The 57,803-nt window shown below is 43.7% G+C and overlaps 1 long non-coding RNA gene and 5 pseudogenes across 15 annotated transcripts; all 6 read left to right on the forward strand.

Annotated features, from left to right (window-relative positions):
• The first annotated feature begins 1,023 nt into the window (after window positions 1–1,023).
• On the forward strand, window positions 1,024–29,942 carry LOC130317789 (uncharacterized). Of its 15 annotated transcripts, none has more exons than XR_008864821.1 (10): window positions 15,608–15,786; window positions 18,740–20,510; window positions 21,151–21,993; window positions 22,873–23,002; window positions 23,130–23,183; window positions 23,723–23,859; window positions 24,012–24,078; window positions 25,374–25,506; window positions 25,794–25,920; window positions 29,799–29,942. It is a non-coding gene; the product is annotated as an uncharacterized LOC130317789 (long non-coding RNA). The 15 variants fall into 15 exon arrangements; XR_008864824.1 differs by having other exon boundaries at window positions 23,144–23,183; XR_008864812.1 differs by adding an exon at window positions 1,024–1,204 and having other exon boundaries at window positions 15,663–15,786; window positions 22,873–23,859.
• A 15,669-nt stretch (window positions 29,943–45,611) lies between these two features.
• LOC130317792 (5S ribosomal RNA) lies at window positions 45,612–45,731 on the forward strand (annotated as a pseudogene).
• An 881-nt stretch (window positions 45,732–46,612) lies between these two features.
• Window positions 46,613–46,732, forward strand: LOC130317790 (5S ribosomal RNA; annotated as a pseudogene).
• Window positions 46,733–50,675: 3,943 nt separating this feature from the next.
• Window positions 50,676–50,795, forward strand: LOC130317795 (5S ribosomal RNA; annotated as a pseudogene).
• A 3,249-nt stretch (window positions 50,796–54,044) lies between these two features.
• On the forward strand, window positions 54,045–54,164 carry LOC130317793 (5S ribosomal RNA; annotated as a pseudogene).
• A 2,091-nt stretch (window positions 54,165–56,255) lies between these two features.
• LOC130317794 (5S ribosomal RNA) lies at window positions 56,256–56,375 on the forward strand (annotated as a pseudogene).
• Window positions 56,376–57,803: the final 1,428 nt, after the last annotated feature.

A 57,803-nucleotide genomic window follows, 5' to 3' on the forward strand; every position in this document is an offset into this window, starting at 1 on the left:
AAAACAAACCAAAAAATGTCCCTGAGGGTCTCAGGGTAATTGTATATTGAACAACCTTTAAGGGGTTGCCCCCTCTCGGGGATAAGCCCTTACTAGATACCCTCCCCTAAAAAACAACTTTTATTGAATTTATATAAAATCTTATAACCCCTTCACACGTTTTAAAATTATCAGCGATGCAGTACTGTGCTTCAGTGGGGGTATTCTATTGACCCCCTACTGTGTACGGTATCACTGGAGCTATGGTACCTAAATAGTGTATATGATTGGTGTGCTACAGTATCTGCATCACCTAACCATAGACTACCAGTCCTGTTATAATTCAAAACTGCCGCTGGTTAAAACTCAATCAGAACCTCCCCGACGTTTCGCGGATGACTCCGCTTTGTCAAGGGTTGCGAGGCTACTGAGCTCCGGACGCCCATCACTAGTTTATATAACCTCGGATCCTCCTCACTTCCGTCCCCCTCCAATAGAGTAGCGCCACATCATAATCTCCCTTATCGCGTGATTTATGGTCCAATCCGGTTCTCCTTTTACTCTTTGTTGTTATCATGTGACCAGGTGACGTATCTGATCGCATGTCTCGCGTGATCTCATTCGCTGGTGATCTCGCGCGTGTCATAGGACTTAGATTTCTTCAGCTTCTCCGACTTGCGCATAACCAGGGTCCGATCCGGGTATGTTTATTTGGCGCATGTCACTGCACTTAGAAATAATTCCGGTCTTGCACCAGCACATATGTGCATATCGTGCATATCCTTGCGCTTAGGGAATTAATTCCCTTTGCAGCCTATATTGATGTATGGGTATATTTAGACACTTAGTCCTGTTTGCATTCTTATTTAGCAGTGCAGCACAATACAGTTATAGGGTCTGTATCACTAAACTTGGGGGGGGGGGGGGGCTATTCGATCATATGCTAGTATGGTTGGTTACCATATACCTATCTATATATTCAATATGTCCCTGTAGATGTTCACTGGGATAATTGTGCAGTAAATGTTTTAGTAAAATTAGTCTCTTTCATGCTAGCTGTTCTCGCATTTATCTTTAGGTTACTAAAATATACTATAGATTTTTTGGGTTCTTCTGTTAATATGTTACCAACAGTACGTTATTGCTTATTCTCATTGTAATTTTTATTTATGTTTTTGTTTTTTAGGACATCTTATGGACCGTTATTTTACCGATAGAACCTGAGGTAAGTTGTTGTTCTCTAATGTCTATATTAGGTATAGTTGAGTATATGGGTGTCCGAAGTAGTCTGTACAGGGGTTTTTGGGGGCTTTTTTTTCCTAATACCACTTTTAAAAAGGAAAAAAAATGAGGTTACCAGGACATGTTAGTGTAAAAAAATGCAGATTTTGATTTTTCTCCTCCACTTTGCTACTATTCTTGTGAAACACCTAAAGGGTTAACAAACTTTTTAAAAGTCCTTTTGAATACTTTGAGGGGTGTAGTTTTTATAATGGGGCCATTTATGGGGTATTTCTCACAGAAACACCTCTCAAATCCACTTCAAACTTAACTGGTCCCTGAAAAATTCAGATTTTGAAATTTTCGTGAAAATTTTGAAAATTGCTGCTATACTTTTGAAGCCCTCTAATGTCTTCAAAAACATGCCAACTTTATGATGTCAACATAAAGTAGACCTATTGTATTTGTGAATCAATATATAATTTATTTGGAAAATCCAAGCAGAGAGTTTCAAAGTTAGAAAAATGCTAAATTTTCAAAAATTTCATGACCTTTTGGGATTTTTCACCAAGAAAGAATGCAAGTAACAACGAAAATTTATCACTTTGTTAAAGTAGAATATGTCACGAAAAAACAGTCTCAGAATCAGAATAATCCGTAAAAGCATCTCAGAGTTATTAATGCATAAAGTGACAGTGGTCAGAATTGCAAAAAAGGGCTGAGTCCTTAAGGTGAAAATAGGCTGAGTCCCTAAGGGGTTAAATCAGTGTTTAGCAACCAGTGTGCCTCCAGCTGTAGCAAAACTAGAACTCCCAGCATGTACAGTCTCTCAGTGCATGCTGGGAGTTGTATTTTTGCAACAGCTGGAGGCACACTGGTTGCAAAACACTGAATTTGGTTGTGAAACCAAGTTTGTCACCTATGTGTCTCCAGCTTTTGCAAAACTGCAACACTCAGCATGCATTGACAGTCGAAGGGCATGCTGAAAGTTGTAGTTTTGCAACAGCTTGAGGCACACTGCTACAACTCCCAGCATGCTCTTTGGTAGTCTGTGCATGTTGGGAGTTGTAGTTATGCAACAGCTGGATGCACACTTTTTCATAGAAAAAATGTGCCTCCAGCTGTTGCATAACTACAACCCCCAGCATGCACAGACTACTAAAGGTCATGCTGCAAGTTGTTGCTAAGCAACAGCAGAAGGTGAACAGGCCTCACCTGCTGCTGTATCCTGTCGCCGGGACCGCCACCGCTGCTGCCACCGATTCTGCTGCTCTTGTCGCTGCCACCGATCCTGAGGGGACCTCCGCCGGACCAGGGCAAGGTAGGAGACCCCCACTGGCCCCGATCGCCGCCATCGTCGGCGTCCCGATCGCCGCCCAGCAGGGTCGTGATTGGTCGGTTATTCTGACCGATCAATCACGTGATCGTGAGGCAGCACCTGTGCCACCTCACTCCTGCTGGGTAAGGGTGAATGGGGCTGTCTTGGACAGCCCCATTCACCCTTTTTCTCCTAGTCTCCTTGATCACTCGTGACTTGATTGACCCGGAATAGCCGCAAATCGCCGGTCTGAATTGACTCAGCAGTCACCCCGGTCCGGTCCCCGCCCGGCGAGCGGCGGGGACCGGATTTCCCATGGGAATACCCATACGCCCTTAGTCCTTAACCCCTTGGGGACGGAGCCCATTATGACCCAAAGGACGGGAGCATTTTTTGCAAATCTGACCACTGTCACTTTAAGCATTAATAACTCTGGGATGCTTTAACTTATAAATTTGATTCCGAGATTGTTTTTTCATGACATGTTCTACTTTATGGTATTGGTAAATTTTCGGTGACATTTGCATTATTTCTTGGTGAAAAATTCAAAAATTTTATGAAAAATTTAAAAATGTAGTATTTTTCTAACTTTGAAGTTCTCTGCTTGTAAGGAAAGTAGACATTCCAAATAAATTATATATTGATTTCCATATACAAAATGTCTACTTTATATTTGCATCATAAAGTTGACATGTTTTTACTTTTGGAAGACATCAGAAGGCTTCAAAGTTCAGCAGCAATTTTCCAATTTTTTTCAAAATCGGAATTTTTCAGGGACCAGTTCAGTTTTGAAGTGGATTTGAAGGGCCTTGATATTAGACATACCCCACAAATGACCATTATAAATAAAAAAAAAACTGCACCCCCTCAAAGTATCTAAAATGACATTTAGTAAGTGTGTTAACCCTTTAGGTGTTTCACAGGAATAGCAGCAAAGTGAAGGAGAAAATTCAAAATCTTCATTTTTTACACTCTCATGTTCTTGTAGACCCAGTTTTTGCATTTTTACAAGTGGTAATAGGGGAAAAATCCCCCAAAATTTGTAACCCAATTTCTCTCGAGTAAGGAAATACCTCATGTGTATGTCAAGTGTTCAGCGGGCTCAGTAGAGGGCTCAGAAGGAAAGGAGCAACAATGGGATTTTGGAGAGTGAATTTTGCTGAAATGGTTTTTGGGAGGCATGTCGCATTTAGGAAGCGCCTGTGGTGCCAGAACAGCAAAAAATACCCACATGGCATACTATTTTGGAAACTACACCCCTTAAGGAATGTAACAAGGGGTACAGTAAGCCTTATCACCCCACAGGTGTTTGACAACTTTTTGTTAAAGTTGGATGTGTAAATGAGAATTTTTTTTTTTTTACAAAAATGCAGATTTTGCCTAAACTTTACATTTTTACAAAGGGTAATAGGAGAAAATTACCCCCAAAACTTGTAACCCAATTTCTTCTGAGTATAGAAATACCCCATGTGTGGACGTCAAGTGCTCTGCTGCTGAACTACAATGCTCAGAAGAGGAGGAGCGCCATTGAGCTTTTGGAAAGAGAATCAGTTTGCAATGGTAGTCAGAGGCCATGTGCGTTTACAAAGCCCCCCGTGGTGCCAGAACAGTGGACCCTCCCACATGTGACCCCATTTTGGAAACTACACCCCTCACAGAATTTAATAAGGGGTGCAGTGAGTATTTACACCCCACTGGCGTTTGACAGATCTTTGGAACAGTGGGATGTGCAAATTAAAAATTTTATTTTTCATTTTCACGGATCACTGTTCAAAAAACCTGTCAGATACCTGTGTGGCATAAATGCTCACTGCATCCTTTATTACATTACGTGAGGGGTGCAGTTTCCAAAATGGGGCCACATGTAGGGGGGTCCATTGTTCTGGCACTATGGGGGCTTTGTAAATACACGTGGCCTTCAATTTCGGACAAATTTTCTCTTCAAAATCCCAATGGCGCTCCTTCTCTTCTGAGCATTGTAGTTCGCCTGCAGAGCACTTTACATCCACATATGGGGTATTTTCTTACTCAGAAGAAATGGGGTTACAAATTTTGGGGGGCTTTTTTCCTATTTTCCCTTGTGAAAATGAAAAATTTAGGGTAACACCAGCATTTAGTGAAATTTTTTTTTTTTCTCATTTTCCCATCCAAATTTAATGAAAATTCTTCAAACACCTGTGGGGTGTTAAGGCTCACTATACCCCTTGTCACGTTCCATGAGGGGTGTAGTTTCCAAAATGGGGTCACATGTTGGTATTTATGTTTTTGCGTTTATATCAGCACCGCTGTAAAATCAGCCACCCCTGTGCAAATCGCCAATTTAGGCCTCAAATGTGCATGGTGCGTTCTCACTCCTGAGCCTTGTTGTATGCCCGAAGAGCATTTTACGCCCACATATGTGGTATTTCCGTACTCGGGAGAAATTGCGTTACAAATTTTGGGGGTCTTTTTTTTTTTTTTTTTTTTTCCTTTTACTGCTTGTGAAAGTATGGGGCAACACCAGCATGTTAGTGTAAAAAGTTTTTTTTTTTACACTAACAGGCTGGTGAAGCCCCCAACTTTTCCTTTTCATAAGGGGTAAAAGGAGAAAAAGCCCCCCAAAATTTGTAGTGCAATTTCTCCCGAGAATGGAAATACCCCATATGTGGCCCTAAACTGTTTCCTTGAAATACAACAGGGCTCCGAAGTGAGAGAGCTCCATGCGCATTTGAGGACTAAATTAGGAATTGTATAGGGGTGGACACAGGGGTATTCTATGCCAGTGATTCCCAAACAGGGTGCCTCCAGCTGTTGCTAAACTCCCAGCATGCCTGGACAGTCAGTGGCTGTCCAGAAATTCTGGGAGTTGTTGTTTTGCAACAGCTGGAGGCTCCATTTTTGAAACACTGCCGTATAATATGTTTTTCATTTTTATTGGGGGGGGGGGGGGAGTATAAGGGGGGTGTATATGTAGTGTTTTACCCTTTATTACGTGTTAGTGCAGTGTAGTGTTTTTAGGGTACATGCGCACTGGCAGGTTACGGTGAGTTTCCCGCTAGGAGTTTGCGCTGCGGCGAAAAATCTGCCGCAGCCCAAACTTGAAGCAGGAAACTTACTGTAAACCTGCCCGTGTAAATGTACCCTGTACATTCACATGAGGGGGGGGGGGGGGGGCAAACCTCCAACTGTTTCAAAACTACAGCTCCCAGCATGTACTGACAGACCGTGCATGCTGGGAGTTGTACTTTTGCAACAGCTGGAGGCACACTGGTTGGAAAACCTTCAGTTAGGTTCTGTTACCTAACTCAGTATTTTCCAACCAGTGTGCCTCCAGCTGTTGCAAAACTCTAGGGAGATCTAGTTATGCAACAGCTGGAGGTACGCAACTACAACTCCCAGCATGCCGAGACAGCTGTTTGCTGTTTGGGCATGGTGGGATTTGCAGTTTGGCAACATCTGGAGGGCTACAGTTTATAGACCACTGCACAGCGATCTCCGATTGTGGCCCTCCAGATGTTGCAAAACTCCAAATCCCAGCATGCCAAGACAGCACACAGCTTGTTTGGGCATTCAAGGAGTTGTAGTTTTGCAAGATCTGGAGTGATACGGTTTAGAGACCACTGTATAGTGGTCTCAAACTGTAGCCCTCCAGTTGTTGCAAAACTACATATTGCAGCATGCCCAAACAGCTGTCTGGGCATGCTGGGATTGTAGTTTTGCAACATCTGGAGGGCTACTGGTTAGAGACCACTATAAAGTGGTCTTAGACTGTAGCCCTCCAGATGTTGCTAGGCAACTTATCGACTTCCGTAGGTTCCAGGGAGCTGTCCTCTTCTGCGGCACGACATCGCTGCCCGCCAATCACCGTCGCCCGCTGCCGTCGGATGGGTTAGTGGATCTTCGGCGCCCGGTTCCCCGTTCTGCCCCGCCTATTGTGGGGGGGCAGGACGCGGAAAACTAAAGTTAACCCCCCCGCCCCCGATCTGCTATTGGTTGTCGCTTCTGATGACCAATAGCAGGGATAGGAGGGGTTGCACCCCTGACACCTCACTCCTATCCTTCAGGGGGATTTTAGGTGTCTTAGACAACCGCGATCCCCCTTATACATCGGGTCACCATAGACCCGTATGTCCCAAATCAGCGCAAATCGCCAGTGTGAATTCACTTGCGATTTGTGCCGATCGCCGACATGGGGGGGGGGTGGTCTGATGAACCCCCCTGGGCATTTGCGCGCGGTGCCTGCTGATCGATATCAGCAGTCACTCCGGTCCGATCCCCGAAATTCCCACGGGCGTATGGCTACACCCTTCGTCCCCAACAGGCTAACCCCTTAAGGACCCAGCCAATTTTCACTGTAGGACCCGGCCATTTTTTGCACATCTGACCACTGTCACTTTAAGCATTAATAACTCTGGGATGCTTTTACCTTTCATTCTGATTCCGAGATTGTTTGTTTGTTTTTTCGTGACATATTCTACTTTATGTTAGTGGTAAAATTTTGTCGATACTTGCATCGTTTCCAAATTCCAAAATTTAATGAAAAAATTTAAAATTTAGCATTTTTTTAACTTTGAAGCTCTCTGCTTATAAGGAAAATGAATATTCCAAATAAATTATATATTGATTCACATATACAACATGTCTACTTTATGATTGCATCATAAAGTTGACATGTTTTTACTTTTGGAAGAGATCAGAGGGCTTCAAAGTTCAGCAGCAATTTTCCAATTTTTCACAACATTTTCAAAATCAAAATTTTTCAGGGACCAGTTCTGTTTTCAAGTGGATTTGAAGGACCTTCATATTAGAAATGCCCCACAAATGACCCCATTATAAAATCTGCACCCCTCAAAGTATTCAAAATGACATTCAAAAGGTTTGTTAACCCTTTAGGTGTTTCACAGGAATAGCAGCAAATTGAAGGAGAAAATTATAAATCTTTATTTTTTACACTGGCATGTTCATGTAGACCCAGTTTTTGAATTTTTACAAGGGGTAAAAGGAGAGAAATCTTCCTAAAATGTGTAACCCAATTTCTCTCGAGTAAGGAAATACCTCATATGTGTATGTCAAGTGTACGGCGGGCGCAGTAGAGGGCTCAGAAGGGAAGGAGCGACAATGGGATTTTGGAGAGTGAGTTTTTCTGAAATGGTTTTTGTGGGGCATGTCGCATTTAGGATGCCCCTATGGTGCCAGAACAGCAAAAAAAAAAAAACACATGGCATACTATTTTGGAAACGAGACCCCTCAAGGCACGTAAAAAGGGGTCCAGTGAGCCTTAACACCCCACAGGTGCTTCACGACTTTTTGTTAAAGTTGGATGTGTAAATGATTTTTTTTTTTCCACTAAGATGCTAGTTTTCCCTAAAATTTCAAATTTTTACAAGGGATAATAGGACAAAATGTCCCCCAAAATTTGTAACCCCATCTCTTCTGAGTATGGAAATACCCCAAGTGTGAACGTCAAGTGCTCTGCTGGCGCACTACAATGCTCAGAAGAGAAGGAGTCACATTTGGCTTTTGAAAAGCGAATTTTGCTGAAAAGGTTTTTTGGAGGGCATGTCGCATTTAGGAAGCCCCTATGGTGCCAGAACAGCAAAAAAAAAAAAAAAAAACACATGTCATACTATTTTAGAAACTGCACCCCTCAAGGAACACAACAAGGGGTACAGTGAGCCTTAAAACCTCACAAGTGTTTGACGACTTTTTGCTAAAGTCGGATGTGTAAATGGAAAAAAAAATGTTTCACTAAAATGCTGGTTTTCCCCCACATTGTATATTTTTACAAGGGGTAATAGGAGAAAATGACCCCCAAAATGTGTAACCCCATTTCTTGGAGTATGGAAATACCCAGTGTGTGGACATCAAGTGATCTGCTGGCGCACTACAATGCTCAGAAGAGAAGGAGCACCATTGAGCTTTTGAAGACAGAATTTGGTTGGAATAGAAGTCGGGGGCCATGTGTGTTTACAAAGCCCCCCGTGGTGCCAGAACAGTGGACCCCCCCATGTGACCCCATTTTGGAAACTAGACCCCTCACAGAATTTAATAAGGGGTGCAGTGAGTATTTACACCCCACTGGTGTTTGACAGATCTTTGGAACAGTGGGCTGTGCAAATGAAAAATTACATTTTTCATTTTCACGGACCACTGTTCCAAAAATCTGTCAGACACCTGTGGGGCGTAAATGCTCACTGTACCCCTTATTACATTACGTGAGGGGTGTAGTTTCCAAAATAGGGTCACATGTGGGTATTTCTTTTTTTGCGTTTATGGCAGAACTGCTGTAAAATCAGCCACCCCTGTGCAAATCTCCAATTTAGGCTTCAAATGTACATGGTGCGCTCTCACTCCTGAGCCTTGTTGTACGCCCGCAGAGCATTTTATGCCCACATATGGGGTATTTCCGTACTAAGGAGAAATTGTGTTATAAATTTTGGGGGTCTTTTTTTCCTTTTTAACACTTGTGAAAATAAAAAGTAAACGACAACACCAGCATGTTAGTGTAAAATTTTTTATTTTTTTACACTGACAGGCTGGTGTAGCCCCCAACTTTTCCTTTTCATAAGGGGTAAAAGGAGAAAAAGCCCCCCAAAATTTGTAACGCAATTTCTCCCGAGTACAGAGATACCCCATATGTGGCCCTAAACTGTTTCCTTGAAATATGACAGGGCTCTGAAGTGAGAGAGTGCCATGCGCATTTGAGGACTAAATTAGGGATTGCATAGGGGTGGACATAGGGGTATTCTACGCCAGTGATTCCCAAACAGGGTGTCTCCAGCTGTTGCTAAACTCCCAGCATGCCTGGACATTCAGTGGCTGTCCAGAAATGCTGGGAGTTGCTGTTTGCAACAGCTGGAGGCTCCGTTTTGGAAACACTGCTGTACAATACGTTTTTCATTTTTATTGGGGGGGGGGGCAGTGTAAGGGGGTGTTTATGTAGTGTTTTACCCTTTATTATGTGTTAGTGTAGTGCAGTGTTTTTAGGGTACATTCACACGGCGCAGGTTTACAGTGAGCTTCCCGCTAGAAATTTGCGCTGCGGTGAAAAATTTGCCGCAGCTCATACTTGAAGCAGGAAACTTACTGTAAACCCGCCCATGTCAATGTACCCTGTACGTTCACAGGGGGGGGGGGGGGGACAACCTCCAGCTGTTTCAAAACTACAACTCCCAGCATGTACTGACAGACCGTGCATGCTGGGAGTTGTACTTTTGCAACAGCTGGAGGCACACTGGTTGGAAAACCTTCAGTTAGGTTCTTTTACCTAACTCAGTATTTTCCATCCAGTGTGCCTCCAGCTGTTGCAAAACTACAACTCCCAGCATGTACTGATCGCCGAAGGGCATGCTGGGTGATCTAGTTATGCAACAGCTAGAGGTGCGCAACTACTTTTCCCAGCATGCCGAGACAGCTGTTTCGGCATGCTGGGATTTGTAGTTTTGCAACATCTGGAGGGCTACAGATAGAGACCACTGCACTGTGATCTCCAAACTGTGGACCTCCAGATGTTGCAAAACTAAAAATCCCAGCATGCGCAGACAGCAAACTGCTGTGTGGGCATGCTAGGAGTTGTAGTTTTGCAAGATCTAGAGTGCTACAGTATAGAGATCACTGTGCAGTGGTCTCTAAACTGTAGACCTCCAGCTGTTGCAAAACTGCAAATCCCAGCATGCCCAGCAGCTGTCTGGGCATGCTGGGAGTTGTAGTTTTGCATCATCTGGAGGGCTACAGTCTCAGACTGTAGCCCTCTAGATGTTGCTAGGCAACTTACCGGCTTCCGTCGGATCCAGGGAGCCGTCCTCTTCTGCAGCCCGCGCCGATCACCGCCGCCAATCCAGTCCTGCAGCTTCCACCGATGGGTAAGTGGATCTTCGGCGTTCGGTCCCCGTCGTTTCCCCGCCTATTGTGGGTGGGAAGAACGGGGAAAACGAAAGTAAACCCTCCGCCCCCGATCTCCTATTGGTGGTCGCGTCTAGACCACCAATAGCAGAGATAGGAGGGGTGGCACCTCTGCCACCTCACTCCTATCGCTACAGGGGGATCGTGGGTGTCTTAGACAACCGTGATACCCCTTATATTCCACGTCACTGGGTCACCATAGACCCGTATGACCCGGAATCGGCGCAAATCGCAAGTGTGAATTCACTTGGGATTTGCGCCGATCGCCGACATGGGGGGTCTGACCCCCCTGGGCACTTGCATGGGGTGCCTGCTGATCGACAGGTACGCCCTGGGTCCTTAAGACCCAGGTACAGAAGGCGTATCCATACGCCCTTGGTCCTGTACGGGTTAACCCCTTAAGGACCAAGGACGTACAGGTACGTCCTTGGTCCTGCTCTCGTGATATAACGCGGGGTTACACGGTAACCCCGCATCATATCACGGCGGGCCCGGCATCATAGTGAAGCCGGGACCCGCCGCTAATAGCGCGCAGCACCGATCGCGGCGCTCAGAGCTGAGCCGCGCGGCTAAAAGTGAAAGTAAAAGCTGCCGGTTAACTCAGTGGGCTGTTCGGGATAGCCGCGGCGAAATCGCGGCATCCCGAACAGCTTACAGGACAGCGGGTTGGCCGCTACCTGCCTCCTCCTGGTGTCCGATCGCCGAATGACTGCTCAGTGCCTGAGATCCAGGCATGAGCAGTCAAGCGGCAGAAACCTCGATCACTGGTTTCCTATGAGAAACCAGTGATCAATGTGAAAGATCAGTGTGTGCAGTGTTATAGGTCCCTATGGGAGCTATAACACTGCAAAAAAAAGTGAAAAAAAAAAGTGAATGAATATCATCTAACCCCTCCCCTATTAAAAGTTTGAATCACCCCCCTTTTCCCATAAATAAAAAAGTGTAAATAAAAATAAACATATATGGTATCACCGCGTGCGGAAATGTCCGATTTATAAAAATATATCGTTCTATAAACCGCTCGGTCAATGGCGTACGCGCAAAAAAATTCCAAATCCAAAATAGTGCATTTTTGGTCACTTTTTATATCATTTAAAAATCAATAAGTCCTATCAATGCAAAAATGGTACCGTTAAAAACTTCAGATCACGGCGCAAAAAATTAGCCCTCATACCACCCCATACACGGAAAAATAAAAAAGTTATAGGGGTCAGAAGATGGCAATTTTAAACGTATTAATTTTCCTGCATGTAGTTATGATTTTTTCCAGAAGTACGACAAAATCAAACCTAAATAAGTAGGGTATCATTTTAATCGTATGGACCTACAGAATAAAGATAAGGTGTCATTTTACCGAAAAATGTACTACGTAGAAACGGAAGCCCCCAAAAGTTACAAAACAGCATTTAAAAAAAAAATTTTTTGTTGCACAATGATTTTTTTTTTCCGTTTCACCGTAGATTTTTGGGCAAAATGACTGACGTCATTACAAAGTAGAATTGGTGGCGCAAAAAATAAGCCATCATATGGATTTTTAGGTGCAAAATTGAAAGAGTTATGATTTTTTAAAGGCAAGGAGCAAAAAACGAAAATGCAAAAACGGAAAAAACCCCGGTCCTTAAGGGTTTAAAGGGGTACTTCGGGGGGGAAACTTTTTTTTTTTTTATTTGTATTTTTTTTTAATCAACTGGTGCCAGGTTAAACAGATTTGTAAATTACTTCTATTAAAAAATCTTAATCCTTCCAGTACTTATTAGCTGCTGAATACTGCAGAAGAAATTATTTTCTTTATGGAACACAGAGCTCTCTGCTGACATCATGACCACAGTGCTCTCTGCTGACATCTCTGTCCATTTTAAGAACTGTCCAGAGTAGGAGAAAATCCCCATAGAAAACATATGCTGCTCTGGACAGTTCCTAAAATGGACAGATGTCAGCAGAGAGCACTGTGGTCATGATGTCAGCAGAGAGCTCTGTGTTCCATAAAGAAAAGAATTTACTCTGTAATATTCAGCAGCTAATACTAGAGATGAGCGAACTTACAGTAAATTCGATTCGTCACGAACTTCTCGGCTTGGCGGTTGCTGACTTTTCCTGCATAAATTTGTTCAGCTTTCCGGTGCTCCGGTGGGCTGGAAAAGGTGGATACATTCCTAGGAAAGAGTCTCCTAGGACTGTATCCACCTTTTCCAGCCCACCGGAGCACCGGAAAGCTGAACTAATTTATGCAGGAAAAGTCATCAACTGCCGAGCCGAGAAGTCCGTGACGAATCGAATTTACTGTAAGTTCGCTCATCTTTAGCTAATACGTACTGGAAGGATTAAGATTTCCGCCGGAGTACCCTTTTAACCCTTTAGGGACCGAGACCATTTTGACCCTAAGGATCAGAGCATTTTTTGCACATCTGATCACTGTCAGTTTAAGCATTAATAACTGTGGAATGCTTTTACCTTTCATTCTGATTCAGAGATTGTTTTTCCGTGACATATTCTACTTTAACACAGTCGTAAATTTTTGTCGTTATTTGCATCTTTTTTTGGTGCAAAGTGGAGGAGAAAAATCAAAATCTGCATATTTTTTTTTTACACTAACATGTTCTTGTAGACCCATATTGTTTATTTTTACAAGGGGTAAAAGGAGAAAAAGCCCCACAATATGTGTAACCCAATTTCTTTTGAGTAAAGAAATACCTCATATGTGGATGTAAAGTGTTTTGTGGGTGCACTAGAGGGCTCAGAAGAGAAGGAGAGACAGTGGGATTTTAAAGAGCAAATTTTGCTGAAATGGTTTTTGGGGGGCCTGTCGCATTTAGGAAGCCCCCATGGTGCCAGAACAGCAAAAAACACCCCACATGGCATACTATTTGGAAAACTACACCCCTCAAGGAACGTAACAAGGGGTACAGTGAACATTTACACCCCACTGGCATTTGACAGATCTTTGTAACAGTGGGCTGTCCAAATTAAAAATTACATTCTTTATTTTCACGGACCACTGTTCCAAAAATCTGTCAGACACCTGTGGGGTGTAAATGTTCACTGTACCCCTTGTTATGTTCCGTGAGGGGGGTAGTTTCCGAAATGGGGTCACATGTGGGTTTTTTTGCGTTTATGTCAGAACCGCTGTAACCAGCAGCCACCCCTGTGCAAATCACCAATTTAGGCCTCAAATGTACATAGTGCGCTCTCACTCCTGAGCCATGTTGTGGGCCCGCTGAGCATTTTACGCCCACATATGGGGGATTTCCGTACTTGGGAGAAATTTGTGCTACAAATTTTGGGGGTCTTTTTTCCTTTTACCTCTTATAAAAATGAAAAGTATGGGGCAACACCAGCATGTTGGTATAAAAAAAAAAAATAATTTACACTAACATTCAGGTGTAGACCCCAACTTTTACATTTTCATAAGGGGTAAAAGGAGAAAAGGCCACCAAAGATTTGTAGCGCAATTTCTTCCGAGTACGGAGATACCCCATATGTGGCCCTAAACTGTTGCCTTGAAATACGACAGGGCTCTGAAGTGAGAGAGCGCCATGCGCATTTGAGGACTAAATTAGAGATTTTCATAGGGGTGGACCCGGATGCAAGTGTTAGGCTAGGTTCAGACTACGGAATCTCCGGGCAGAAAATATCCGCCCGGAGATTCCGAGTTCCGCCTGCGCCGACTGAATTAGTCGGCGCTAGGATTGCGCGGACACTGCAGTCTCCTATAGACTGCTATGTGTTCCGCTCGGATTTCCGCCTGAAGAAAGAGCAACCCCTTTCTTTAGGTGGAAATTTCTAAGCGGATTTTCCGCTTCACATATTCCGAAGTGTGAATTTGTGAACGGAAAACCATTCACTACACTAGACATTTTAGCAAGCGGAATTTCTGACGGAAATTTTACGTCTGAATTTCTGTCAGAAATTCCGTAGTCTGAACCTAGCCTTACACTTGCCTCCGCCACCAAAAATACTGTACGTCAGTTTTCCCCAAACACTGTGCCTCCAGCTGTTGCAAAACTCCCCATTGTGCTGCTGAGGAGACTAAGGGAAAACAAATTAACTTACTAAATTTAGTCATGTATTTGCAGCCTCCGAATAGGGGACACTGCCAATAGTGGATGCGGACACACCCAATAGGAGACAAAACAGTCCCAATAGGGGACAACCAGGCTTAATCGCTGGCCCTACCTTGTACACAGGGTCACCATCAGGGGGTACAGCCAATACTCAAATAAGGGGCCCAGGAGTTGTAGTTTAGCAACAGCTGGAGGCACCCTGATCCTAAACTTCAACTTGCATGATGGGAGCAAAACTACAACTCCCAGCATGCCCTTAAAGTGAGGACTCGCTGGGAGTTGTGGTTTTGCAACAACTGCATGCACAGGTGTAAAAATGCCACCTGCCTGCTGTTGCAAGACTACAACTCCCAGCATGGCCCATTGTAAGGGCATTCTGGGAGTTGTAGTTTTGCAAAAGCTGGAGGCACCCAGGTGTAAAAATGCCACCCGCCGCTGTTGTAAGACAACAGCTCCCAGCATGTCCTTACAGTGAGGGCATGCAGGGAGTTGTAGTTTTGCAACAGCTGGAGGCACCGAGGTGTAAAAATGCCACCCGTTGATATTGAAAGATTACAACTCCCAGCATACCTTTACAGGACATGCGGGGAGTTGTAGTTTTACACCATCTGAAGGCACCAGATGTAAAAATGCCACCCACCCGCTGTTGAAAGACTACAACTCCCAGCATGCCCTTACAGTGAGGACAAGCTGGGAGTTGTAGGTTTGCAACAGTTGGAGGCACCAGATGTAAAAATGCAACCCGCCCATTGTTGCAAGACTACATCTCCCAGCATGCCCTTACAATGAGGACATGCTGGGTGTTGTAGTTTTGTCACCATTAGCCCTGCTTGGGTGAGGCCTACTTTTATTCACTCACCACTCCAGGGCAGAACCGAACCAGCAGCAGGGATCATCAGTTTCACGATGGGCCGGCGGCCCATCCTTATTACAAGGAGATTCCCTATGAGGCAGATTTATCAAAACTTGTGTAGAGAAAGAGTGATTCAGTTGCCCGTAGCAACCATTCAGATTTTTCATTTTTCACAGGCCTCTTTAAAAATGAAAGAAACAAAGAGGCCTGTGAAAAATGAAAGAAATCTGATTGGTTGCTAGGGGCAACTGCTTCATTCTTTCCCTGCATAGGTTTTGATAAATCTCCCCCTATATGTTTATTCACCATTTATTTCTGTTCAGCACTGAAAGGGTGTTTGTGATTCCAGCTCTGGAGGAGGCGTGGCCAGCTAATTAAGGATCCTTAAATACAGCTGCTTCAGTGCAGTTCAAGCTCCATGCATGAGTGAGGACAGCTGTGCAGCAGACTTTTGGAGGGAAACTGTGACCATAGTAAGTAAGGAAGCTTGTGGTAGAATTGTGTGGAGGGCTCTTTAAGAACATGTTTCCTATGCTTTACTGATCCTCCATGTGGGATCTGTGATCTCCAGGTGTTACTGTGCAAGTTGGATCTATTAGAAATACCAGCAATGCAAAGGCCGGTATTCATCCAACCAGAGCGCCTCCAGCTGTTGTAGCTTTGCAACAGCTGGAGGCACCCCTGGCTGGGAAACACTGACCTATACTAAAGTGCAACATGCTGGGAGTTGTAGTTTTTATATGGGGCAGCTGCTGAGCTATAGGCTGTATCAGGGCATGCTGGGAGTTGTAGTTAGTAACTAATTGCAACTCCCAAAGTTAAAGTTGCATCAAAACAATAAAAAAAAATGTACTGTCAAACTACAGATTGGGGTGCAAAAAATGATCCCCCATAAACAATGGTGTCACTAAGGAGGACCCCCCCGCCACCTTAAGAGGAGATCCAGCCTGTGCTCCCTTAACAAGCGGGTGTAGAGTATGGGGAGGAATCTGCAGCCACTGGGAGACCATAGACCTACCTGCCTTCAATATGGTGAAAATGTACATGTATATAGTGAGTGTGTATGATGTGTGTGTGTGTGTATATACTGAACCCAGTGTATATGTGTTATGTATAGTGAGAGTGTGTATGTATGTGTGTGTATATATATATATATAATGTGCGAGGAGTCCATGTGTATGGTGAGTGTGTGGGTATGTAATGTGCGAGGTGTCCATGTGTATGGTGAGTGTGTGGGTATGTAATGTGCGAGGTGTCCATGTGTATGGTGAGTGTGTGGGTATGTAATGTGCGAGGTGTCCATGTGTATGGTGAGTGTGTGGGTATGTAATGTGCGAGGTGTCCATGTGTATGGTGAGTGTGTGTAATGTGTATGTGTGTATGTATATATGTATATATATATATATATATATATATATATATATATATATATATATATATATGCAGATAAGGTCAGGCTGCTCACCACTCTCGCGTTTGCTGCACTATCTCGTGCTACGGACACCGGTACCGCTCCCGGCTTAGTAGAAATCACACAGAAAAGAAAACGTCCGGCACTCGGGAGGATGCAGGTAAAACTTGTCAATGGCTTTATTCACACGCTTAGGCAGGACACAATCTATTGTGTCCTGCCTAAGCATGTGAATAAAGCCATTGACAAGTTTTACCTGCATCCTCCCGAGTGCCGGACGTTTTCTTTTCTGTGTGATATATATATATATATATATATATTAGTGCGAGGTGTCCATGTATAAAACAAAAGTTGGATTCAAAATGGCCGACATGGTCACCACCCATCTTGAAAAGTCTCCCCCCCAATCACATATACTAATGTGCCACAAACAGGAAGTTATCACCAACTATTCCCATTTTATTAAGGTGTATCCATATAAATGGCCCACCCTGTATATATAATGTGCGAGGTGTCCATGTATATAGTGAGTGTGTATATATAATGTGCGAGGTGTCCATGTATATAGTGAGTGTGTATATATAATGTGCGAGGTGTCCATGTATATAGTGAGTGTGTATATATAATGTGCGAGGTGTGTATGTATTATGTGGGAGGTGTCCGTGTGTGTTTTATATAATGTATGTGTGTATATGTAATGTGCGATGTGTATACTGGGGGACACATTTATCATTAGGTGTCTATTGTAGAAACAGATCTACCTCTTTGTCTAATTTACACTCAATTTGCGCAAATATCGAAACGTCCACCCCCCCCCGCCTCGACCATGCACTCCTTCTCCACCTCACACTTTACAGAGCTGTGATATTTTTCCGCGTTGCACTGCTCACATAGCTAGAAGTGCTGGAGCAGCAGTGTGTGCGCCAAACAAAAGTTTTGCAAAAGCTGGAGACACCCTGGTTGGTAAACACTGTGTTCATGTACCAGAGCTGAGTGTGTGATCATGTTACATGTAGCAGAAATTAGTGTGCGGCATGTGTATGGAGCAGAGCTGAATGTGTTATTGTGTAAGCATGACCATGCACACACTCAACTCTGCGTCATACACATGACCACTCGCTCAGCTCTACTGCATACACATTACCCAATACAAGGGGCCTAATACATCACACTGCTGCTCAGCCAATCACCAGCTGAGGGACATCATTTTGGTCACCAATTGGCTGATCACAGTGTAACTTGTCAGACCCCAGAAGCAGAAAGACAGGGGCTGGAGGACAGGAGAGCTATATTGGCAGCATCTGGACAGCTGCAAAAGGCAAGTTAAAGGGGTACTCCAGTGGAAACCAATTTATTTTTTCTTATTTTTTTTTATTTTTATTAGCTGGTACCAGAAAGTCTTACAGATTTGTAAATGACTTCTATTTAAAAATCTTAATCCTTCCAGTACTTATCAACGGCTGTATGCTCTGCGGAAAGTTTTTTCTTTTTTAATTTATTTTCTGTCTGACCACAGTGCTGACACCTCTGACCATGTTAGGAACTGTTCAGAGCAGAAGAAATGTCCCCATAGTAAACCTCTCCTGCTCTGGACAATTCCTGACATGGACAGAGGTGTCGTCAGAGAGCACTATGGCCAGACAGAAAATAAATTCAAAAAGAAAAGCACTTCCTGTGGAGCATACAGCTGCTAAGTACTGGAAGGATTAAGATTTTCTGGCAGCAATCCGGGCATATGGGGCTCTCATAGAATGAAAGCTCGGTTCTTATTTGAAAAAGACAGTTTTACCATTAGACAGTTTTTGATTACTTCAAGCATATGGTTTTGGTCAGTAACACGAGTTCCACCAAAAAAGTGGAAATTGTTCCATTATAGTTTATTGTGGTGGTTCACTTGGCATAAAATACTAACCAAATGGGGCTCAAAAACTAACCAAAATACTGCATGTGAACCTAGCCTAAGAACGAGAAGTCTCAGTATGCTCTGACACCACTGCTTTTTTTTTTTTTGCCAGTTACCAGATGTCTGCCCCAACCGGGAGGAGCTGCTATTGGAAAGTTAAGTATCTAGATTTATCACTTCTGCCATGTCATTGTTGTATAACACTCTATCTTTATACTTCATCCAGAAGGTGTTCATTATATACCTTGTCTGTTTTTGTGATAACCGTTATGGTCAGCCCCATCTCTAGTACCGGCAGGTTAGATAGTGGCTATCTATGCATGACTTGTTCCATTGCTAACTTGGGGGAGTTATCAATGTGGCACCATGTGTAGATAGCCATAATAACTAGTTAAACCTAAAGAATCAGTTAGTGAAACTGTAGATTAGTCACCTATTGTAATAAATCTTTTCAAAATGGCAATTTACCATATAATTCTATGGTGAATGTCAGCCCCATCTCTAGTACTAGCAGGTTAGATAGTAGCTACCTATGCATGACTTGTTGCATTGCTAACTTGGGGGAGTTATCAATGTGGCACCATGTGTGGATAGCCATAATAACTAGTTAACCCTAAATAATCCAGTTATTTCTGTTATTGTAATATACTATTCAGCATCAGTAGAACAATAGTCAGTGCCTACTAAATGAAGGTAGGAATTAATTAGGAAAGTCCTAGCTGTAAGTATGGCTGATACCTTGACTGAGGATTTGCAGCCACTATCATTGTTTGTTTTTTTACATGCAGCTTTTTTATCTTTTGTTCGTCTTTGTTGTTGTTTTTCAAGTTGCTTCATTTTCTAACAGATTTTGTGTCTTTCCCACAAGTATCTAGGTAGGTTTTTTTTTTTTTTTTTTAGAATTCTTTTCCTGTAGAGCAAGAATATTTGATGCTGCCTGCTAGCCCTGGACACCAATACCCAAGAAAGAGTGAGACGACCATCTGCCCAGACTGGAAGGAGCTACGATGAGATGGTAAGGCCTATGCCATTGACTTGATCTAATAGCCTGTGTCTTTGTGCTTCATCCAGAAGCTGTTCTATTGTGTAAGACAACCCACACTGTCAGACCAATAAGTTATTAACTTTGACCTATGTCATATTCTTGTTCTAGAAGTATCTATCAGTTTGCTTTCTCCAGGTATTCCTTATCTTCCCTGGCTGGAATTGTGGACCTACACGTAAGTAAATAAAAGCATGTCTGTTCTTGTCAAAATGTGTTATATTTAGGGGGTAATTTGTTTAATGACTGTCTCTTGCCTTTGCCAGTCGCCGCCTACCGTGGCAGTCTTTGCCAAATTTGGCAATTTACCATATAATTCTATGGTGAATGTCAGCCACATTCCTAGTACCTGCAGGTTAGATAGTAGCTACCTATGCATGACTTGTTGCATTGCTAACATGGGGGAGTTATCAATGTGGCACCATGTGTAGATAGCCATAATAACTAGTTAACCCTCAGTTATTTCTGTTATTGTAACATACTATTCAGCATCAGTAGAACAATAGTCAGTGCCTATTAAATGAAGGTAGGAATTAATTAGGAAAGTCCTAGCTGTAAGTATGGCTGATACCTTGACTGAGGATTTGCAGCCACTATCATTGTTTTTAACATGCTGCTTTTTTATCTTTTGTTCGTCTCTTTGTTGTTGTTTTTTCAAGTTGCTTCATTTTCTAACAGATTTTGTGTCTTTCCCACAAGTATCTAGGTAGGTTTTTTTTTTTTTAGAATTCTTTTCCTGTAGAGCAAGAATATTTGATGCTGCCTGCTAGCCCTGGACACTAATACCCAAGAAAGAGTGAGACGCCCATCTGCCCAGACTGGGAGGAGCTGCGTTAAAACGGTAAGATCTTTCCTATATGGTTTATGCCATAGGCTTGTTCTAATAACCTGTGTCTTTGTACCTAATTTATTCATTTATTTATCCTAATCCATTTTGCACTGTGCTATATACCCTTAAAGGAGCCCTGTAGTGTTACACTTATCCCCTATCCACAGTATAGGGCATAAGTGTCTGATTGTGGGGGGCTTCGACCACTGGGACCCCCACACAATGTCCTGTACGGGGACCCGGCGTTACTGTGGCTCTGCGCAGCTAATGCACATGTCTCTGACCTCACTGAGGTAGTCACGCCTTCTCCATACTGCATCTCCGCCTCTCCCATAGAGATACATGGAGGGGGCGTGTACGCTGTGGCAGGCCTCCTGCACGAGAGGGCCGCTGCAGAGCCGGGGCCCCATACATGAGATTGTGGGTGGTCCAGCGTTTGGACTGCCGGAATGAGACACTTATCCCCTATACTGCAGATAGGGGAGAAGTGTCTAACACTGCAGATCTCCTTCTTTTTTTCTTTTTTCTTTTTTTTAATTAACATTTAAAAGTTGCTTCATTTTCTAACAGCTTTTGTGTCTTTCCCACAAGTATCTAGGTACGTTTTTATTTTTATTTATTTTATTTATTTTTTTAAATTATTTTCCTGTAGAGCAAGAATATTTGATGCTGCCTGCTAGCCCTGGACACAAATACCCAAGAAAGAGTGAGACGACCATCTGCCCAGACTGGAAGGAGCTACGATGAGACGGTAAGGCCTATGCCATTGACTTGATCTAATAGCCTGTGTCTTTGTGCTTCATCCAGAAGCTGTTCTATTGTGAAAGACAACCCACACCTGGGAGGAGCTGCTGTCAGACCAATAAGTTACTAACTTTGACCTATGTCATATTCTTGTTCTAGAGGTATCTATCAGTTTGCTTTCTCCAGGTATTCCTTATCTTCCCTGGCTGGAATTGTGGACCTACACGTAAGTAAATAAAAGCATGTCTGTTCTTGTCAAAATGTGTTATATTTAGGGGGTAATTTGTTTAATGACTGTCTCTTGCCTTTGCCAGTCGCCGCCTACCGTGGCAGTCTTTGCCAAATTTGGCAATTTACCATATAATTCTATGGTGAATGTCAGCCACATTCCTAGTACCTGCAGGTTAGATAGTAGCTACCTATGCATGACTTGTTGCATTGCTAACATGGGGGAGTTATCAATGTGGCACCATGTGTAGATAGCCATAATAACTAGTTAACCCTCAGTTATTTCTGTTATTGTAACATACTATTCAGCATCAGTAGAACAATAGTCAGTGCCTACTAAATGAAGGTAGGAATTAATTAGGAAAGTCCTAGCTGTAAGTATGGCTGATACCTTGACTGAGGATTTGCAGCCACTATCGTTGTTTTTAACATGCTGCTTTTTAATCTTTTGTGTTTGTTCGGCTCTTTGTTTTTCAAGTTGCTTCATTTTCTAACAGATTTTGTCTTTCTCACAAGTATCTAGGTAGTTTTTTTTTTTTTTTTTTTTTTTTTAAATTCTTTTCCTGTAGAGCAAGAATATTTGATGCTTGATGCTGCCTGCTAGCCCTGGACACCAATACCCAAGAAAGAGTGAGACGCCCATCTGCCCAGACTGGAAGGAGCTACGGTGAGACGGTAAGACCTATGCCATTGACTTGTTCTAATAGCCTGTGTCTTCATATTTCTGTTCTATTGTGTAAGACAACCCACACCTGGGAGGAGCTGCTGTCAGACCAATAAGTTACTAACTTTGACCTATCAGTTTGCTTTCTCCAGGTGTTGCTTATCTTCCCTGGCTGGAATTGTGGACCTACAAGTAAGTAATTGAAATCATGTCTGTTTTTTCAAAATGTGTTCTATTTAGGGGGTAACTTGTTTAATTGCATAATTAAATGACTTTCTGTCTCTTGCCTTTGCCAGTTGCTGCCTACCGTGGCAGTCTTTATCAAATTTGGCAATTTACCATATAATTCTATGGTGAATGTCAGCCCCATTCCTAGTACCAGCTGGTTAGGTAGTAGCTACCTATGCATGACTTGTTGCATTGCTAACTTGGGGGAGTTATCAATGTGGCACCATGTGTCGATAGCCTTAGTAACTAGTTAAACTTAAAGAAACAGTTATTTCTGTTATCGTCATATACTATTCAGCATCAGTAGAACAAATAGTCAGTGCCTACTAAATGAAGGTAAGAATGCATTAGGAAAGTCCTAGCTGTAAGTATGGCTGATACCTCGACTGAGGATTTGCAGCCACTATCATTGTTGTTTTTAACATGCAGCTTTTTTATCTTTTGTGTTTGTTCTGCTCTTCATTATTGCTTCATTTTCTAACAGCTTTTGTCTTTCTCACAAGTATCTAGGTAGGTTTTTTTTAGAATTCTTTTCCTGTAGAGCAAGAATATTTGATGCTGCCTGCTAGCCCTGGACACTGATACCCAAGAAAGAGTGAGATGAGCATCTTACCAGACTGGAAGGAGCTACGATGAGACGGTAAGACCTATGCCATTGACTTGTTCTAATAGCCTGTGTCTTCATATTTCTGTTCTATTGTGTAAGACAACCCACACCTGGGAGGAGCTGCTGTCAGACCAATAAGTTACTAACTTTGACCTATCAGTTTGCTTTCTCCAGGTGTTGCTTATCTTCCCTGGCTGGAATTGTGGACCTACACGTAAGTAATTGAAATCATGTCTGTTTTTTCAAAATGTGTTCTATTTAGGGGGTAACTTGTTTAATTGCATAATTAAATGACTTTCTGTCTCTTGCCTTTGCCAGTTGCTGCCTACCGTGGCAGTCTTTATCAAATTTGGCAATTTACCATATAATTCTATGGTGAATGTCAGCCCCATTCCTAGTACCAGCTGGTTAGGTAGTAGCTACCTATGCATGACTTGTTGCATTGCTAACTTGGGGGAGTTATCAATGTGGCACCATGTGTCGATAGCCTTAGTAACTAGTTAAACTTAAAGAAACAGTTATTTCTGTTATCGTCATATACTATTCAGCATCAGTAGAACAAATAGTCAGTGCCTACTAAATGAAGGTAAGAATGTATTAGGAAAGTCCTAGCTGTAAGTATGGCTGATACCTCGACTGAGGATTTGCAGCCACTATCATTGTTGTTTTTAACATGCAGCTTTTTTATCTTTTGTGTTTGTTCTGCTCTTCATTATTGCTTCATTTTCTAACAGCTTTTGTCTTTCTCACAAGTATCTAGGTAGGTTTTTTTTAGAATTCTTTTCCTGTAGAGCAAGAATATTTGATGCTGTCTGCTAGCCCTGGACACTGATACCCAAGAAAGAGTGAGATGAGCATCTTACCAGACTGGAAGGAGCTACGATGAGACGGTAAGGCCTATGCCATTGACTTGTTCTAATAGCCTGTGTCTTTGTGCTTCCTCCAGAAGCTGTTCTATTGTGTAAGACAACAAACACCTGGGAGGTGCTGCTGTCAGACCAATCAGTTACTAACTTTGACCTATGTCATATTCTTGTTCTAGAAGTATCTATCAGTTTGCTTTCTCCAGGTGTTACTTATCTTCCCTGGCTGGAATTATGGACCTACACGTAAGTAAATGAAATCATGTCTGTTCTTGTCTAAATGTGTTATATTTAGGGGGTAATTTGTTTAATTACATAATTAAATGACTTTTTGTCTCTTGCCTTTTTCCATTCGCTGCCTTCTCTGGCCGTCTTTGCCAGTCGCTGCCTTCTCTGGCCGTCTTTGCCAGTCGCTGCCTTCTCTGGCCGTCTTTGCCAGTCGCTGCCTTCTCTGGCCTTCGTTGCCAGTCGCTGCCTTCTCTGGCCTTCGTTGCCAGTCGCCGCCTTCTCTGGCCTTCGTTGCCAGTCGCCGCCTTCTCTGGCCTTCGTTGCCAGTCGCCGCCTTCTCTGGCCTTCGTTGCCAGTCGCCGCCTTCTCTGGCCTTCGTTGCCAGTCGCCGCCTTCTCTGGCCTTTGTTGCCAGTCTGCCCCGCCTTCCCTGGCCTTTGTTGCCAGTCTGCCCCGCCTTCCCTGGCTTTTGTTGCCAGTCACCGCATTTCCTGTTCCTCATTGCCAAAAATAATAAAAAAAAGCAGCTGCAACATAGTCTAATTAACAAATAGTCTAATAAAAAAAGCCCAAGAGAGGCATATCTTTAGTGTAGGGTCCGTCCCAATGAGGTCACCTTACCGTGGTGGGACGGTACACACTATTTGACCAAATATTATGCTAAGAACCTCTCTAGCAGTGTTGAATACATATATTTTAGAGTAAAGGGTATACTGCTGTATTTCTTTCTATTTGGGGGGAATAACAGATGGCTGTAGCCGCTATTTTACCATGAGCAGCTGGCACATAGTCTGACCACAGCTGCCGTCAGCCCTTGACTGCTGAGAAAAAAAGAGGGATTTCAATTGTATAGGGTCTGTCCCCATGAGGTCACCTTTCCATGGTGGGATGGCACTATTTGGCCAAATGGTATGCTAAGAACCTCTTCTGTTTGCAAATAAAGGCTGTGCAGTTCACGGTTATACCTTAAGCAGCTGCAACATAGTCTAATAACCACAAATCCCATCAGTTCTTGGCAGTGGTCAAAAAAATAAATAAAAATGGGGTGGTTACTTTAAAATGAGAAAATCCATAGCAATGCAAAGCTATTAGCTTGTCACTTGAAGGCATAATTGTTCATATCACCCACCCCCACATTATGGATCCAATTTTTTGTGTTGGTAGTTCAGTGGTAGTTAAGATTTAGTCTAGGCAAACCATGTCTTACCTTTTGCGTAATTTTGGTTACTTGTTAAGCTATTGGTTCTTAGGATTGGAAACTTGCAGTATATTGATGGTCACTACAATAACTAAATATTTTTTTCCTTTTTGTAGATTTGGCAAGTTCATTCTACTACATGGTGTAGTAGTAGACCATGGCAAGAACCTTAAACTTACTACCTTACCAGTCATTGAATCTACATAAGACAAGACAAGACATGACATGACATCTAGCAAAAATAGTATGGTAGGTCAGGTTTTCAGCTTCTCACACAGAATGGCAGTACAAAGCGATCTGCTTGTCACTTGAAGGCATAACTGTCCATAAGCCCCCCATTGTGGATCCAAACCTTTTTGTGCTGGTGGATCAGTGGAAGACTGCTATTTAGGCTAGTTTTTCTTTGGTAGGAGTTTAGTTCTAAGATAGATTTAAGAGGTGCATTATGTTATCAGGGTAACTATTTTAGCAGGAAGATGTTAATTGATTGATTGATATTTCACAGTACATCTTGTAAATTTTTGTGCTTCTTGTAGGTATGAGTTTATTCTACTACCCGGTATAGAAGACCATGTAATGAACATTCAACAACTTCCTACCTTACCATACTCAGCTCCAGACATGCTATTAGCAGAAGTCTTGACATCTTGCCAAAATCATATGGTAAGTCCTTAGGTTTTCATTTTGACTTCTTATACCCCAGTACTGTAGTATAAAGCTTTTAGCTTGTCACATGAAGTTAACTGTTAACCCCTTAAGGATCACAGGTTTTTCAGTTTTTGCACTTTCGTTTTTTCCTCCTCAGCTTTTTTAAAAATCATAACCCTTTCAATTTTGGACCTAAAAATCCATATGATGGCTTATTTTTTTGCAGTGACATCAGTCATTTTACCCAAAAATCTACGGCAAAACGGAAAAAAAATCATTGTGCGACGAAATTGAAGAAAAAAGCCATTTTGTAACTTTAGGGGGCTTCCGTTTCTATGCAGTACATTTTTCGGTAAAATGACACCTTATCATTATTCTGTAGGTCCATATGGTTAAAATGATACCCTACTTATATAGGTTTGATTTTGTTGTACTTCTGTAAAAAATCGTGAAAAATGTATACGTTTAAAATTGTCATCTTCTGACCCCTATAACTTTTATTTTTCCGCATATGGGGCAGTATGAGGGCTCATTTTTTGCACTGTGATCTGAAGTTTTTAGCGGTACCATTTTTGTATTGATCGGACTGTTTGATCGCTTATTATAAAAAAAAAAAATTTCATGAGATAAAAAGCGACCAAAAATACGTTCTTTTGGACTTTGGAATTTTTTTGCAAGTACGCCATTGACCGTGCGGTTTAATTAATGACATATTTTTATAATTCGGACATTTATGCATGCGGCGATACCACATATGTTTAGATTTATTTTTATTTGTGTTTTTTTTTTTTTTTGTTTTTTTTTTATGGGAAAAGGGGGGTCATTTGAACTTTTATTAACCCCTTAAGGACCAGGCCATTTTACACCTTAGGACCAGAGCGTTTTTTGAACATCTGACCACTGTCACTTTAAACATTAATAACTCTGGAATGCTTTTAGTTATCATTCTGATTCAGAGACTGTTTTTTCGGGACCTATTCTACTTTAACATAGTGGTAAATTTTTGTGGTAACTTGCATCCTTTCTTGGTGAAAAATCCCAAAATTTTATGAAGAAAATGAAAATTTGGCATTTTTCTAACTTTGCAGCTCTCTGCTTGTAAGGAAAATGGATATTCCAAATAAAAAAAATTATTCACATTTCCAATATGTCTACTTTATGTTTGTATCATAAAATTGACGTGTTTTTACTTTTGGAAGACACCAGAGGGCTTCAAAGTTCAGCAGCAATTTTCCAATTTTTCAGGGACCAGTTCAGGTTTGAAGTGGATTTGAAGGGTCTTCATATTAGAAATACCCCATAAATGACCCCATTATAAAAACTACACCCCACAAAGTATTCAAAATAACATTCAGTAAGTGTTTTCACCCTTTAGGTGTTTCACAGGAATAGCAGCAAAGTGAAGGAGAAAATTCACAATCTTCATTTTTTACACTCATGTTCTTGTAGACACAATTTTTGAATTTTTACAAGGGGTGAAAGGAGAAAATTTATACTTGTATTTGTTGCCCAATTTCTCTCGAGTAAGCACATACCTCACATGTCTATTTAAAGTGTTCGGCGGGCTCAGAAGCGAAGGAGCGACAAAGGGATTTTGGAAAGTACCTTTTTCTGAAATGGTTTTTGGGGGGCATGTTGCATTTAGGAAGCCCCTATGGTGCCAGAACAGCAAAAAAACACCTGGCATACCATTTTGGAAACTAGACCCCTTGAGGAACATAACAAGGAATTAAGTGAGCCTTAATACCCCACATGTGTTTCACGACTTTTGCATATGTAAAAAAAAATAAAAAATTTCACAAAAAATGTTTCCCCCTCAAATTTCACATTTTTGCAAGGGTTAATAGCAGAAAATCTCTGCGTGGCAAGGACCGGAAAACGCCAGGGCGTAAGTTTATGCCCTTGGTCCTTAAGTACCAGGGCGCAAGGCGTAACATTACACCCTTGGTCCTTAAGGGGTTAAGGAAGGGGTTAAATCACATTTATTAACTTTTTTTTTTTTTTTTTACACTTTTTTTTTTTTGCAGTGTTATAGCTCCCATAGGGACCTATAACACGGCACACACTGATTGCCAGCACTGTTCACTGCAAAGCCATAGCTTTGCAATGATCAGCGTTATCAGCGGTCGATTGCTCAAGCTTACATCTCGGGCCTGGAGCGATAAATTGATGAGGGGACACGCCGGAGGCAGGTAAGAGGACCTCCGCTCGTGTCCTAGCTGATCGGGACACTGCATTTTCACTGCGGTGGTCCTGAGCAGCCGGGCAGCTTTCACTTTCATTTTAGACGCGGCGTTCAACTTTGAATGCTGTGTCTAAAGGGTTAATAGCGTGCGGCACCGCGACCGCTGCCGCATGCTGTTAGCCCCAGGTCCCGGCATCAGATACAATCCTGATCACGGCAACTACGGTGTTGACAGGGGGAGGGTGCTCCCCCTGTTCACAAACAGTGGTGCCGCAATACTATCGCTGGTCGGCATTGGTTGCTATGGCAGCAGGTAGCATGTGTCGCAAAAATGATACCAATAAAAAGTACAGATTGTCCCACAAAAAATAAGCCCTCACACAATGGCGGAAAAGAATTTTGCTCAGAAAAGGAAAGAACATAAAAAGCTATATAAAATTGGTATCGCCACAATCGTACCGACCCCCAGAATAAATATAACATCACTTTTACACACAGTGAACACCATAAAAATATTTTTTTTAAACGCCAGGAATTTTAATTTTTCACAATATTTTGGAGTTTTTCCACAAAAAATGCTGCATGTGGTAACAAAAATGCACCACTTAAGTAAAATATGTCACAAAAAACTATTTCAGAATTGCTCCGCTCAGAAAAAGCGTTCTAAAGTTATTACCCTTTTAAGAGAAACATGTCAAATTAAAAAAAAAACTGGTCATTAAGGTGTAAAATGGGTCCATCCTAAAAGAAAAACTGTCGCTCTTAGTGCGGGGGAAGCTGATCTTTCTTCTTGACATGCAAATTCACTGCTAACTGGCAAGGGCGGCTTTACTGCCTTCATCTGGCACTGTGATGTAACCACCGCCCGGCTTATGAATATTAATGTTCTCCCTCATCATCTACCTCTTCTTCCCGCTGATTTCAGGACTCCACTGCGCATGTGCTGGCTTCCTATCTACACCCGGAAGCCTCTTCAGCGCAGTCGAGTCCTGAAATCAGCGGGGAGGAGAGGGAGATGATGAGGGAGAACATGAATATTCATAAGCCCCGGGTGGTGCTGTGGGCCAGGCAGCAGTTGTACCACAGTGCCAGATGAAGGCAGTAACCCTGCCCATGCCAGTTAGCAGCTAATTTGCATATAAAGAAGATAGCGGGCGAATGGCGTGGCGGATCCGGGGACGGTATGCATCAAACAGATTAGTGTCCCCCACACTACCAGCCAGTACCGCTGGTTAGTGTGGGGGAGCAAGCTGACAGATTTCCTTTACGGCAAGTGTCTTATAATTGCATAAGGAACAATATATTTAAAAGTTTTTAGTTTGGTGGCAGGTACTCTTTAATAATCCCTCATTGGGGATCCAAGCCTTTCTGCTGGTAGATGAGTGGTAGACTACTAATTGCTTTGTTAGGAGGAGCTTAGTTTTTCAAGATGGATATTTGAGATGAGCAGCATCTTACCTCCTTTTTGATTACTTTAAATAAATTAAATGAGTCAGTGGTTCCAAAGATTGGCATATCTCCAGTTTAATGAAATTTATTTCACCAACTTACTGTTTTTGCTGTTTTGGGTTTGAAAAGTAAATGAGGGTCAGGTGGAACTGCTATTGGGAAACTCGTATTAGTTTGTTAGGTTGGCTGAAGTAACGGTTAAACTCTAAAATCAGATGAATATATAACTTTTTATTTTATTTATTTTTGTCGTCTCCAGATCCTCACTTCTGCACTTTGTTCTGTGAAGTAATCAACAGTTTCCACTATGAAAATCTCTGGCAACATGAAAACCTGCCCGGGCTCCATTGTCCCAGTTACAAAAGTTTAAACATTTTTTTTTTCTTACATAAAATATACATGTCTTCTACTAAATGTGTTTTTCTTTTTTTAACTTATTTCTTGCTATTCTGTAAATAAAATTGTATTATACTTTTTAAAGTGCCTTTGTTGGGTTCTTATGAGATCATGTTCATTAGGTGCAGTCAGTGCTGAATCCACCCACCACTACCAAATACAGCCCATATTATCACGTTGTTCCCCCCCCGTTTCACTACCTAAGGGGGGTGGGGGGTGACTGTTTGACATGCTATAGAAAAGAGTTTATTGAGGTTACGCTATCTACATTAACTATCACAGGTCCTCTTTAACCCCTTTTTAATGACACCTTTCATTTTGGTCTTGAGGCTATAGGATATTTTGATTTTTGATTCTCTTCCTCCTCCAAAGAGGGCATGTTTGCAATTTTACCATAAAACGTACGCTGCAACTAAATATTATTTATGGTGGAAAATTGAACAGAAAGTGTCATGTTAAAAATAACTTTTTTTTTTTTTTTTTTTTTTTCTCCACATTTCTTTATTAAGTTAACATTTTGTACAGAAATGCAATGGGGCATACCCTGCATTATAAACGACAACTAAGGGCCCAAATAAGCATGTCTGAGAACAAAAACGCAAGGTTAGGCCCAGGTAACTGAGTACACCTCCCACCCCTCCCCTCCCCAAAGTTCCCATCAAATCCCCCTCTTCCCCCCCCCCCCACCCCAATCCAGGCAGGAAAGCAAAGCAATCAGAATAGAACCTCAACTACAATAATAAATAAACATGCAGGTGAGGAATACGGTCAGGGCCAGAAATGTGATTCAAGTCTAAATGGTTTGATTCCCCTTGGAGAGAGTGTTAGGGGAAAAATATACCCTCTAGCTGTTGCATGACTACAACTCCCAGCATGCCCTTTGGACAGCCAAAGGGCATGCTCAGAGTTTTTAGTCTGCCACCTGCCCCTATACCTGCTGATCAATAATTGTTACTGATCAGCAATACATGAAATAATAAATGAAATAGAGTAACGCTCCTTTCACATTGCCGTTAGTGCAAGCAACGTATTTTCCTCCCGCTATATTCGGCCACAATAACAGGAGTTCTAACGGACGCTAGTGGAATCCCACTCAAGTGAATGGGATCCTCTTTGCCCGTTATGACTCCCGTTAGGCTCCATTACAATAACTGACATTAAGGGCAGTTAAAGTGGGGGCAAAAAAACCCTTAATGTCCGTTTGTAACGGAACCACTTACATAGTGTGAAAGAAGCCTAAGGGGGAGATTTATCAAAAACTCTCTGAAGGTAAAGTCGCTGAGTTTCCCATAGCAACCAATCAAATCTTTCATTTTTAATAGGCGTCTGAAAAATGAGTCATCTGATTGGTTGCTATGGGCAACGTTTCCTCTGGACAGGTTTTGATAAATCTCCCCTATAACACTACATTTACACACCTTTTATACGGTTACTCTCTCCCCACATAAAAATTTAGCCCGTAGGGCACTGTTATCCAAACAGGGAGCCTCCAGCTGTTGCAAAACTATAGCTCACAGCCTTTGACGGTCCAGGCATGCTGGGAGTTGTAGTTTAGCAAAAGCTGGAATCTCCCTCTTTGGGAAACACCACCCTACGGGCTATTTATATTTTTTTATGGGGAGGTAACTGTATAACGGTGCGTGTAAATGTACTGTTTTACCCACCCACCCACCAAACCCCCCCCCCCCCCCCCCATGATCCAGTGATAAGGTGTCCTCTAGAACAGTGGTTCTCAACCTTTTTAGCGACTGTACCCACAAAGGCTGAAAGCATGTCTGCGGGTACTCCTCATGCGGAACTTGCGCGCGAGGGGTACCCGTGGACAAAAGGCGTGTGCTTTCCTTTATACTAATGCGATACTTAACCCCTTGTTCCATTATTCCCCCCCCCTCCCTCTGATGCCCTTTTGCCATTATCCCCCCTCCATCTTAATCGCCTTATGCCATTATTATCTGATATGTCAAAAGGGAATGAGAGGAAGGGGGGAATGATGGCACAATTAATCACCCCCCATATTAATCCCCTTGTGCTTTTATTATCAGATATGGCAAAAGGGAATCCGAGGGGGTTAAATCACATTTAGTGACTTTTTTTTTTTTTACACTTTTTTTTTATAGCACACGGGCATTAGGATAGAGGGGGGAGGGATAATGGCACAAGGGGATCAGAGGGAGGGAGGATAGTCGTCACCCCCCCCCCCTCCATATTAATCCCCTTGTGCCATTATCCCCCCCCCCCCCCATCTTAATGCCCTTGTGCCATAAAAAAGTGTATAAAAAGTTACTAAATGTGATTTAACAACCCCTTACCTAATAAAAGTTTAAATCTCCCCCCTTTTCACATTTAAAAAAAATTTAAATAAAAAAGTCGTCGTGTGCGTAAATGTCCGAACTATAAAAATATAATGTTATAATCTAAAATTCCAAAGTCCAAAATTGCGTATTTTTGGTCACTTTTAGATACAGTCCTAGGACTGTATCCACCTTTTCCAGCCCACGGGAGCACCTGAAAGCTGAACTAATTTATGCAGGATAAGTCATCAACTGCAGAGCCGAGAAGTTCGTGACAAATCGAATTTACTGTAAGTTCGCTCATCTCTAGTCACTTTGGGTATCCTAAATAAATGTGTAAAAAGCGATCAAAATGTCCCATAAAAAAAAATGGTACCGATAAAATTTCAGATCACGGCGCAAAAAACTGAGCCCTCATATATCCCTGTATATGGAAAAAATGAAAGCTATAGGAGTCAGAAGATGACAATTTTACACATACAAATTTTGGTGCATGTAGTTATAACTGTAAAATACTAAACTAGGTATCCTTGTAACCGTACAGACCTACAGAATAAAGATATGGTGTCATTTTTACAGGAAAGCGTACTGTATAGAACCGGAAGCCCCAAAAGTTACAAAATGGGTTGCTTTTTTTTTTTTTTTTCAATTTTGCCCCACAAATATTTATTTTTCTGGTTTCGCCTTTAAAAAGTTTTGTCATTAAAAAGTTCAATTGGTGGCGCAAAAAATAAGCCTGCATATGGATCTGTAGGTGCAAAATTGAAAGTGTTATTATTTTTAGAAGGTGATGATCAAAAAAACGAAAATGCAAAAACTGAAAAACCCTGCGTTCTTAAGGGGTTAAAATGACTTGGGTGCCATGGTTTTTGCATGGAGAAGTAGAGAAAATTCTGCAATGTGAACATAGCCGTAGCCTACGTTCACACAGCGGAAGGTCCGTGCGGAATTCCGCATAAATATTCTACATCGCACAACAGTCGCCCCTGCAGCAACATCTACTGCGGAAATCCTTATTCTGACGCCAGTAACAACATTGAACCTGTTCTGTTCTCGTGGATTCCGCTCAGAAAAGCATTGCTGTCTGAGGCGGAGCATTTGTGAGCAGTTCTAGCATGTTCTGCCAGTGCTCCACTGTGTGGAATGTCTGTATGGACATTTTCCGTGCAGACATTCCTGTGTGAACATGGCCATAGGGGGAGATTTGTCAAACCTTGTGCAGGAGCAGTTGCCCATAGCAACCAACTGGATTTCAGCTTTTATTTTTAGAAAGGCTTTAAAAAAATGAAAGCTGGAATCTGGTTATCATGGTCAGCTGTTCCTCTGCACAAGATTTGAAAAACGTACACTGCTGTCTGGCTGAGCTCACTCTGCGCTATTCCATATAACATGTTTTATTTGCGTAACGTATAAGGCATCAGCATTTTCTACCTTAAAACGCATGATCAGCATTGATCACGGCGTCTAAAGGGTTAAAGGGGTATTCCAGGTAAAACCTCTTTTATATATATATATATATATATATATATATAATCAACTGGCTCCGGAAAGTGAAACAGATTTGTAAATTGCTTCTATTAAAAAATCTTAATCCTTCCAATAGTTATTAGCTTCTGAAGTTTTCTGTCTAACTGCTAAATGATGATGTCACGTCCCGGGAGCTGTGCATGATGGGAGAATACTGCACAGCTCCCAGGACGTGAGTCATCAGAGAGCAGTTAGACAGAAAACAACAACTCAACTTCAGAAGCTAATAACTATTGGAAGAATTAAGATTTTTTAATAGAAGTAATTTACAAATCTGTTTAACTTTCCGGAGCCAGTTGATATATAAAGAAAAGTTTTGGCCTGGAATACCCCTTTAATGAGCTGCGGGATTGCTTCTGATAATAGCCGTCTCTCACAGCTTATGAAATGGGCACAGCTCCTGCACTTCAAGGTCATGTAACGGTTAAACCCTTGGACGGAGCCCATTATGACCCTAAGGACGGGAGCATTTTTTTTTTTTTCAAATCTGAGCTCTCACTTTAAGCATTAATAAGTTTTTACTTTATAAATTTGATTCCGAGATGTTTTTTCATGACATATTCTACTTTTAGTGGTAAATTTTCGTTGATACTTGCATCATTTGTTGGTGAAAAATTCCAAAATTTGATGAGAAAATTGGAAATTTAGCATTTTTCTAACCTTGAAGCTCTCGACTTGTAAGGAAAATAGACATAGCAAATAAATTATATATTGATTCACATATATGTCCACTTTGTTTGCTTTATTAAGTTGACATTTTTTTTACTTTTGGAAGACATCAGAGGGCTTCAAACTTCAGCACCAATTTTCAAATTTTTCACACAATTTTCAAAATCTGGATTTGAAGGGCCTTCATATGAGAAATACCCCACAAATGACCCCATTATAAAAACTGCACACCTCAAAGTATTCAAAATGACATTCAGAAAGTTTAACCCTTTAGGTGTTTCACAGGAATAGCAGCAAAGTGAAGGAGAAAATTCTAAATCAGGGGTCCAGTGAGCCTTAACTCAACACAGGTGTTTGACAACTTTTCGTTAGTCGGATGTGTAAATGAAAAAAAAAAGTTTTTTCACTAAAGTGCAGTTTTTTTCCCCCCAAACTTGAACATTTTACAAAGGGTAATGGGAGAAAATGCCCCCCAAAATTTGTAACCCCGTCTCTTCTGAGTATGGAAATACCCCATGTTAGGATGTAAAATGCTCTGCGTGCAAATTACAATGCTCAAAAGAGGAGTCACATTTGGCTTTTGGAAAGCAAATTTTGCTGAAAAGGTTTTTAGGGGGCATGTCTCATTTAGGAAGCCCTTATGGGGCCAGAACAGAAAAAAAACAAAAACATATGGCATACTATTTTGGACACTACACCTCAAGGAACGTAACAAAGGGTACAGGGAGCCTTAACACCTCACAGGTGTTTGACGACTTTTTGTTAGTCGGATGTGTAAATGAAAAAAAAAATATTTTTTTTCCCTAAAATGCTTTTTTCCCCTTAATTTACATTTTTACAAAGGGTAATAGGAGAAAATGCCCCCCAAAATTTGTAACCCCATTTCTTCTGAATATGGAAATACCCCATGTGTGGACTAAAAGTGCTCTGCTGGCGCACTACACTCCATTGTTCTGGCACTATGGGGGCTTTGTAAACACACGTGGCCTTCAATTCCGGACAAAATTTCTCTCCAAAATCCCAATGGTGCTCCTTCTCTTCTGAGAATTGTAGTGCACCCGCAGAGCAGTTTACATCCACATATGGGTTATGTTCTTACTCGGCACAAAAGGGGTTACAAATTTTTTTTTTTTGGGGGGGGGCTTTTTTCCAATTTTCCCTTGTGAAAATAAAAAGTATGGGCAACACCAGCATGTTAGTGTATTTTTATTTTTATTTTTTTACACACTAACAGGCTGGTGTGAACCCCAACTTTTCCTTTTCATAAGGGGTAAAAGGAGAAAAAGCCCCCAAAATTTTTAGTGCAATTGCTCCCAACTACAGAAATACCTCATATGTGGCCCTAAACTGTTTCCCTGAAATACAACAGGGCTCCAAAGTATGAGAGTGCCATGTGCATTTGAGGACTAAATTAGGGATTTCATAGGGTTGGACATAGGGGTATTCTACGCCAGTGATTCTCAAACAGGGTGCCTCCAGCTGTTGCTAAACTCCCAGCATGCCTGGACAGGCAGTGGCTGTCTGGAAATTCTGGGAATTGTTGTTTTGCAACAGCTGGAAGGCTCCATTTTGGAAACACTGCTGTATGATACGTTTTAATTTTTACTGGAGGGGGACAGTGTAAGGGGGTATATGTGTAGTGTTTTACCCTTTATTTTGTGGTAGTGTAGTGTTTTTATGGTACATTCACACGGGCGGGGTTTACAGTTAGTGTCCCACTTGGAGTTTGCGCTGCGGTGAAAAATTTGCTGCAGCTCAAACTTGAAGCAGGAAACTCACTGTAACTCTGCCCATGTGAATGTGCCCTGGGGGGGGGGGGGGAGCGGCAAGCCTGGTACTTAAGGACCTGTATGCCCGTGGGAATTTCGGTCTACCAGACCGGAGTGACTGCTGATATCGATCAGCAGGCACCCAGCATAAATGTTCAGGGGGGGGGGGTCATCAGCCCCCCCCCCCCCATATGTCGGCGATCTGCGCAAATCGCAAGTGAATTCACACTTGCGATTTGCGCGATTCCGAGCCATTATTGGTCTATGGTGACCTGGAAAATAAGGGGGATCGCGCTTGTCCAAGACACCCACGATCCCCCTGAAGGGACAGGAGTGAGGTGGCTGGGGTGCCACCCCTCCTATCCCTGATATTGGTGGTCTAGACGCGACCACCAATAGATCGGGGGCGGGGGGGTTAACTTTCGTTTTCCCCGTTCTGCCCACCCACAATAGGCGGGGCAGGACTGGGAAACGAAGGGGACCGGCGCTGAAGATCCACTTACCCTGCGGGCGACGATCGGTGTCGGAGATCGGCGGGGGGGGCATGTCGTGCGGCAGAAGAGGACGGCTCCCTTGATCTGACGGAAGCCGGTAAGTTGCTTAGCAACATCTAGGGGACTACAGTTTGAGACCATTATACAGTAGTCTCTACACTGTTGCCGTCCAGATGTTGCAAAACTACCACTCTTGTCATGCTGGGATTTGTAGTTTTGCAACAGCTGGAGGGGTCACAGTTTGGAGATCACTGTGCTGTGAACTGTGGCCCTCTAGATCTTGCAAAACTACAACTCCCAGCATGCCCACATAGCAGTTTGCTGTCTGGGCATGCTGGCATTTGTAGTTTTGCAACATCTGGAGGTCCACAGTTTAGAGACGACTGCACAGTGATTTCTAAACTGTAGACCTCCAGATGTTGCAAAACTGCGAATCCCAGCATGCCCAAGCAGCAAACAGCTGTCTCAGCATGCTGGGAGTTGTAGTTGCGTACCTCTAGCAGTTGCGAAACTACATCTCCCAGCATGCACTTCGACGATCAGTACATGCTAGGATTTGTAGTTTTGCAACAGCTGGAGGCACACTGGTTGGAAAATACTGAGTTAGGTGACGGAACCTAACTGAAGGTTTTCCAACCAGTGTGCCTCCAGCTGTTGCAAAAGTACAACTTCCAGCATGCACGGTCTGTCAAAATGTGTAACGCAATTTCTCCTGATTACGGAAATACCCCATATGTGGGCGTAAAATTCTCTGCTGGCGCACAACAAGGCTCAGGAGTGAGAGCGCACTATGTACATTTGAGGCCTAAATGGGTGATTTGCACAGGGGTGGCTGATTTTACAGTGGTTCTGCCATAAACGCAATAAAATAAATACCCACATGTGACCCCATTTTGGAAACTACACCCCTCACGGAATGTAACAAGGGGCATAGTGAGCCCTAACACCCCACAAGTCTTTCACGAATTTTCATTAAAGTTGGATGGGAAAATTAAAAAAATAAAATAAAATTTCACTAAAATGCTGGTGTTACCCTAAATTTTTCATTTTCACAAGGGAAAATAGGAAAAAAGCCCACCACAATTTGTAACCCCATTTCTTCTGAGTATATAAATACCCCATATGTGGATGTAAAGTGCTCTGCGGGCGAACTACAATGATCAGAAGAGGAGCGCCATTGGGATTTTGAAGAGAAAATTTGTCCGGAATTGAAGGCCACGTGTGTTTACAATGTGCCAGAACAATGGACCCCTCCCACATGTGACCCCCATTTTGGAAACTACACCCCTCACGTAATGTAATAAGGGGTACAGTGAGCATTTGCGCCCCAGAGGTGTCTGACAGTTTTCTGGAACAGCGGTCCGTGAAAATAAAAAATGTAATTTTGCATTTGCTCAGCCCACTGTTCCAAAGATCTGTCAAACTCCAGTGGGGTTGAAATACTCACTGCACCCCTTATTAAATTCTGTGAGGGGTGTAGTTTCCAAAACTTTAACAAAGTCATGAAATATCTGTGAGGTGTTAAGGCTCACTGTACCCCTTGTTACGTTCCTTGAGGGGTGTAGTTTCCAAAATAGTATGCCATGTGTTTTTTTTTTTTTTTGCTGTTCTGGCACCATAGGGGCTTCCCAAATGCGACACGCCCCCCAAAAACCATTTCTGCAAAATTTGCTTTCAAAAAGCCAAATGTGACTCCTTCTCTTCTGAGCATTGTAGTTTGCCCGCATAGCATTTTACATCATAACATGGGGTGTTTCCATACTCAGAAGAGATGGGGTTACATATTTTGTGGGGCATTTTCTCCATTACCCTTTATAAAAAAAAATTAAAAAATGGTACCATTAAAAACTTCAGATCACGGCGCAAAAAATGAGCCCTCATACCGCCCCATACGCGGAAAAATAAAAAAGGTTATAGGTGTCAGAAGATGACCCTTTTAAACGTATTAATTTTCCTGCATGAAGTTATGATTTTTTTCCAGAAGTACGACAAAATCAAACCTATATAAGTAGGGTATAATTTTAATTGTATGAACCTACAGAATAAAGAAAAGGTGTCATTTTAACCGAAAAATATACTACGTAGAAACTGAAGCCCCCAAAACTTACAAAACGGTGTTTTTTTTTTCCCAATTTTGTGTCTGATGTTATCACAAAATTGAAAGAGTTATGATTTTTTAAAGGCAAGGAGCAAAAAACGAAAGTGCAAAAATGGATAAACCCCCGGTCCTTAAGGGGTTAATGCTTAAAGTGACAGTGGTCAGGTGTGCAAAAAACGCTCTGGTCCTACACTGAAAATTGGCCTGGTCCTTAAGGGGTTAAGGACCAAGCCCATTTTCACCTTAACCCCTTAAGGACCGGGGGTTTTTCCGTTTTTGCATTTTCGTTTTTTGCTCCTTGCCTTTAAAAAATCATAACTCTTTAAAATTTGCACCTAAAAATCCATATGATGGCTTATTTTTTGCGCCACCAATTCTACTTTGTAATGACGTCAGCCATTTTGCCCAAAAATCTATGGTGAAGCGGGAAAAAAAATCATTGTGCGACAAAATTGAAAAAAAAACGCTGTTTTGTAACTTTTGGGGGCTTCCGTTTCTACGTAGTACATTTTTTGGTAAAAATGACACCTGATATGTATTCTGTAGGTCCATACAATTAATATGATACTCTACTTATATAGGTTTGATTTTGTCGGACTTCTGGAAAAAATCATAACTACATGCCAGAAAATTAATACGTTTAAAATTGTCATCTTCTGACCCCTATAACTTTTTTATTTTTCCGTGTATGGTGCGGTATGAGGGCTCATTTTTTGCGCCGTGATCTGAAGTTTTTAACGGTACCATTTTTCATTATTTTCATTTTTCATTATTCATTTTTAAATTATATAAAAAGTGACCAAAAATGCACTATTTTGGACTTTGGAATTTTTTTGCGCGCACGCCATTGACCGAGCGGTTTAATTAATGATATATTTTTATAATTCGGACATTTACGCACGCAGTGATACCATATATGTTTATTTTTATTTTTATTTACACTGTGTTTTTTTTTTTTTTTATTGGAAAAGGGGGATGATTCAAACTTTTAATAGGGGAGGAGTTAAATGATCTTTATTCACTTTTTTTTTCACTTTTTTTTTGCAGTGTTATAGGTCCCATAGGGACCTATAACACTGCAGACACTGATCTTCTATGTTGATCACTGGTTTCTCATAAGAAACCAGTGATCAACGATTCTGCCGCATGACTGCTCATGCCTGGATCTCAGGCACTGAGCAGTCATTCGGCGATCGGACAGCGAGGAGGCAGGAAGGGGCCCTCCCGCTGTCCTGTCAGCTGTTCAGGATGCCGCGATTAGCCGCGGCTATCCCGAACAACCCGACTGAGCTAGTCGGGAACTTTCACTTTTAGCCGCGCGGCTCAGCTCTGAGCGCGCGGCTAAAGGGTTAATAGCGCGCGGCGCTGCGCGCTATTAGAGGCGGGTCCCGGCTTCACTATGACGCCGGGCCCGCCGTGATATGACGCGGGGTTACTGTGTAACCCCGCGTTATATCAGAAGAGCAGGACCAAGGACGTACCGGTACGTCCTTGGTCCTTAAGGGGTTAAGGACCAGGGGGTTTTCAGTTTTTGCACTTTCGTTTTTCCTCCTTACCTTTAAAAAATCATAACCCTTTCAATTTTGCACCTAAAAATCCGTATGATGGCTTATTTTTTGCACCACCAATTCTACTTTGCAGTGACATCAGTCATTTTACCCAAAAATCTACGGCGTAATGGAAAGAAAAATCATTGAGACAAAATTGGAAAAAAAACTCAATTTTGTAAATTTTGGGTGCTTCTGTTTCTATGTAGTAAATTTTTCGGTAAAAATGACACCTTCTCTTTATTCTGTAGGTCTATATGATTAAAATGATACCCTACTTATATCGGTTTGATTTTGTCGTACTTCTGAAAAAAATAACTACGTTTAAAATTGTCATTTTCTGACCCCTATAACTTTTTTATCTTACCGCGTATGGGGCGGTATGAGGTCTCATTCTTTGGGCCGTGATCTGAAGTTTTTAGCGGTACCCTTTTTGTATTGATCGGACTTGTTGATCACTTTTTATTCATTTTTTCATGATATAAAAGTGACCAAAAATGCACTATTTTGGACTTTTGAATTTTTTTGCGCGTACGCCATTGACCGAGCGGTTTAACGGTTTGTTAACCGTTTAATTAACAATATATTTTTATAATTCGGACATTTCCGCAAGCAGCGATATTACATATGTTTAATTTTATTTACAATGTTTTTTTTTTCAAATGGGAAAAGGGGGGTGATTCAAACTTTTATTAGGGGAGGTGTTAAATGATCTTTATTCACTTTTTTTTTTTTTTTTTGCAATGTTATAGCTCCCATAGGGACCTATAACACTGCACACACTGATCTATTACAGATCACTGGTTTCTCATAGGAAACCAGTGATCGATGATTCTGCCGCTTGTCTGCTCATGCCTGGATCTCGGCATCTGTTTGCGATGCCGAGATTTCGCCGCGGCGATCCCGAACAGCTCCTTGAGCTAACCGGCATGGTTTCACTTTCACTTTAGACGCAGCGTTCAACTTTGAACGCCACGTCTAAAGGGTTAATAGCGTGCAGCGCCGCAATCACTGCCGTGTGCTATTAGCCACGGGTCACGGCCTCTAACAACCCCGGGCCCGACCCGCTATGACGTGGCCCCGCGTTATAGAAAGGGAAAGGACTCGGGACGTACCGGTACGTCCTTGGTCTTTAAGGGGTTAAGGACCAGGCCAATTTTATTTTTGCATTTTCGTTTTTTCCTTCTCTCCTTCTAAAATCCATAACTCTTTTATATTTCCATCCACAGACCCATATAAGGGCTTGTTCTTTGCGTGACCAATTGTACTTTGTAATGAAACCTCTCATTTTACCATAAAATGTACGGCGAATCAAAAAAAAAATTTTTTTTTAGGGAGGAAATTTAAGTGAAAACCAAAATTTTGCACATTTTGGAGGGGTTAGTTTTCAGTGTACAATTTACGGTAAAAATTGTGTTCTTTATTCTGTGGGTCAATATGATTAAAATGATACCCATGGCTAGATACTTTTAGATTTTTTTTAAGCGGTACAAAAATAAAAAAACTTTTTGTACAAAATCAGTAATCTATAATCGCCCTATTTTGACCACCTATAACTTTTTCATTTTTACGTATATAGGGCGGTATTTTTTTAGATACCACATTTTTTTAGATACCACATTTGCATATATAAAACTTTCAGATCATTTTTTTTTTTTTTTTTAAATAAAATGTGACAAAAAAGCAGCATTTTTGAACTTTTTTTATTTACGTTTATGCCATTCACCGTACGGGATCATTAACATAATATTTTGATAGTTCGGACATTTAAGCACATGGCAATACCAAATATATAAAAAAAATTATTTACGCCTCTTGGGGGGTAAAATGGGGAAAAAACTGACAATTTAAAATTTTATTGGGGGAGGGGATTTTTCACTTTTTTAAATTTTATTTTTAAATTTTTCAACTTTTTTTTTTTTTTTACACTTTTTATGTCCCCATAGGGGACTATCTATAGCAATCCTGTGATTGCTAATACTGTGCAATGCTATGTATAGGACACAGCACTGCTCAGTATTATCGGTGATCTTCTGCTCTGGTCTGCTCGATCTCAGACTGAGCAGAAGACCCCGGGAGACGGCCGGAGCCAGATGGGGGGACCTCTGGCCACCATGCTGGATGATCGGATCGCCGCGGCAGCGCTGCGGGCAATCCGATCATCCATTCAAAGTTCCGCACTACCGCAGATGCCGTGATCTGTATTGATCACGGCATCTGAGGGGTTAATGGCGGACATCCGCGCAATCTCGGATATCTGCCATTACGGGCGGGTCCCCGGCTGCTGCTAGCAGCCGGGACCTGCCGTGTATGACGCGAGTACCGTTCCGATGCTCGCGCTCATACACAGGACGTAAATGTACATCCTGGTGCGGGAAGTCCCGCCAAACCAGGAAGTACATTTACGTCCGTGGTCGTTAAGGGGTTAAATATAATATAAACAGGAAACGTAATATAATAATGTTTAATAAATTATTAAATGGAAATAAAATCTGTAAATGGATGCAGCTGTAATGGGTGGGTTCACACTGCACTTTTGTTTGTGTATCATGTAAATGTTTAACGCCTTTATGACCTGGGGTTTTTCAGTTTTTGCAGTTTTTTCCTCCTTACCTTTAAAAAACCGTAACGTTTTAAATTTTGCACCTAAAAATCCATTTGATGGCTTATTTTTTGCACCACCAATTCTACTCTAATCAGCCAAAAATCTACTGTGAAACGGAAAAAAAAATCATTGTGCGACAAAATTGAAGAAAAAACACCATTTTGTAACTTTTGGGGGCTTCAGTTTCTATGCAGTAAATTTTTCGGTAAAAAAATGACACTTTATCTTTATTCTGTAGGTCCATATGATTAAAATGATTCCCTATTTACATAGGTTTGATTTTGTTGTACTTATGGAAAAAATCATAACTACATTAAGGAAAATTTATACGTTTAAAATTGTAATGTTCTGACCTCTATAACTTTTTTATTTTTCCACGTACGGGGCGGTATGAGGGCTAATTTTTGCGCCCTGATCTGAAGTTTTTTATTTTTTGTAATGATCGGACTTTTTGATAGCTTTTTATTCAATTTTTCATAATTATAAAAAGTGAGCAGAAATACACTATTTTGGACTTTGGAATTTTTTTGCACGCCATTGACTGTTTAATAAAATATTTCCTCACGTGGCCATATCACATATGGTTATTTCTATTTATTTATTTATTTATTTTTTTAAAGGGAAAGGGGGGGATTCAAACTTATTAGGGAAGGGGTTAACTGATCTTCTTTTTTTTTTTTTTTTGCAATGTTATAGCTCCCATAGCCATCCTAAGCTGAACGCGCCTGCTCTCGTCAGATCGCAGACTGGTACAGATCTTAGGGCCCGGCAAGTACCGGCATGGGACACTGGCTGGGAATCCCGGGTGCCGTTGACATTTTGCTCTGTTGCCGCCTTCCGTTCCGTTCCGATTCCGAAAAGGATTTATTGATGCTTAAATGCACAGTATAAAGGGTGTGAAGCTGTCAACGGCCATCCTAAGCTGAACGCGCCTGCTCTCGTCAGATCGCAGACTGCTACCCAGCTTAGGGCCCGGTAAGTACCAGCATGGGAGACTGGCTGGGAATCCCAAATGTCGTTGACATTTTGCTCTGTTGACGCCTTCCGCTCCGATTCCGAAAAGGATTTATTGATGCTTAAATCCACAGTATACAGGGTTTGAAGCTGTCTACTGCCATCCTAAGCTGAATGCGCCTGTTTTCATCACATCGCAGACTGGTACCCAGCTTAGGGCCAGGTAAATACCAGCATGGGAGACTGGCTGGGAATCCCGGGTGCAGTTGACATTTTGCTCTGTTTCTGCTCCGATTCCGAAAAGGATTTATTGATGCTTAAATCCACAATATACAGGGTGTGAAGCTGTCAACGGCCATCCTAAGCTGAACGTGCCTGCTCTTGTCAGTTTGCAGACTGCTACCCAGCTTAGGGCCTGGTAAGTACCAGCATGGGAGACTGGCTGGGAATCCCGGGTGCAGTTGACATTTTGCTCTGTTGCCGCCTTCCGCTCTGATTCCAAAAAGGATTTATTGATGCTTAAATCCACAGTATAAAGAGCGAAAAGCTGTCAACGGCCATCCTAAGCTGAACGCGCCTGCTCTCGTCAAATCGCAGACAGCTACCCAGCTTACGGCCCAGTAAGGACTGGCTGGGAATCCCGGGTGCCGTTGACATTTAGCTCTATTGCCGCTCCGATTCCGAAAAGGATTTATTGATGCTTAAATCCACAGTACACAAGGTGTGAAGCTGTCGACGGCCATCCTAAGCTGAACGCACCTGCTCTCGTCAGATCGCAGACTGGTACAGATCTTAGGGCCCGGTAAGTTCCAGCATGGGAGACTGGCTGGGAATCCCGGGTGTAGTTGACATTTTGCTCTGTTGCCGCCTTCTGCTCTGATTCCAAAAAGGATTTATTGATGCTTAAATCCACAGTATACAAGGCGTGAAGCTGTCAACGGCCATCCTAAGCTGAACGTACCTGCTCTCCTCAGACTGCTGCCCGGCAAGTATCGGCATGGGAGACTGGCTGGCAATCCAAGGTGCCATTGACATTTTGCTCTGTTGCCGCCTTCCTCTCCGATTAATAAAAATATTTATTGATGCTTAAATCCACAGTATACAAGGCGTGAAGCTGTCAACGGCCGTCCTAAGCTGACCGTGCCTGCTCTCGTCAGATCGCAGACTGCTACCCAGCTTAGGGCCCGATAAGTACCAGCGTGGGAGACTGGCTGGGAATCCTGGGTGCAGTTGACATTTTGCTCTGTTGCCGCCTTCCGTTCCGATTCCGAAAAGGATTTATTGATGCTTAAATCAACAGTATACAGGGTGTGAAGCTGTCAACGACCATCCTAAGCTGAACGTGCCTGCTCTTGTCAATTTGCAGACTGCTACCCAGCTTAGGGCCTGGTAAGTACCAGCATGGGAGACTGGCTGGGAATCCCGAGTGCAGTTGACATTTTGCTCTGTTGGCGCCTTACTCTCCGATTAATAAAAATATTTATTGATGCTTAAATCCACAGTATACAAGGAGTGAAGCTGTCAACGGCCATCCTAAGCTGAACGCGCATGCTCTCGTCAGATCGCAGACTGGTACAGATCTTAGGGCCCGGCAAGTACCGGCATGGGACACTGGCTGGGAATCCCGGGTGCAGTTGACATTTTGTTCTGTTGCCGCCTTCCGTTCCGATTCCGAAAAGGATTGATTTATGCTTAAATGCACAGTATAAAGGGCGAAAAGCTGTCAACGGCCATCCTAAGCTGAACGCGCCTGCTCTCTTCAGATCGCAGACTGCTACCCAGCTTAGGGCCCAGTAAGTACCGGCATGGGAGACCGGGTGGGAATCCCGGGTGCCGTTGACATTTTGCTCTATTGCCGCTCCGATTCCGAAAAGGATTTATTGATGCTTAAATCCACAGTACACAAGGTGTGAAGCTGTCGACGGCCATCCTAAGCTGAACGCGCCTGCTCTCGTCAGATCGCGGACTGGTACAGATCTTAGGGCCCGGTAAGTACCGGCATGGGACACTGGCTGGGAATCCCGGGTGCCGTTGACATTTTACTCTGTTGCCGCCTTCCGTTCCGTTCCGATTCCGAAAAGGATTTATTGATGCTTAAATGCACAGTATAAAGGGTGTGAAGCTGTCAACGGCCATCCTAAGCTGAACGCGCCTGCTCTCGTCAGATCGCAGACTGCTACCCAGCTTAGGGCCCGGTAAGTACCAGCATTAGAGACTGGCTGGGAATCCCAGGTGTCGTTGACATTTTGCTCTATTGACGCCTTCCGCTCCGATTCCGAAAAGGATTTATTGATGCTTAAATCCACAGTATACAGGGTTTGAAGCTGTCTACGGCCATCCTAAGCTGAATGCGCCTGTTTTCATCACATCGCAGACTGGTACCCAGCTTAGGGCCAGGTAAATACCAGCATGGGAGACTGGCTGGGAATCCCGGATGCAGTTGACATTTTGCTCTGTTTCTGCTCTGATTCCGAAAAGGATTTATTGATGCTTAAATCCACAATATACAGGGTGTGAAGCTGTCAACGGCCATCCTAAGCTGAACGTGTCTGCTCTTGTCAGTTTGCAGACTGCTACCCAGCTTAGGGCCTGGTAAGTACCAGCATGGGAGACTGGCTGGGAATCCCGGGTGCAGTTGACATTTTGCTCTGTTGCCGCCTTCCGCTCTGATTCCAAAAAGGATTTATTGATGCTTAAATCCACAGTATAAAGAGCGAAAAGCTGTCAACGGCCATCCTAAGCTGAACGCGCCTGCTCTCATCAGATCGCAGACAGCTACCCAGCTTACGGCCCAGTAAGTACCGGCATGGGAGACTGGCTGGGAATCCCGGGTGCCGTTGACATTTTGCTCTATTGCCGCTCCGATTCCGAAAAGGATTTATTGATGCTTAAATCCACAGTACACAAGGTGTGAAGCTGTCGACGGCCATCCTAAGCTGAACGCGCCTGCTCTCGTCAGATCGCAGACTGGTACAGATCTTAGGGCCCGGTAAGTACCGACATGGGACACTGGCTGGGAATCCCGGGTGCCGTTGACATTTTGCTCTGTTGCCGCCTTCCGTTCCGTTCCGATTCCGAAAAGGATTTATTGATGCTTAAATGCACAGTATAAAGGGTGTGAAGCTGTCAACGGCCATCCTAAGCTGAACGCGCCTGCTCTCGTCAGATCGCAGACTGCTACCCAGCTTAGGGCCCGGTAAGTACCAGCTTGGGAGACTGGCTGGGAATCCCAGGTGTCATTGACATTTTGCTCTGTTGACGCCTTCCGCTCCGATTCCGAAAAGGATTTATTGATGCTTAAATCCACAGTATACAGGGTTTGAAGCTGTCTACGGCCATCCTAAGCTGAATGCGCCTGTTTTCATCACATCGCAGACTGGTACCCAGCTTAGGGCCAGGTAAATACCAGCATGGGAGACTGGCTGGGAATCCCGGGTGCAGTTGACATTTTGCTCTGTTTCTGCTCCGATTCCGAAAAGGATTTATTGATGCTTAAATCCACAATATACATGGTGTGAAGCAGTCAACGGCCATCCTAAGCTGAACGTGCCTGCTCTTGTCAGTTTGCAGACTGCTACCCAGCTTAGGGCCCGGTAAGTACCGGCATGGGAGACTTGCTGGGAATCCCGGGTGCAGTTGACATTTTGCTCTGTTGCTGCCTTCCTCTCCGATTAATAAAAATATTTATTGATGCTTGAATCCACAGTATACAAGGAGTGAAGCTGTCAACGGCCATCCTAAGCTGAACGCGTCTGCTCTCGTCAGATCGCAGACTGTTACCCAGCTTAGGGCCCGGAAAGCACCGGCATGGGAGACAGGCTGGGAATCCCGGGTGCAGTTGACATTTTGCTCTGTTGCCGCCTTCTGCTCCGATTCCGAAAGGGATTTATTGATGCTTAAATCCACAGTATTCAAGGCTTGAAGCTAACAACGGCCATCCTAAGCTGAACACGCCTACTCTTGTCAGATTGCAAATTGCTACTCAGCTTTGGAACCGGTAAGTTCCAGCATGGGAGACGGGCTGGGAATCCCGGGTGTAGTTGACATTTTGCTCTGTTGCCGCCTTCCGTTCCGATTCCAAAAAGGATTTATTGATGCTTAAATCCACAGTATACAAGGCGTGAAGCTGTCAACGGCCATCCTAAGCTGAACGTACCTGCTCTCCTCAGATCGCAGTCTGCTACCCAGCTTAGGGCCCGGTAAGTACCGGCATGGGAGACTGGCTTGTAATCCCGGGTGCCGTTGACATTTTGCTCTGTTGCCGCCTTCCGCTCCGATTCCGAAAAGGATTTATTGATGCTTAAATTCACATTTTAAAGGGTGTGATGCTGTTAACGGCCATCCTAAGTTGAACGTGCCTGCTCTCGTCAGATCGGAGCAGAAGGCGGCAACAGAGCAAAATGTCCCTTAGGGCCCGGTAAGTACCAGCATGGGAGACTGACTGGGAAACCCGGGTGCAGTAGACATTTTGCTCTGTTGCCGCCTTCCCTTCCGTTCCGATTTCGAAAAAGAATTATTGATGCTTAAATCCACAGTATGCAAGGCGTGAAGTTGTCAACGGCCATCCTAAGCTGAACGTGCCTGCTCTCCTCAGATCGCAGACTGCTGCCCGGCAAGTACCGGCATCGGAGACTGGCTGGCAATCCAAGGTGCCATTGACATTTTGCTCTGTTGCCGCCTTCCTCTCCGATTAATAAAAATATTTATTGATGCTTAAATCCACAGTATACAAGGCGTGAAGCTGTCAACGGTCATCCTAAGCTGAACGCGCATGCTCTCGTCAGATCGCAGACTGCTACCCTGCTTAGGGCCCGGTAAGTACCGGCATGGGAGACTTGCTGGGAATCCCGGGTGCAGTTGACATTTTGCTCTGTTGCCGCCTTCCGTTCCGTTCCGATTCCGAAAAGGATTTATTGATGCTTAAATGCACAGTATAAAGGGCAAGAAGCTGTCAACAGCCTTCCTAAGCTGAACGCGCCTGCTCTTGTCAGATCGCAGACTGCTACCAAGCTTAGGGCCCAGTAAGTAACGGCATGGGAGACTGGCTGGGAATCCCGGGTGCCGTTGACATTTTGCTCTATTGACGCCTTTTGCTCCAATTCCGAAAAGGATTTATTGATGCTTAAATCCACAGTATAGAAGGTGTGAAGCTGTCGACGGCCATCCTAAGCTGAACGCGCCTGCTCTCGTCAGATCGCAGACTGGTACAGATCTTAGGGCCCGGTAAGTACCGGCATGGAACACTGGCTGGGAATCCCGGGTGCCGTTGACATTTTGCTCTGTTGCTGCCTTCCGTTCCAATTCCGAAAAGGATTTATTGATGCTTAAATGCACAGTATAAAGGGCGTGAAGCTGTCAATGGCAATCCTAAGCTGAACGCGCCTGCTCTCGTCAGATCGCAGACTGCTATCCAGCTTAGGGCTTGGTAAGTACCAGCATGGGAGACTGGCTGGGAATCCCGGGTGCAGTTGACATTTTGCTCAGTTGCTGCCTTCCGCTCCGATTCTGAAAAGATTTATTGATGCTTAAATCCACAGTACAAAGGGTTTAAAGGGTGTGAAGCTGTTAACGGCCATCTTAAACTGATCGCGAATGCTCTCGTCAGATTGCAAATTGCTACTCAGCTTAGGGCCTGGTGAGTACCAGCATGGGAGACTGGCTGGGAATCTCAGGTGCCGTTGACATTTTGCTCTGTTGCTGCCTTCCGTTCCAATTCCGAAAATGATTTATTGATGCTTAAATCCACAGTATACAAGGTGTGAAGCTGTCAAAGGCCATCCTAAGCTGAACGCGCCTGCTCCCGTAAAATCGCAGACTGCTACCCAGCTTCGGGCCTGGTAAGTACCAGCGTGGGAGACTGGCTGGGAATCCCGGGTGCAGTTGACATTTTGCTCTGTTGCCGCCTTCCGCTCCGATTCCGAAAAGGATTTATTGATGCTTAAATCCACAGTGTACAAGGCGTGAAGCTGTCAATGGCCATCCTAAGCTGAACGTACCTGCTCTCCTCAGATCACAGACTGCTGCCCGGCAAGTACCGGCATGGGAGACTGTCTCTCAATCCAAGGTGCCATTGACATTTTGCTCTGTTGCCGCCTTCCTCTCCGATTAATAAAAATATTTATTGATGCTTAAATCCACAGTTTACAAGGCGTGAATCTGTCAACGGCCATCCTAAGCTGAACGCGCATGCTCTCGTCAGATCGCAGACTGGTACAGATCTTAGGGCCCGGTAAGTACCCGCATGGGACACTGGCTGGGAATCCCAGGTGCAGTTGACATTTTGCTTAGTTGCCGCCTTCCGTTCCGATTCCGAAAAGGATTGATTGATGCTTAAATGCACAGTATAAAGGGCAATAAGCTGTCAACGGCCATCCTAAGCTGAACGCGCCTTCTCTCGTCAGATCGCAGACTGCTACCCAGTTTAGGGCCCGGTAAGTACCGGCATGGGAGACTGGCTGGGAATCCCGGGTGCCATTGACATTTTGCTCTATTTCCGCTCCGATTCCGAAAAGGATTTATTGATGCTTAAATCCACAGTATACAAGGTGTGAAGCTGTCGACGGCCATCCTAAGCTGAACGCGCCTGCTCTCGTCAGATCGCAGACTGGTACAGATATTAGGGCCCGGTAAGTATCGGCATGGGACACTGGCTGGGAATCCCGGGTGCCGTTGACATTTTGCTCTGTTGCCGCCTTCCGTACGGTTCCGGTTCCGGTTCCGGTTCCGGTTCCGATTCCAAAAAGGATTTATTGATGCTTAAATCCACAGTATACAAGGTGTGAAGCTGTCAACGGCCATCCTAAGCTGAACGCGCCTGCTCTCGTCAGATCGCAGACTGCTACTCAGCTTAGGGCCCGGTAAGTACCAGCATGGGAGACTGGCTGGGAATCCCAGGTGTCGTTGAGATTTTGCTCTGTTGACGCCTTCCGCTCCGATTCCGAAAAGGATTTATTGATGCTTATTCCAAAGTATACAGGGTTTGAAGCTGTCTACGGCCATCCTAAGCTGAATGCGCCTGTTTTCATCACATCGCAAACTGGTACCCAGCTTAGGGCCAGGTAAATACGAGCATGGGAGACTGGCTGGGAATCCCGGGTGCAGTTGACATTTTGCTCTGTTTCTGCTCCGATTCCGAAAAGGATTTATTGATGCTTAAATCCACAGTATACAGGGTGTGAAGCTGTCAACGGCCATCCTAAGCTGAACGTGCCTGCTCTTGTCAGTTTGCAGACTGCTACCCAGCTTAGGGCCTGGTAAGTACCGGCATGGGAGACTGGCTGGGAATCCCGGATGCAGTTGACATTTTGCTCTGTTGCCGCCTTCCTCTCCGATTAATAAAAATATTTATTGATGCTTAAATCCACAGTATACAAGGAGCGAAGCTGTCAACGGCCATCCTAAGCTGAACACGCCTGCTCTCCTCAGATCGCAGACTGCCACCCAGCCCAGGGCCCGGCAAGCACCGGCATGGGAGACTGGCTGGGAATCACGGGTGCAGTTGACATTTTGCTCTGTTGCCGCCTTCCGTCTCGATTCCGAAAAGGAGTTATTGATGCTTAAATGCACAGTATAAAGGGCAAGAAGCTGTCAATGGCCATCCTATGCTGGACGCGCCTGCTCTGGTCAGATCGCAGTCTGCTACCCAGCTTAGAGCCCGGTAAGTACCGGCATGGGAGACTGGCTTGGAATCCTGGGTGCCGTTGACATTTTACTCTGTTGCCGCCTTCCGCTCCGATTCCGAGAAGCATTTATTGATGCTTAAATTCACAGTATAAAGGGTGTGATGCTGTTAACGGCCATCCTAAGCTGAACGTGCCTGCTCTCGTCAGTTTGCAGACTGCTACCTAGCTTAGGGCCTGCTAAGTACCGGCATGGGAGACTGGCTGGGAATCGGCATTTCGCTCTGTTGCCGCCTTTCGCTTTGATTCCAAAAAGGATTTATTGATGCTTAAATCCACAGTATGCAAGGCGTGAAGATGTCAACGGCCATTCTAAGCTGAACGTGCCTGCTCTCCTCAGAACGCAGACTGCTGCCCGGCATGGGAGACTGGCTGGCAATCCAAGGTGCCATTGACATTTTGCTCTGTTGTCGCCTTCCTCTCCGATTAATAAAAATATTTATTGATGCTTAAATCCACAGTATACAAGGCGTGAAGCTGTCAACGGCCATCCTAAGCTGAACGCGCATGCTCTCGTCAGATCGCAGACTGCTACCCAGCTTAGGGCCCGGTAAGTACCAGCATGGGAGACTGGCTGGGAATCCCAGGTGTCGTTGACATTTTGCTCTGTTGACGCCTTCCGCTCCGATTCCGAAAAGGATTTATTGATGCTTAAATCCACAGTATACAGGGTTTGTAGCTGTCTACGGCCATCCTAAGCTGAATGTGCCTGTTTTCATCACATCGCAGACTGGTACCCAGCTTAGGGCCAGGTAAATACCAGCATGGGAGACTGGCTGGGAATCCCGGGTACAGTTGACATTTTGCTCTGTTTCTGCTCCGATTCCGAAAAGGATTTATTGATGCTTAAATCCACAATATACAGGGTGTGAAGCTGTCAACGGCCATCCTAAGCTGAATGTGCCTGCTCTTGTCAGTTTGCAGACTGCTAACCATCTTAGGGCCTGGTAAGTACCAGCATGGTAGACTGGCTAGGAATCCTGGGTGCAGTTGACATTTTGCTCTGTTGCCGCCTTCCGCTCCGATTCCGAAAAGGATTTATTGATGCTTAAATGCACAGTATAAAGGGTGAGAAGCTGTCAACGGCCATCCTAAACTGAACGGGCCTGCTCTCGTGAGATCGCAAATTGCTACTCAGCTTTGGAACTGGTAAGTTCCAGCATGGGAGACTGGCTGGGAATCCCGGGAGTAGTTGACATTTTGCTCTGTTGCCGCCTTCCTCTCTGATTCCAAAAAGGATTTATTGATGCTTAAATCCACAGTATACAAGGCGTGAAGCTGTCAACGGCCATCCTAAGCTGAATGTACCTGCTCTCCTCAGATCGCAGACTGCTGCCCGGCAAGTACCAGCATGGGAGACTGGCTGGCAATCCAAGGTACCATTGACATTTTGCTCTGTTGCCGCCTTCCTCTCCGATTAATAAAAATATTTATTGATGCTTAAATCCACAGTATACAAGGCGTGAAGCTGTCGTCAACGACCATCCTAAGCTGAACGTGCCTGCTCTTGTCAGTTTGCAGACTGCTAACCATCTTAGGGCCTGGTAAGTACCAGCATGGTAGACTGGCTGGGAATCCCGGGTGCCGTTGACATTTTGCTCTGTTGCTGCCTTCCGTTCCGATTCCGAAAAGGATTTATTGATGCTTAAATGCACAGTATAAAGGGCAAGAAGCTGTCAACGGCCATCCTAAGCTGAACGCGCCTTCTCTCGTCAGATCGCAGACTGGTACAGATCTTAGGGCCCGGTAAGTACCGGCATGGGAGACTGGCTGGGAATCCCGGGTGCAATTGACATTTTGCTCTGTTGACGCCTTCCGCTCCGATTCCGAAAAGGATTTATTGATGCTTAAATCCACAGTATACAGGGTTTGAAGCTGTCTACGGCCATCCTAAGCTGAATGCGCCTGTTTTCATCACATCGCAGACTGGTACCCAGCTTAGGGCCAGGTAAATACCAGCATGGGAGACTGGCTGGGAATCCCGGGTGCAGTTGACATTTTGCTCTGTTTCTGCTCCGATTCCGAAAAGGATTTATTGATGCTTAAATCCACAATATACACGGTGTGAAGCTGTCAACGGCCATCCTAAGCTGAACGTGCCTGCTTTTGTCAGTTTGCAGACTGCTACCCAGCTTAGGGCCTGGTAAATACCGGCATGGGAGACTGGCTGGGAATCCTGGGTGCAGTTGACATTTTGCTCTGTTGCCGCCTTCCTCTCCGATTAATAAAAATATTTAATGATGCTTAAATCCACAGTATACAAGGAGTGAAGCTGTCAACGGCCATCCTAAGCTGAACGCGCCTGCTCTCGTCAGATAGCATACTGCTACCCAGCTTAGGGCCCGGAAAGTGCCGGCATGGGAGACAGGATGGGAATCCCGGGTGCAGTCGACATTTTGTTCTGTTGCCGCCTTCTGCTCGGATTCTGAAAAGGATTTCTTGATGCTTAAATCCACAGTTTACAAGGCTTGAAGCTATCAACGGCCATCCTAAGCTGAACACGCCTGCTCCCGTCAGATTGCAGACTGCTAACCAGCTTAGGGCCTGGTAAGTACCAGCATGGGAGACTGGCTGGGAATCCCGGGTGCAGTTGACATATTGCTCTGTTGCCGCCTTACGCTCAGATTCCGAAAATAATTTATTGATGCTTAAATGCACAGTATAAAGGGTGAGAAGCTGTCAATGGCCATCCTAAACTGAACGCGCCTGCTCTCGTCAGATCGCAAATTGCTGCTCAACTTTGGAACCGGTAAGTTCCAGCATGGGAGACTGGCTGGGAATCCCGGGTGTATTTGACATTTTGCTCTGTTGCCGCCTTCTGCTCTGATTCCAAAAAGGATTTATTGATGCTTAAATCCACAGTATACAAGGTGTGAAGCTGTCGACGGCCATCCTAAGCTGAATGCACCTGCGCTCGTCAGATCGCAGACTGGTACAGATCTTAGGGCCCGGTAAGTACCGGCATGGGAAACTGGCTGGATATCCCGGGTGCCGTTGACATTTTGCTCTGTTGCCGCCTTCCGTTCCGTTCCGTTCCGAAAAGGATTTATTGATGCTTAAATGCACAGTATAAAGGGTGTGAAGCTGTCAACGGCCATCCTAAGCTGAACGCGCCTGCTCTCGTCAGATCGCAGACTGGTACAGATCTTAGGGCCCGGTAAGTACCGGCATGGGAGACTGGCTGGGAATCCCGGGTGCAGTTGACATTTTGCTCTCTTGACGCCTTCCGCTCCGATTCCGAAAAGGATTTATTGATGCTTAAATCCACAGTATACAGGGTTTGAAGCTGTCTACGGCCATCCTAAGCTGAATGCGCCTGTTTTCATCACATCGCAGACTGGTACCCAGCTTAGGGCCAGATAAATACCAGCATGGGAGACTGGCTTGGAATCCCGGGTGCCGTTGACATTTTGCTCTGTTGCCGCCTTCCGCTCCGATTCGGAAAAGGATTTATTGATGCTTAAATTCACATTTTAAAGGGTGTGATGCTGTTAACGGCCATCCTAAGTTGAACGTGCCTGCTCTCGTCAGATCGGAGCAGAAGGCGGCAACAGAGCAAAATGTCCCTTAGGGCCCGGTAAGTACCAGCATGGGAGACTGGCTGGGAAACCCGGGTGCAGTAGACATTTTGCTCTGTTGCCGCCTTCCCTTCCGTTCCGATTTCGAAAAAGAATTATTGATGCTTAAATACACAGTATAAAGTGTGTGGAGTTGTCAATGGCCATCCTAAGCTGAACGTGCCTGCTCTCATCAGTTTGCAGACTGCTACCCAGCTCAGGGCCTGGTAAGTACCGGCATGGGAGACTGGCTGGGAATCGGCATTTCGCTCTGTTGCCGCATTTCGCTTTGATTCCAAAAAGGATTTATTGATGCTTAAATCCACAGTATGCAAGGCGTGAAGATGTCAACGGGCATCCTAAGCTGAACGTGCCTGCTCTCCTCAGAACGCAGACTGCTGCCCGGCATGTACCAGCATGGGAGACTGGCTGGCAATCCAAGGTGCCATTGACATTTTGCTCTGTTGCCGCCTTCCTCTCCGATTAATAAAAATATTTATTGATGCTTAAATCCACAGTATACAAGGCGTGAAGCTGTCAACGGCCATCCTAAGCTGAACGCGCATGCTCTCGTCAGATCGCAGACTGCTACCCAGCTTAGGGCCCGGTAAGTACCGGCATGGGAGACTTGCTGGGAATCCCGGGTGCAGTTGACATTTTGCTCTGTTGCCGCCTTCCGCTCTGATTCCAAAAAGGATTTATTGATGCTTAAATCCACAGTATACTAGGCGTGAAGCTGTCAACGGCCATCCTAAGCTGAACGTGCCTGCTCTCCTCAGATCGCAGACTGCTGCCTGGCAAGTACCAGCATGGGAGACTGGCTGGCAATCCAAGGTGCCATTGACATTTTGCTCTGTTGCCGCCTTCCTCTCCGATTAATAAAAATATTTATTGATGCTTAAATCCACAGTATACAAGGCGTGAATCTGTCAACGGCCATCCTAAGCTGGACGCGCATGCTCTCGTCAGATCGCAGACTGGTACAGATCTTAGGGCCCGGTAAGTACCGGCATGGGACACTGGCTGGGAATCCCGGGTGCAGTTCACATTTTGTTCTGTTGCCGCCTTCCGTTCCGATTCCGAAAAGGATTGATTTATGCTTAAATGCACAGTATAAAGGGCGGAAAGCTGTCAACGGCCATCCTAAGCTGAACGCGCCTGCTCTTGTCAGATCGCAGACTGCTACCCAGCTTAGGGCCTGGTAAGTACCGACATGGGAGACTGGCTGGGAATCCCGGGTGCCGTTGACATTTTGCTCTATTTCCGCTCCGATTCCGAAAAGGATTTATTGATGCTTAAATCCACAGTATACAAGGTGTGAAGCTGTCGACGGCCATCCTAAGCTGAACGAGCCTGCGCTCGTCAGATCGCAGACTGGTACAGATCTTAGGGCCCGGTAAGTACCGGCATGGGACACTGGCTGGGAATCCCGGGTGCCGTTGACATTTTGCTCTGTTGCCGCCTTCCGTTCCGTTCCGATTCCGAAAAGGATTTATTGATGCTTAAATGCACAGTATAAAGGGTGTGAATCTGTCAACGGCCTTCCTAAGCTGAACGCGCCTGCTCTCGTCAGATCGCAGACTGGTACAGATCTTAGGGCCCGGTAAGTACCGGCATGGGAGACTGGCTGGGAATCCCGGGTGCAGTTGACATTTTGCTCTGTTGACGCCTTCCGCTCCGATTCCGAAAAGGATTTATTGATGCTTAACCCCTTAAGGACCGGAGGTTTTTCCGTTTTTGCATTTTCGTTTTTTGCTCCTTGCCTTTAAAAAATCATAACTCTTTCAAATTTACACCTAAAAATCCATATGATGGCTTATTTTTTGCGCCACCAATTCTACTTTGTAATGACATTAGTCATTTTGCCCAAAAATCTATGGTGAAGCGGGAAAAAAAATCATTGTGCGACAAAATTGAAAAAAAAACGCTGTTTTGTAACTTTTGGGGGCTTCCGTTTCTACGTAGTACATTTTTCGGTAAAAATGACACCTGATATGTATTCTGTAGGTCCATACGATTAAAATGATCCCCTACTTATATAGGTTTGATTTTGTCGGACTTCTGGAAAAAATCATAACTACATGCAGGAAAATTTATACGTTTAAAATTGTCATCTTCTGACCCCTATAACTTTTTTATTTTTCCGTGTATGGCGCGGTATGAGCGCTCATTTTTTGCACCGTGATCTGAAGTTTTTAACGGTACCATTTTTGCATTGATAGGACTTATTGATCACTTTTTATTCATTTTTAAATGATATAAAAAGTGACCAAAAATGCACTATTTTGGACTTTGGAATTTTTTTGCGCGCACGCCATTGACCGAGCGGTTTAATTAATGATATATTTTTATAATTCGGACATTTCCGCACGCGGTGATACCACATATGTTTATTTTTATTTTTATTTACACTGTGTTTTTTTTTTAATTGGGAAAGGGGGGTGATTCAAACTTTTAATAGGGGAGGAGTTAAATGATGTTTATTCACTTTTTTTTTTCACTTCTTTTTTTGCAGTGTTATAGGTCCCATAGGGACCTATAACACTGCACACACTGATCTTCTATGTTGATCACTGGTTTCTCATAAGAAACCAGTGATCAACGATTCTGCCGGATGACTGCTCATGCCTGGATCTCAGGCACTGAGCAGTCATTCGGCGATCGGACAGCGAGGAGGC

The sequence above is a fragment of the Hyla sarda genome, unplaced genomic scaffold (assembly GCF_029499605.1).
Source record: "Hyla sarda isolate aHylSar1 unplaced genomic scaffold, aHylSar1.hap1 scaffold_2026, whole genome shotgun sequence".
NCBI lineage: Eukaryota > Metazoa > Chordata > Amphibia > Anura > Hylidae > Hyla > Hyla sarda.